At 32.4% G+C, this 72,089-nt stretch overlaps 3 protein-coding genes and 2 pseudogenes across 4 annotated transcripts; 1 reads left to right on the forward strand and 4 right to left on the reverse strand.

The window, feature by feature from the left end:
* Nucleotides 1–8,615: 8,615 nt before the first annotated feature.
* Nucleotides 8,616–18,821, reverse strand: LOC125837992 (stearoyl-[acyl-carrier-protein] 9-desaturase 6, chloroplastic-like; annotated as a pseudogene).
* Nucleotides 18,822–24,431: 5,610 nt separating this feature from the next.
* LOC125838272 (stearoyl-[acyl-carrier-protein] 9-desaturase 1, chloroplastic-like) lies at nucleotides 24,432–26,336 on the reverse strand. The gene is made up of 2 exons (XM_049517351.1): nucleotides 25,719–26,336; nucleotides 24,432–24,986 (listed from the first exon to the last, which is right to left on the reverse strand). The coding sequence occupies exons 1-2, from the start codon at nucleotides 26,334–26,336 to the stop codon at nucleotides 24,432–24,434; spliced, it is 1,173 nt and encodes a 390-aa protein (XP_049373308.1).
* A 10,074-nt stretch (nucleotides 26,337–36,410) lies between these two features.
* On the reverse strand, nucleotides 36,411–36,949 carry LOC125837993 (uncharacterized; annotated as a pseudogene).
* Nucleotides 36,950–40,613: 3,664 nt separating this feature from the next.
* On the forward strand, nucleotides 40,614–56,656 carry LOC125838214 (uncharacterized protein At2g24330-like). Its single transcript, XM_049517289.1, has 6 exons — nucleotides 40,614–40,904; nucleotides 42,483–42,758; nucleotides 48,520–48,664; nucleotides 55,005–55,114; nucleotides 55,399–55,816; nucleotides 55,956–56,656. Exons 2-6 carry the CDS (start codon nucleotides 42,486–42,488, stop codon nucleotides 56,324–56,326), a joined length of 1,317 nt encoding a protein of 438 aa, XP_049373246.1. The 5' UTR covers nucleotides 40,614–40,904; nucleotides 42,483–42,485; the 3' UTR covers nucleotides 56,327–56,656.
* Nucleotides 56,657–67,665: 11,009 nt separating this feature from the next.
* Nucleotides 67,666–69,118, reverse strand: LOC125838237 (uncharacterized). Of its 2 annotated transcripts, none has more exons than XM_049517314.1 (3): nucleotides 68,897–69,118; nucleotides 68,606–68,795; nucleotides 67,666–68,028 (listed from the first exon to the last, which is right to left on the reverse strand). In XM_049517314.1, exons 1-3 carry the CDS (start codon nucleotides 69,074–69,076, stop codon nucleotides 67,676–67,678), a joined length of 723 nt encoding a protein of 240 aa, XP_049373271.1. In that variant the 5' UTR covers nucleotides 69,077–69,118; the 3' UTR covers nucleotides 67,666–67,675. The 2 variants fall into 2 exon arrangements, with proteins under 2 accessions (XP_049373271.1, XP_049373272.1); XM_049517315.1 differs by having other exon boundaries at nucleotides 67,666–68,013; nucleotides 68,897–69,103.
* Between the last annotated feature and the right edge of the window lie 2,971 nt (nucleotides 69,119–72,089).

Raw genomic sequence — 72,089 nt, forward strand, 5'->3', positions numbered from 1 at the left:
CAACGCCCAATCCAGAATGAGAAACATCACAATAAACTATAAAATCATTACCCTCAATCGGTAATGCTAGAATAGGTGCGGTGGTCAAAAAAGTCTTGAGCTTTTGAAAGCTCTCCTCACAGTTTTCAATTCATTCAAATGGTATCTCTTTTTTGGTCAAATTAGTCAAGTGAGTGGCAATAAAAGTAAATTTTTCAGCAAATTGACGATAATAGCTAGCGAGCCCCACAAAACTCCTAACTTCAGTCACAGAACTTGGTCGGACCCAATTCTTAATCGCCTCAATATATTGAGCAACTACCATTACCCCTTCTTTTGAAACTACATGCCCAAAAAATGCAACCGATTTCAACCAAAATTCACACTTAGAAAATTTAGCATATAGTTTTTCCTTCTAAGAACATCCAAAACACTACGAAGATGGTTGGCATGCTCTTTCTCACTTTTCGAATAGACCAAAATATCATCAATAAACACTATAACAAATTAATCAAGGAACAGTTTGAATACCCCATTCATCAAACTCATGAAAACTGTAGGCGCATTGGTCAAATCAAACGACATAACTAGAAATTCATAGTGCCCATAGCGAGTCCTAAACGCTGTCTTAGGCACATCTTCAAGCCTAATTTTCAATTGATAAACCTTGCAATTGGTCAAAAAGATCATTTATTCAAGGGCTACTTATTTCGAATATTGACTCTATTTAATTACCAATAATCTACACACATTCTTGTTGACACCCAATTCTGGACCTCCGCATATAAATTAATTATCGAGCTTCTTCAATTTCAAACAATTTAAAATAATTAGTTTTAGAGAATTTTAAAAGAATAAAATAATCTGCAAGTTATTTTAAATAGTTTTGTCACTCTTATAATGTTTAAATAATATATGTGTTTTATATTTCTTACAAAAAATTAGTACATTTTATAAAAGACCCAACCAATTAAAATTTTCAGCAGCCCAGTCCACTTCTTTTTCCATACAATACATCAACAGCAACTATACGCACAGCATACCGACCAAGCCCCCTGTTCGTTTTCTTCTTCTTTCTCCAGCAAAAATTGAAACCCAGAACCTCCAGCAATCCAAAAAAAGCAAACCCGACCCGCATCTGTCTCCCTCTCTCCTTTATCCTCTCCGTATGAGAATTTTCCAGATGTCGCAATCTTCTTTTGATTTCGTCCTTGCACCAAATCAAACGCTCTTCCTTAAAATTCCATTGAGGAATTGTACAAAGTTCGTATTATTCCAGCAGCTTCAACCTTATCCTCAAGGGATTCAAATTTTGAATTTCAAAAATTCATTCCAAATCCCTCCCGATTTCCCCCCATTTTTGACCCTATTTTTCATTGATAAAAAGACCCATTCTTCCTCGTTCTAGGGGTTGGCAATTTTGAGTCGATATAAAGGAAATGATACATAGAAATATACAGATTTGTTAGGTAAAAATAGACTCGAAAGCTGACAAGTGAGATATAGAGTACTCAACTTTCGGTTTCTTTTTTTAACTCGATACTTTTGCTGTTTCTCGGAGTCTCATTTCTCTGGTGGAATCGTCTTTGTGATTAGCGCATTTCATCCAGTTCGCTGCCTCGAAAAAGGTAATTTTCTCTCTCCCCTTACTTTACTTTGGTTAGCAATCCATTTGATGAAGTAGTTGTGCATTCGTTTTAGTTAAGTTTGAGCTCGTCTTATGCTATATGAAATGTGTTTGAAATAGTAGTTATCTCATTTTCATCATGATTTGAGTTTTCAGTCGTTGGTGTGTTTTCTAATATGTAGTTGGCAATTTCACTGTATTATCGTCATACATGATTGTTCTCTATTTCATTTGTCGTATATATGTCATTCCATATTCATGAGGATGTTTGGTTCATTTTGTGTGTGTAAGCTTATCCGAAAAGAGTCATATTTTATCCCTTTTTTTTGTTTAAATCTTCTTAATGTGCTGCTTCAAAAATTCTGCTCTGTTTCATGAAAATGGTATATTAAGATTTCATTCGTTTACAATACCCTTAGTAAGTGCTTAAAAAGTTACTTTCTTGTTAAAATTTAGTAGTGTTACCTTGTGAGATCGTATCATTTCAATTGTTTATTTTTGAGTCATGGATTTCTAATCTCTCTAAAGGTTTAGTCTTCGTGTTATTAGAGTAGATGGATACTCGATTTGGGTACTTCTTTTACTTTTCAAAATGAATGCATTTGTTTATATTTACTGCTAGTAGTCCAATATGTATTTTAGTCACTAGTGTCTTATTTCCTTGGTTTTGTTTTCTTTCCAATTAGTGCTAATAGGTGTTTTGTCCTGAAAGTTCAAGTCTTATGAAGGCATTAATGTTGGGATGTTACTGTTATGTTTTTCTCTTATGTGTTTCAAACAATGATAGTCATTAAATGGGACCAAAGCATTTGTCCTTGACAAGTTTTCTTTCTTATCTTGATTAAAGAATGTTTATATGTCCCTTATCAAACGTTTAACGGCTCTGAGTTTGCTCTTTGTAAAAATATTTTCAAATCTCTAGTTGACTGCTTCAAATGTTACCTCAAAATTTCATGTCAAAATGCAATTTATATAATGCCAAGTATGGGTTTGTTTGTTAACGTCACATGTGTCTTGAAATCTTGATTTGGTTTCACCCCGAAGAATATATTTTAGTCATTTTACATTTTTAGTTATTAATAAGTCCTTCCAATTTTGATCATTAATTTTATTTTGTTTTTGTTTTCTTTTTTTCCTTATCATGAAATCTACCCGAAATTCTCATGAACTCTATCTCCTCTCCTCGCATCTCCTAATGGGCCATGGGGACCAAATTTATCTTCCATCGAGTCAGGCAGTAGGTGGAAATGAAGCAGATAAGGCTGAAAAGTCGAAGAACAGGTCCTCGAGAGCTGAAATGCAAGTGTTCGGAGTGAGATCAAGAGTTGTATACATGTTGTATATATTGTGATACAGCAAAAAGAGGGCCAAAAGCCCTCCTAAAATTTCAGCAATTGTATTTTGTAACTATTAGGCCAGAAGGCCCATTTATTTTGGCTATTATTTTGTTAGTCTAGGATAGGTACAAAATGGGTCAAAGGCCCAAAATGAAATTAAGCTCAAGTACTGATCCAGGCGAACAGAAATCTGGTCTTGGGCCTCAGACTCTCTCTCTCTCTTTTTTATCTATTTCGTATTTGTTTAATTGTTTATTTGCTAGTTAATTTTAAGGTTTTCCTAATTCGATTTACCCAAAAAGATAGTCGTTTCTAGATTTTCTAAAGATTAAATAATTATACTTATTTCACTACTTAAATTACTTTGAAAATATTTTATTTAAGTAATATCCTTATACTATCCCCTTTTCCCTTTAAAAATAATTTCAAGTCTTAAGTTGTTATCTCTTCAAATAAAGCATGCTTTTATTTTAAATTTTTAGTCAAATAGTTAATTACTGAATAATCGTGTGTTAGCGCGCATTTTGAGTGCTTTCAAACCCTTTCTGAAATGCTAATATGAACCCCGAACCCCCTTTTAATATTTTCATTAGATTTATGTTTCAATCTTTTGAAAAAAAACAGTTTTCTTAATTTTACTTTTAAAATTAAGTAGCGACTCTAAACCAGTCTATTTTTAAAAAAATAAAACAATTCTCATACTACCATCCTTTTTCTTAACAAACAAAACTGGAGCACCCTATGGGAAGCACTAGGACGAATAAACCCCTTATCAAGAAGCTCTTGGATTTGAGCCTTAAACTCTCTTAATTCTGTCAGAGTCATGCGATAAGTAGGGATAGAAATGGGACACATACCAGGCTCTAAATCAATGCAAGAATCTATATCTCTATCCGGAGGCATACCAGATAAATCATTAGGAAATACTTCTATAAATTCTAACACCACAAGAATAGACCCAATGGATGGAGCTTCAATCTCAACATCCCTAATATGAGCCAAATAAGCCAAACATCTCTGCCCTATCAATTTCTTCGCCTGAATGGAGGATATGATCTTAGTTCGCTTAGGCTTGTACACCCTTTCCCACTCTTATTTTTCCCTTCTCGGAATTTCTAAAGTTACAGACTTAGTATTACAATTAAGCACATCATAATAAGGGGACAACCAAGTCTTGCCTAAGATTATGTCAAAGCCAATCACATCCAAAATAATTAAATCAGCCCAAGTCTGAAATTTCACAAACAAAATAGGACAAGCATGATAGACATGGGTAACTATAACTAACTCTCCAACTGGGGTAAAAACACGAATAGGGGCATTAAGAATATCACAAATCATATCAAAATCTGAGGTAAATCTCACGAATACATACGAATAAGTAGAACCCGGATCAAACAACACATTAGCCATCAGTTCACAAACAAGAATAGTACATGTGATCACCGCATCAGACGCCTCCACCTCATTCTTGCCCGGAAAAGCATAACAATGAGCCCTATTGTTATGACGAGTCGTTTCCCTGCCTGGTTGAGCGTTACCCCTACCTCTGTTACCATTACCATTTCCTTAACCTCTTCAGCCTCACTGATTACTTCCTCGCCCACTTTGTTGACGCCCTCTACCATTATTACCATTTTCCGTGGGTACTACTGCTCTAGATTGCTGCTGCGCGGAATCTAACACATGTGGGTGGGGACAACCTCTCATCATATACTTAGGTTCTCCACAGTTGTAACAAGTACGATCAAAAGATGGCCTGTCACTCGTCGAAGGCGCGACTCCCTAGCTATCCTGAAAATTATGAGATGGAGTTTCCGAGTAACTACCTGTAGAGGCGGGCATAGCGGACTGAATTGGCTTGGCTGCAAGCGTTGGCCTTCCGAACCCCTTGGAATAAGAACCTTGAAAGTTTCCCGAGTTCTTGGCCCTTTTAGCCCATGCCTTAGCTTGACCGTCTCGCCTCACCCCCTCCATTTTCTTAACATAGTTTGTCGCTTCATTAAAGCTTCTCCCTACAGAAGTTATATGAATAGATAATACTTGCAACTCAAAATTTTAATCCCCTGATAAATAACCGGATTCTCTCTTCCTCAGTAGTCACCAATTGAGTAGCATATCTAGACAAAGCATGGAAACTTGGCCTCATAAGCAACCACAGTCATACAACCTTGCTCCAAAGCCATAAACTCATCTTTCTTGCGATCCCTCAAAGTCCTAGGCACATATTTCTCTAGAAACAGAGCATGAAATTGGATCCAAGTAAGTGGAGGTAAAGTAGAAGATTTGCATTCCATATAAGCTCTCCACTACTGCTTAGCCTCACCTTGAAGTTGGAAAGACACAAACGCAGCCCCATACTGATGAGCAATACCCAGTTTATAAAGCCTCTCATTGCACTGGTAGGATCACGCGGCTATCCCACTAGTGTAACATAAGCAAGTCAAGACAACATTATAATCACATGCATATATATCAACACATACAATATTATCAACATTTTCGAACAACGAACAACTTCACATTTATATCAAATCATTGGTCCTCTCATGGAACCCAAACCTAAACAGTTAGCATATCGGAACATGGTATCCAATCCCATAATTATGCCGAAATGTGGCAACCGATCCCATAGTTATGCCAAAACGTGGCAACTAATCCAAGTTAGTTATGCCGGAACGTGGCAACCGATCCATTCAACACACCACAATCACAATCACAAATATATCATCAAGATCATACATTTAAGTCATGATTTCATGGCAATCATCATTCATCTATCTCATTTACAACAAGTGTGATCAACATTGCAATATTCATACGTATACAAGTATCATAATGAAGCAAGAACAAACATACATCACACAATCATAGTATCACAACCATCACGTACTACCTCGAAACAAGCTTGAAACCCTAAGAAACTTGATCATTCCCTTTCGTATTCGTTCCGTTTGTTTTTGGTTCACAAACAATCAATATAATACGGGAATCAATAAGAAATCACTAATTACCTGAATTACTAACAATTTTATGAACCCTAGATCAACCCATTATCCCAATTATCCAATTTAGGGTTGTTTCCACCATAGAATCTATAACAAAACCCTCCCCCATCAATATTTACCCATTATATTACCTTCTACGGATTGAAAAATGGATTCGGGGAGTGAAAAGCTTACATTTAGCCTCAAGAATGGTGAAAAATGAGTAAGAGTCGCCTGGGGTTCGTTCCTTAGCTCTAAAAGTCGAAAAGTGCATAATGAGGTCGTTTAAGGGTTTATTAACGCCTTTAATTCGCGTCGAACCATCCACAGTGGTCATCACCTCGCTATAGCGACCCCGCCAGAGCTGCAAAACCCAGCGCCAAAGCGGGTTACACGAGACAAAGAATTATTTCAAGAAATCCAAGATTCTCATTTCACAACACACCTCTAACCAACGATGCTCAGAAAATATCATTTACGCCAAGATCGATTCTGGGAGTTCTACTCACCCGAATTCAATTTCGTAAAGTCGTACCGATTCTTCAACGAGTTATCTAACTAATCATGTAATCAACAATATAATTACTTCACCGGATTGTTATCAGATTTCCCTACACCTCAAGGACTCTGATTTTGTCTAAATCTGGACAAGGTTGGAAAAATCCAAATACTACGAAAAAGTTTTTCGACCCCAAATTTTTTCCCGTTGGCTTTTCTATAATGACGGGAACATGTCGTTACAATTAGTACTCTTTATATATGTCCCTAAAGCCTTTAGCGACATTGAATCTAATGACACTTAACTTATAATGTCGGTAAAGACTTTAGCACCCTTTATTAACGTGTCTATTTATTGCCGCTAAAAGTTATTTTTATTGTAGTGATTGATCAAGCACATCTATTAGAATTTGAAGAGTTAATTTTTCAGATAATCATTCTATTAATTGTTATTATCTCATAAAGTCACATTTTTTCTTGATTTTCATTTTCTCAATAAAGAAAATGACTTTCTATATAATACATATAAATTGAGTGACCATCTGAGAAATCAACAATACAAATATCATTTTCTCTTGATGGCTTGTGAGAATCCACCACGACTCAATGGATCAGGTCCTTAACTGAGAACGGTGTAAGAACATAAGTAAAAAGACTACAAAACATCAAGACACATAATATTTATGGAAACTTCCTTGTTCAAGGAAGAAAAAATCATGTTTTCTCACATAGTATTTCTTCAATAACTTCACTAAATCACTGAGAAAAATTTTCAGATTATAACCTCTTGCAACCTAGGAATTAAACTCTTAATCCCTTAGTTCCACATTAGTTTCCCGATCCATCTGAGAGATAAATAGTTCCATTTATATTCATACAATAGATCGGATTGATGCGTATCTAATGATCCATAATCAAGATTGTAAAATTCAGAATAAACTCACGAGTTAATTAAAACAAAATGAACCAAGCCTTTCACATTTTAGTGTTCATGCGAAGGACGAACCTATATAATCCAAATTTATGTGACTTACTTTTCTTTTTAGTCAGTCTAAAAAAGAATGGCACATTTCTATAATAAGTAATAATTTAACTATGAAATCATGTCTATTTTATTCTTAATGAAATGATTTACAGCCACACAAATTTCTATCATTCATTTTGAACCACAAGTTTTAAGTCTTCCTTTCTTTTTAAATTATGTGTCAACCCAAACTACCGCACATAAAATGGGATGGAGGGAGTAGTAAAATTCAAAACCGTTCCAGAAAAAAACAGTTCCTAGCTAGTTTGTCTGTTATATATATATATATATATATATATATATATATATTAAAAAAAACTGTATCCATAACAAAAATGAAAAATGTATTAGATGATTAAAACGTAGTGTCTCTGCCTCTTCATTTGCAAGCATATATGTTCTGCTCGCCATAGTTAATTGATTAGCTACAACGACGTACTAGTTTTACTTTGTAGCTAGTTTCAATTTTCTTGTAGTGATTATAGGTGAAAGTGAGTGATTTGAGTGGTTGCAAAAATTGTTTTAATTTCCATCTTTTAAGCAACAACTGACAAAAGTACGTAGTTTCTCCCAAATATATATGTGCTTTTAATTTTTTATGACAAGATTATTCAAACAAGAAGTATATTTAATGGTAACCCTATGTGGATTTAATAAGAAGTATATATGTCTCAAGATAAGTTTATTTTACCAGCTTAGCGAAAAAAGATTATCAGTGAAAGGATAATTAAGCTTTTGTTTTACATCTTTATGACCAGAGGTAGACCCACTTGTATAGGTGGGATGCATGTGCACCTGTTAATTTTAGAAAAAATATGTATAAATATGTATATTTATCTTAAGAAACTGACATAAACTAAATTTAAGTAACAGTGCCCCCATGGAAAGCATAGGATAACACTTGGTACTGTTGGTAAAGGCCAGTGCATCCGCTCTTGTGACCTAGGTTTGAGCCCAAGAACTACATTTTACTATTTTTATTATAAATTTTGAATTTAAAGGGGGCTTATTTATAACATTAAATTGATAGATAAGAGATTCAAAACCATGATCATTCAATAGAACAAACCCACCTTGACCTTAATTTGAAAGCTTCACTAATGCTTAAATTAAGATAATATTGGTGCATTCAAAGTCTTCAAATCTTGGGTTCGCCTAACAAATCAATTCATATAAGCAGTCACTTGTTTGTTAAAGATCCAACTAAACTTCACTTGACGTGGTTCTATTTTCTTGGCTCTACTTTCCAACTTCCTAACCCTAGGTGGAAGTCCACACACATAATCATGTGCACGCCTTGCCTTGTCAATCAAGCCTTCAAGTTTTTCCAATTCCTATCGTGTTATAAGAAATTCTAATATTTCAGCACAGTGACGAGATGTGTAAACTCCTTGCCTTTCAATAATGGTAGAAAAGTTCTCAAATATATTTGGATCTTGCCCATCATACATGAAATGCATCGGCATTATGATCTTCTTCTTCACCATGTCTGCAATAGCTAGCATAGTCGCATTTGGGTCCACTTCTAGAAGCTTCTCAATAATTCTTGTGTAGGCATACTGTTCGCAGGGGCGGAGCTATGACATGGCGAGGGTGGTCAGATGAACAACCTTCGTCAGAAAATTTTTACGGGTATATATACTAAATATCGAGTTTTTTGGATATATACTAACTGTTGAACAACCTTGACACAATAAAGGTTGACAGCCCAGCGGTTAAGGTTGTGCAAAGATGCCTCAGCGTTATGGGTTCGAGCCCAAGTGTTGGTGTTTTTTTAAAAAAATTTCATTATTCCATTTGTTCTCTTAGAAAAGGCAAAACTCAGTCTGGGTTCGATCCCAGGCTTGAACATTTCATTTATTTAATATTTGTTCCGTTTTTCTCTTAAGAAAAAGTACAAAAGTTACCTTTTATAAGTTAAGGAAATAAAAGGTCTATTTTTTACTTTTCTTAATTTAAAAAAAAATAGATTCATAGTTGTCTTTTCCTTTTAGTTTTTTGACTTCTTCTTCTCCCAAAAACCCTTTATAACTTTACTCTTTACCTTTCTCTCTTCTCAACTTTCATACATATTTGCAAATTTTAAGAAATTGGAAGCTTTAATCATTGTATATTTCTTCCTCAACTGCCATTGAAGTGTGAAAAGGTATTTCTTAATTCTTTTTTTCCTTTAGTTTAGTTTTTTCTAATCATGTGTTGAAAGACTTGAATATCTTAATTTTTATGTTAAAAGCTACTTTATTTATTTGAGTATCGATCAACTATTTGGTGTATTGTGGATGATTTTTAATAAGTTTGATATACTTGAACTTGACTACTATTTCAGTTTGGTGTTCAATGAGTTTGGAGAAATATTTTTTTAGAGTACCCAAAACAAGTTTGGCGCGTCAAAATCAAAATCAACTACGCCGAGATGAAAATGTCAACCAAATAGAAATATCATCTCACTCTTCCCAAAGACAAGAATTTGATGTAAATGATTTAAAGGTTGATCCGGTTGAAAGAACTCCAATTTTGAATTATCATCCAAACCTTCGTGATGAGATAAGGAGGGCATATATCATTAAAGGTCCTTGTCAACCTCAAATTCATTAGTTTACTCAAACTAATTTTTTTGGAACACCACGTCGTTTTGTTTAAACGTGGTTTGATGAGTGTCGTGATTGGTTGGAATACAGTATTAGTGCGGATGCTGCTTATTGTTTACCTTGTTATTTGTTTCAAGGAGAAAACATTAATCAAGGTGGTGGTAATGTATTTTCGACTAAGGGATTTACAAATTGGCATAGAAAAGATAGCTTTGCTACACATATTGGTCCACCAAATAGCGTTCATAATCAACCCAAAAGAAAGTGTGAAGATCTCAAGCGAGAACAACAATTCATTCAAGCTGCATTTTACAAGTTGGATGATAAAAGTAAGCATGAATATCGGATTTGGTTAAACACTTCAATCGATGTGGTAAGACTTCTCTTGGATCAAGGTTTTACATTTCGTGGTCATACGAGAGTGAATCGTCATTGAACAAGGGTAATTTTCTTGAAGTTCTTTCTTGGTTAGCTGCTAAATGTGATGCAATTAAACCTTTTGTGTTAGAAAAAGCTCCAAAAAATAATAAAATAACTTCTTATGACATCCAAAAAGATATTGTGACTGCGTGTAAGATTGAAACAGTTAAGGCAATAATAGAGGATATAAATAGTGACTACTTTGCTTTATTGGTTGATAAATCTAGAGATTTGTCACACAAAGAGCAAATGGCTATTTGTCTAAGATATGTTGACAAAATGGGGTTTGTGATGGAGGCATTTATTGGACTTGTTCACATTAAAGATACTAGTGCTTTATCTCTAAAGAAAGCAATTGTAGATGTACTTGCTCACCATTCTTTGACTTTATCTAATGTACGTGGGCAATGTTACGATGGGGCAAGTAATATGCAAGGTGAGCTAGGTGGTCTTAACACGTTGATTAGACAGGAAAGTAGATCGGCTCATTCTGTTCATTGTTTTGCCCATCAACTTCAATTGACTCTTGTTGCGATTTCTAAAAAGTGTGTTCAAGTAGGTGAACTTGTATTATTAATTTCAAATATTTTGAATGTGTTGGGAGCTTCTTTTAAATGTGTGGATAATTTTCGAGAATCTCAAAAAAAGCATCTCCAAATGGCATTGGATATGGGTGAACTAGAAACGGGTAGAGGGTTGAATCAAGAACTTGGTCTTGTTAAAGCCGGTGATACTCGTTGGGGATCTCACTACAAGTCATTTGGAAACTTTATTAGTAGCTTTGACTCTATTGTTGATGTACTTGATACTCTTGTTGAAAATGCAAGTACTTTGGAAGAAAGAGCAAGCGCATCGGGATTTCTCAGAAGTTGTCAAACGTTTGAGACTATTTTCTTGTTGCATTTGATGGCAGATGTTTTAGGAATCACAAATGATCTTAATGTTTCATTACAGAAAAAGGAGCAAGACATTGCAAATGCCATGATTCTTGAAAAGGTAGCAAAGAGAAGGTTGCAAGCTTTAAGAGATAATGAATGGGATCCTCTCTTTAAAAAAAATATTGGATGGGATTCACTTAAAGAAAAGGTAGAAGCATTTTGTATCAAGCATGGCATTTCATTACCCAATTTTGATGATCCATATGCTAATTCTAGGAGATCACGACGTAAAGTAGTTATTTGTACTACTTTGCATCATTATCGTGTGGATGTGTTTTATAAAATCATTGATTGGCAACTACAAGAACTTAATGATCGTTTCAATAAGGTGACAAGTGATTTGCTTAATGGAGTATCTTGCTTGAATCCAATTGATTCATTTTCTAGTTTTGACATAAAGAAGATAATGAGAATGGCTGAATTATGTCCTGGTGATTTTGATGGGTCCAACATGAGAGCTCTTGAGAATCAACTTGTTAATTACATTATTGATGTTCATGATATTGATGAAAGGTTCTCCAATTTAAGTGGACTTGGAGAACTTTCAAGAAAGTTGGTTGAGACAAAGAAGCATTTAACCTATTCTCTCATATTTCTTTTAGTGAAGTTTTGTAACGACCCTTTCGAAAGGATACTACCACCTAAGCAAGAAAACTACTGAAATACTTGCGACAATTAAAAGAGTTTTACTATGGCCATACTGATTGTAGTTTAATAGAGGGATTAGGTTCATAAAGGGAAAAATTAGATAAGGATGTGCATCTTGTACATTTAAACATTTATGTGATGTCAAAATTGATATGGCACGGAGTTTTAACTTATGACGGAAAAACCCTCCCAAAAATAATTTAAGCAAATAACCGATGAGCTTTTCATGCATATATTATCTTCACACTTAAGGATGAAATAATATGAATATTACCCATTTCGAAGTATCGAAATCAGCCCGTTCATGCTTCACACAAATATTCAAAACCAGCCAATAAATTATGAGATTTTTATGCATATATATATATATTGTCCTCACATTAAAAAATATATATATATATCTAACTTTCGAGCACTCAACTAGGTGATTCATGCTTCATACCATCATTCAAAATTAGTGGTAAATTTAATATATTACAAGACTTGGGCTTTCACGCCCCAAAAGAACAAAACACATAGCCATACTTAATTTACAACCCATGGTGACACGATCAGTAAATATACAACAAAAAGATCATGTACAAGTCCCAAGGTTTATACAAAATATAGATGCCTAAATGCAAATGTGATCTTCCTTAAGGCTCTCAAAATCTCCCTCTCCAATGGCCAACTTCACGCATCCACTCGCTCATTCCCTACGATAGAAACAACTATCGCTAAGCATATAGCTTAGTGGTGCAAAACTATAGTTTTGGAGCCATCCGATTCACAAAATAAACCTTCTCAAGTCATAAGCAACATAATTGAACATAATTAATAAATCAAGTAAACAATATATAAAGAGTATCAAGTTCGATATTTAAAGATCCAAATGTCAAGAACGTTCATAGCATCATTTTCCAAGAGATTCAACAACAAGGTTCGCCCAATATGTACATCATGTCTTCACACCAAGCACAACCAAGTATCAAGAAGGGTCGACGCCCTATATCAAGAAGGGTCAAAGCCCAATAATCAAGAGAACCAAGAACCATATTAAAAATGGTTTTCTAATTCGTACTTAAAATGGACAACATCCATACTTAAGACGAACTAAAAATCCAGAGTCAAGATGGCAAATGATCCGAATCAAGAGGCATGCCAAGAGTGACAAAGTCACAGCCACAAGAAGGACGAGGTCCCAACAAGAGTGCCAAGTGATCAAACAATCCGTACAAGTGGGCGAGGTACACAAGCATCTTTAACTTCTCAAAGGATACCAATCCACACAATGCAAAGTGACAAGAGGTAGCCAAGGTACCAAGATCCAATTTCAAATATACTAGAGGTTAAAAGAGTGCAAGTACAAGTTTATACACAAACCTCGGTGCCTTAGCAAAGAAACAGTCCAACCAACGTATCAAGGTCCTCAACTTGTTCACGAGTATATACAACCTTTAAAATACAATTAAACAACTTATTTAATCCCTAGCAGCTCAATAATATTGATGTAAAACGGGATTATCATCACAAGTAAAATTAGCCTGCACAAACACAACAATGCTCCAAAACAGTGATTCTGGCCAGCCTAGTACCTCATGTCGCAACTTAGATTTGAAACGGAAAACAGCAAAACTAGACTTTATACCCTTCATGAAATATGTATATACATCTCTTAGGGTTGCAAACAAACAAGAATCACCGCAAAAGGTATTTTGTACAACAAGATATAGTCAAAACACTAACAGCTGTTCATACAGAATTTGAAATTCTAAAATCTGGACAGAACTTGTCCTATGTTGCGTCCCATATTTCGAGTCTATAACAGCTGAATCAGAGTTTGACATAAACATAAGAGTTGTAGGTCTATCAATTAGCTTTCCAAATCATATTTACTCACTGTAAACTAAGCTCTAGAACGAGAGTTATGCATATAAGACTAAACACTGCCCAGTTCAGCAACAGATTTCGACACTTACCAACAAGAAGTGTGTGTTCTTGAATTCCAACCAAAAGGGCCAAGTTTTCTCTTGTGATTTTGAAGAACAATCTGTTAAGCTAAGGTTCTAATGTTTTTAGACTTGAGGAAAAACGAAATTAATTATAGGGGTTGGAAAAATATATCTTCCAAAGGTGATACTTATCACCTAAACAAAAGTCACCAAAAGGGGCTGCCCAACAAAATGTTGGCTGCCCAAAAAGCATACATATATATCTATATGTATATCCCTTACCTTTCTTTTAAAGTTAAACAAAATTTTAATTAGGATATTACCTAAACACCCCATCACAAATCCTTAAATTACGATAAGAATTTATGCTAAGCAAGTTGGCAATTTTCACAACACTTCAAGTTCCCAAAATGAGACTAAAACATATTCTAGTAATTAAGCAACGGTAAATCGACATGCGACTCTTGGTTAGTATTTAGGGGTGTTACAAGTTTGCTTTAATTTGCTTCTACCTGTTGCCACTGCTACAATTGAAAGAGCTTTTTCGGCAATGAAGATTATCAAGAATGACTTGCGAAATCGAATGGATGATGAATTCTTAGATGGTTGCATAGTGCCTTATGTAGAGAAAAAAGTATTTAAAGATGTTTCTAATGAATGTATTATGAAAACATTTCAAGAGATGAAGTGTCGTTGAGTGCAATTGTAGTTACCACTTTACAATTTACATATTTTGGTGTATATGAAACTATCCGTCAATATATTTGTCCTACTTCATCTTCCTTAGTTTATTCATTGATATTTTGTAAGTTTCAGTTTTAAGAATTTTCATTTTGGATAGTTGGTTAATTTGATATTGAGGTATGACTATTTTGAAGCCAATCTTTATAATCTGACTAGCAAGGTTTATTTTTTTAATTGTCCTAAAGTATGAACACCCTTGGCGAAAATCCTGGCTACACCACTGATTGTTCGTGCCGCTTCTCATCCGCAGCAATGGTTCCACACATACGTTACTACAAAAAACCCCTAAATTGCCAACAGATTTTACTAACAACTTAAGTTGGTTAGTAATCTACTAACAAATTACCAACATGTTTCTAACTGAATTATATTTTAAAACTTAACAACGAAAATCTAACAGATTACCAACCAAAATCTTACTAACTAAGTATTTTAGTTGGTAAATACGGTGGGAAAAAATGGCACCAAATTTAGCAACATTTTATCAATGGATTACCAACTGAAATATTACTAACGCACACCTTTTGTTGGTAATACTACCAACGAAGTATATATCGGTTGGTAAATATGACAAAAAATTATTTATATAATTTATTAACATATTAACAATGAATTACTAACCAAACATTTACCAACGGCAACATTGTGTTACTAAATTTACCAACCAAATATAAATGTGTTGATAAATTAGTAACGAAATGTAATTTGTTGGTAAACTTGCCAACCAATATCCAATTAGTTGAAAATTTTGCCGACGAATAAAGATTGTAGTTAGTAAATTACTAACATCATTAAAATTGTTGGTAATATACCAACCGATCATTAATCCATTGGTAAAATTTACCAACATATTAATTATTAGTTGGTAATATTACATATGAATGTTTAGTTGAATAGTAACTATTACCAATTGTGATAAAATTTATTGGTAAATTATTAATTACTAACTTATATTTGAATAGTTGTTTATCAATTGAAGTTAAACTTTTTGGTAAATCAGCGTCTAGTGTTGAGGCTTTCTTATTCAGTTTGTGTCGTTAGGCGTTTTAACTTTTAAATTTTAGCCAAAACATGACTTTGGTTGATATTTTTGGTAAACGTGCTTAGATTAGAACTTTGTCAGTGTCATTAGCTTCGAAAGGTCATTTTTTATCTAACAGGAAGGTTGGTTCAAGATTTGAGGCTTCCGTTTTCTGTTTGTGTCGTTAGGTGTTTTAAATCTTATGTTTTGGCCAAAATTTGACTTTGGTCAATATTTTTGTGAACGTGCTCAAATGAGAATTCCGTCAGCATAATTAACTTCAAAGGTCATTTTTTATCTAATAGGATGGTTGGTTCGGGTTTTGAGGCTTTCAATTTTAGTGTGTGCAATTAAGTGTTTTAACTTATAAATTTTGGCCAAAATTTAACTTCGGTCAATTTATTTGATAAACATGCTCAGATGAGAATTTCGTCAGTGCAGCTAGATGCAAAAGGTCATTTTGATGTAATAAGATAGAGGGTTCGGGTTTTGAGGCTTCCATTTTTAGTTTGTGCCGTTAGGCATTTTTAACTTTTAAGTTTTGCCAAAATTTCACTTTAGTCAATATTTTTGGTAATCGTGCTCGAATTGAAATTTTGTCACCACGGTTAGCCATATAAGTTCAATTTTGGTCTCATAGGATGGTTGGTTCGGGTTTTGAGACTTTTATTTTCAGTTTGTGTCATTAAGCGTTTTAACTTTTAATTTTTGGCAAAAATTTGAATTAGGTCAATTTTTTTGGGAAACATGCTCAAATTTGAATTTCGTCAGCGCGGTTAGCTCTGGAAGGTCATTTTTCGTCTTATAGGATGGTTGGTTTGGATTTTGAGGTTTTCATATTCAGTTTGTACCGTTAGGCGTTTTAACTTTTAACTTTTGGCCAAAATTTGACTTTGCTTAACTTTTTTTTTTAACGTGCTCTGATGAGAATTCCGTCAGCGCGATTAGCTTTGGAAGGTCATTTTTATATCTAATAGGATGGTTGGTTCAGGTTTTGAGGCTTCCATTTTCAGTTTGTGTTGTTAGGCATTTTAACTTTTAAATTTTGGCCAAAATTTAGATTTGGTCAATATTTTTGATAAACGTGCTCAAATTAAAATTTTTGATATAATGATGTGTCATATTGAGATTAATTTAACTTGTTATCATAGATTTTGCATTGTTTCATTCAAATATGATTTATAAAATTGATATTAATATTTTTGGATTTATATTCGTGCTCTGGGATCCCAATCGGCCTGCATCAGCGGTAACCGGTCGATCAACTCATTTCAAATTTTTAAATGCAATAAATTAATAAATATTTTACTATTGGATAATCATTCAGTTAATAATATTTTGAACATATTGTCAATCAATTACTAACCTAACATTAATTGAACTTGAATGATATATTACCAACAAACTAACAATTAATTAGTAAATTTATTAGAAAACCAAATAATCATACTAACATAGTAACATATTTAAAATTTATTACCAACAAGGGTTGTGGTGGAGTGGTAAGTACTCCTACATCCTTAACCAAGAGGTCTCAAGTTCGATTCCCCTGGATACTGAGTCGCCTTGAATGATATATTACCAACAAACTAACAATCAATTAGTAAATTTATTAGAAAAACAAATAATCATACTAACGTATTTAAAATTTATTATCAACAAGGGTTGTGGTGGAGTGGTAACTACTGCATCATCCTTAACCTAGAGGTCTCAGGTTTGATTCCCCTCGGGTACGGAGTCGCCTTTGTTAGGGAGCGCTTTATTCCCCAATGTGGGACTTCCCGGCGTGAATCCGAATTTAGTCGGGCTCCGGTGTGGGGTACCGGACACCGGATGGGAAACCAAAAAAAATAAAAGTATTTAAAATTTACTATAATTACCAACGGAATCGAATAATGAAGAAAAAAATTTACTAACTCCTTTTCAATTCGTTAGTAAAGGTACTAACGATATACTAACCAAAAATTAGTTGGTGAATTTACCAACGGAAATTTCAGGGTCATGTTTCAAAATATTGTAACATCTTTGGGTGTTTACCAACCGATTTTTGGTTGGTAACTCGGTTGGTAAGTTTACCAACAAATTAAAATCGGTTGGTAATATTTACCGACGAGCCTTTTAGCAATAGATTAATATAAGTTGGCATTTGGTTGGTAACTCAATTTGCCAACCAATTTGATCAATTTACCAACAAATTATTTTGTTGGTAATTGGGGTTCCTTTTATAGTGCGTGCTAGCATGGGGTCTCCACCTTCTGTAGCTAGCCTAGCCATATTTCCATGTGACGACCACGTGGCTCGCTCTTGAAATGATGTGTATACAAAGCCCAAATACGGATTGTTCTCTAGTCCGATGTCCTAACATATGCAAAGAATTTTCAAAAATACATGACAATTATAAGAAATTGCATGCAGCAGTTGATTACATAATGTTGTTTCAATTGGATCGTTCAAAAATATATATTGGAAAAATAAAAAGAAAGATGAATATACAAAAAATTTCAGAATAAGCCTTACCATTCCAGCGCCAATCAAGTATTGTAGCGTCTTGTCAACCATCAACATGTCCACTCTCCCTGAAAGATAAAGATAAGTCCGTGAAGATATCAAACACGAGAATAAGAAGCAAGCTCGCCTTCCTTTTTGATCATTTTGATAGAGGAGGATGAAGAATTCTCCTCAGCTGACCATGCCCGGCTCCAAATTGCCCATGGACATGGACTGCATCCAATCTCATCGCGTACTCCATCTAACTTATTAAACAAGGTCTAATAGGTAGGCAAAGCATCTTCAGTTAGCATATTACCCACAAGCATAACAAAGTACTCATCTGGAAGCCCTGGGCTGCCAACATTTCTCTACGGGCTTGCGGAAGGGGAGGACGTTTTCGGAAACCCAAGATTCTAATGACTTGAAGATTTCCAATTTTTCTGGTGGCATTGAGTGAGTAACCTGGTGGCGAGGACCGGAGATAACCTCCGTGATGAGGTGGTTTTGTGACGGAGTATAGTGGTTGTAGGGGGAGGTGACGCCCTACCATCGATGGAACGTTGAATTGGGAGAAACTTGTAGTCTGCATCATGACTAATACAAAGTTTAATACTAAAGAGTGACCAATATTGTTTACAAGGAAATCTTATTATTTATATAGATGGATATATAATTTGTTGATTCTTTAACTGATTGCCCTAATTCATAAATGACACATAGAAAAAAAAGTATAGCTACTCTATAGTTTCCATGATTGTTTGCAATTTAATTTGGGGAGGGAGCTTTACACGTTATCAAGACGTTGAGGAATATATTCGAAATCGGGACGCAAAGTATTGGGACTTTTTGGGATGATATCCGAATTCCACCAAATTTTTAAAAAAATTGTAATTTTAAAAAAAATAGGATGTAATTTGTTCATAAAGCCCAATAAGCAACTGTGAGAGACAATTAACATTGCATTATTTCTAGTATAAATTATAGGAACCACATATAATAAGTACTAAATAACATCCTATCCCTTCTAGTTTTCTATTTACCAAAAATTCCTTAAAAATGATGTTTGCGGGATACATTAGGTTTGATACATTCCACATAGTGTTGTGCACGAGATACATTAGGTTTGATACATTCCACATAGCGTTGTGCACGAGATACATTAGGTTTGATACATTCCACATAGCGGGATACATAGCGTTGTGCACGGAATACATGTGGGATACATAGCATTGTGCACGGGATACATAGCGTTTGATATATTCCACATAGTGGAATACATAACGTTGTGCACGGGATACATGCGGGATACATAGGTAAATAAGGGATTTTTGAAATTTTTGAAATAAATAAGGATAAATGGATATTAAGGTAAGTAAAGGAGTGCAGTTAAGTAATTTGTCCTTATTTCTAATGCATCACTTTTGGGTATTTTCTTTCTTTAGATAAGCAAAGAGATATAATCAGATGGAGAATGACGAAGATAAAACGAAACGAAAGGAGTTAATATTTTTGATCATCACTAAATTATGAACGACTTTCTTAGAAAATTACTAATCTTTGTTTTATAACCTAAAAATATTCAATTGTAAATAGTTTTCTCAATAAGTCAGTCATTTTTATTTTATGATTTAAAAGCCACTAGACTAAAGATAATTTTTTTTAATAAAGTTACTCAACTAAAAATATTTCTCCTAAAAAGTTAATCAATTGTGTTTTATAACTCAAAAGTCACTCAACTACTAGAATTTCATCTAAAAAAAAATCATCCAACCAATTTTTTTATAAAAAAAAAATTGTTTACCTGAAATTTCTATTTTAAGCTGAACTTTTAATAAGAAATAAGAAGTCTCATTTTAACCATTTTATTGACGCGCACACTGAGATTATATGTGATTTGACCCCTTCTTTTTGAGATATACCTAACTTTACTAACTAGAGTGTTTAGATCCCGTACATTTATCTAATTTTAGAAAGAGAGTACAGTATACCATATGTTATAATCGTTAAGGTCCCTGCGATAGATTTAGGTCCAGTAATGTTTAATACAACTGGTTTTGATTTCTGACACGTGTACACACGTATTTTACGGCTGGGAAAGGGGCGTAAAAAATGAGCCAAAGCATAGGTAACCTGACTAATCTATTCAAAATTTTATGGGTTGGACTGGACTTAAGATAATTTGAATTGAATTCAATCTCAACTCGTTCAAGCTTTAATTCATTTTAAAAGAATTTTCAATTGAGCCCAATTTTATCTTCAATTTCAATTAGTTTTAAGACTATTTATGTGCATTGATGTAAATGTTTTATAATTGACATATATAAGACTAATTATTATTAGTTATGACATTATTCTTTATCTTTCAAGTTTTAACATTAAACAATTACGGGATATAACATTTTGTTAAATAAAAGTAAGTTAGAAAAAATGGAATATAAATTTACGAACAAATTAAAAATAATAATGATAATTAATAATAGGCCATAACAAAAAAAATATATTCATTTTCCTTGTTTACCTTAAAACACTTACTGTCGTTTCTCTCACCTGTTAATTTTCTTAAAAAACAGATTTTTTTATAGATATTTTTTTACTTAATATTCTCTTCTTCTCTCTTTTTCTCCTTCATCTCAAAACAGTAGTTATCACTGTATAGAATTTGTCCTAATTTTATACCAACAAAACAGTAAAAGATTATATGCAACTAAAAAAAAGGCACAATTTTTTCATTTTATGCGAAAAGAACTGCATAACATTCTATTAGTGGAGAGATGTATGTTTCTATATTGAAGATATGTATTTTGTATCTTCTATGATTTATCTATTCATTTGTAATTTTTTTTTAAAAAAAATTGAGTTGAAATTCAAATTGTTGTTATTAAAGTTAAATAACAATATATTAAAATTATTGAGATTAAGCGAGTCAAATTGGACGCGTCATGACCCAACCAATTGTTTTAGCCCATTTGAACCCAAAGTAAACTTGGGCGGGTCATGATCCAACCCCCTTTTTTACCCATTTGAGCCCAAAGTAAATTTGAGCTAGTCATGCCCCAATCCAATTTCTATCTCAAGTCGTTTTAATATCTCCAATTTCAACCCAATCCGCCATTTGACACCCTTAGCTGGGGAATTAAAAACGTTGACACAATTCACAAAAATAAACGAGAGAAAAAACTTAAAGCTAATGATGGCGTTAGATACATTAAGTATTGCCTTAAAAAAATAAAATTAACAACAATTAAATTATTATCATTAATTAATTACCACTAAAAATCATTTTTAATATTACATCACAATACCTAACTTTAAGTAGAGGGTTTAGACCCCTTCATTTAGCTGTTGGTAATTGCTACCACTCAATAAGAGGATACATTGAATTTTTTTCTACTACCATAGTTTACAACTTTGCGCCAAAGCCACATGTTATATTATCTACAAGTTATGACATTAATGTTAACTATATCCTACAAGTGAAATGATCCCCCCTTGCAAGTTGCATCCTTTGTAACTAGAGGTAAGACTTGATCCCTTTATATATTTTTTACCTAAATAATATATAAGATAGGAGTCTGGCCAAATCCCCATAAGATATAAAAAAAATGACTTCCTTTGACAAATGAAGCCAATTGATAGGATCATAAATACAATGGTCTACAACCAAAGATGCAAAAATATAAAGGTTCTAAGCTGTCACAAATTAATATTAAAAATCTTTATAAATTTAACAAATTAATATTAAAAATCTCTACAAATTTAACGGCCGCAAATATATTGATGGCAAGAATAATTGTACTGATTTTAAAAATGCTCGCAATTCAATTTGTTGGGCTCTAAACTGCTATAAATCGACAAAATAACCTCATAAGTTGAACATTTTCTTGTGGTGCATGGCAAGTCAAATTTAAGAGATGCACTGTACTTATATTTCTTTGATAATGGATATTATTATTTAATATAGGGAAAAGGGTCAAAAATGTCCTCAACCTATTAGAAATGGTTCAAAAATATCCTTCTTTCATCTATTGGTTTAAAAATGTCCTTAACGCTTTTTTTAAGGTTCAAAAATGTCCTTTAGTTAACAGAAATATGACATGAAATTTAACTAAACAAATGGTCAATTTTCATTGGTCCACCTAATTTTTTTTTATCAAATAAAAAACTCACCCATCCCAACACCGAAGCCCGTTTCTAATAAGTCTAGCCCAATTGTTGTCTCTCTTCATTCTTTCTTGGGAAAATTGTATGAAATAGCAATTTATTAATTCAAATTGAATACTATAGCCATAATTTATTTTAATTGTAATTCACAGCAAACATCCTCTTTTTTTGTCATCTGATTCGGTATACAATTAGTCATTTTATACATTTCGGTATAAAATGTGTTTGTGTTTGTATAAAGCGAGAGAAAAGTGTATATACAAATACAAATACATATATTTTCGTCTTATACACTTATAATTATACAACTACAGATCTTATTATACAAATTACAATGTATAAATGAATTTATACAAAACTGAACAATTTGTATAAAATTGAATGTTTGTAGCGAATTATACAAATCAAAAGCTCCATAGCAAACATAAAATTTGTTATGGAGCGCAATTATGCAAACTATAGTTATAACATATTTATATGATTTTTATGTTTGCTATATGTGAAAGTTGCTCATCTTTCTTCTCCTTCCCCTTTCTTTCATCTGCCATTTTAATTTAATTTGTGTTTCCTTCTTTCAAATTCAATGTTTAAAAATTCATTTTTCTTGTCTTATTCTAGGCTAATCATGTAATCGCTATTGAATATTGATTGCAAATCATTTCATGATGTGGATGCGGATGAATATTGTATGTAAATTCTCACCCTGCAACATTAAAATTTCAAAAATATAATACAAGACTTGTTAATATAGTTCTAAACTTATTTTGGTGGAGAAATGGATAAGAAATTTGCTATGTAATTTTGGAGGATTTGAATCTACATTTAGCTGTTATTTTTTGGGTTTCAAGCTTTCATTTTAATTTTTGTTTGTTGGTTGAAATTTATTGTTTTTAGGATTAAAATTCACATTTTATTTATCATACGTGCTGCAATTTAGCTGTTAGAATACGGATTTTAAATGTTGTCTTGTTAAATAGTGCAATTTAGTTGTTTTTTTGGCCAAATTAAAGTGCTGCAATTTACTGCTGTTTTTGGAATTGAATGTTGGTTTTTAAAGAAAGAAAACATAGGAAGAAGAAAGATAAGAGAAAAGCTTAAAACTGCCGGTGAAAACGGTTTTGGGTATTGGGTTGGATGAGGGTTTTTTATTTGATAAAATAATTAGGTGGACCAATGAAAATTGACCATTTGTTTAGTTAAATTCCATGTCATATTTCTGTTAACTAAAGAGCATTTTTGAACCTAAGAAAAATATTAGGAAAAATTACAGATATCCCACCTTTTAGTTTACTTATTACCATTATCCCCTATAAATTTTACAAATTTCCAAAATCCCTCATTCTCGCGCATCAGATTAATGTATCAGCGCTTATATTATTGTATCTCGCGCATCAGATTAATGTATCAACGCTTATATTGTTGTATCTCGCGCATCAGATTAATGTATCAACGCTTATATTATTGTATCTCGCGCATCAGATTAATGTATCAGCGCTTATATTAATGTATCAAAGCTATATAAGTGCTGATACATGTGCGAGATACAATAATATAAGCGTTGATACATTAATCTGATGCGCGAGATACAATAATATAAGCGTTGATACATTAATCTGATGCGCAAGATATAATAATATAAGCGTTGATACACTAATTTGATGCGCGAAAATGAGGGATTTCTGTAATTATAAACTTTTAAGGGATAAATTATAATTTTGCCTTTAAAGTATGTGATTTTTGTAATTTGCCCAAAATATTAAGGACGTTTTTAAATCAATAGATGAAAGAAGAATATTTTTGAACGATTTCTAATAGGTTCAGGATATTTTTGATCATTTTTCCTTTAATATAAAGCACAATACACTGTGTAGTATATACGTGCGCACGCGCACCTACCCCTAAGGGCAGAGGAGGTACAGACATCCGTTAAAATTGGTATGTCTCAAAAACAAGTTTATTTTGGTAGCTTAGGCAATAAAAAACAATTATTAGTGAAAGGACAAGTTTAGCTTTATATATTTATTTCAAATCAATTCATCTAAACAATCACTTGTTTGTTAAAGATCCAACTAAACTTGACTTGACGTGGCTCTATTTTCTTGGCTCTACTTTCCAACTTTCTAACCCTAGGTGGAAGTCCACACACATAATCCTGTGCACGCCTTGCCTCGCCAATTAAGCCTTCAAGTTTTTCCAATTTCCATCGTATTATAAAAAATTCTAATATTTCAGCATAATGACGAGATGTGTAAATCCCTTGTCTTTCACTAATGGCAGAAAAGTGCTCAAATATATTCGGATCTTGCCCATCATACATAAGATGCATTGGCATTATGATTTTCTTCTTCATCATGTGTGCAATAGCTAGCATAGTCGCATTTGGGTCCACTTCTAGCAACTTCTCAACAATTCTTGTGTAGACATGTTCGTGTCGCTTCTCGTCCGCACCAATGGTTCCACATATACGTGCTAGCATGGGGTCTCCGCCTTCTGTAGCTAGCCTAGCCATATTTCCATGTGACAAACACGTGGCTCGCTCTTGAAATGATGTGTATACATAGCCCAAATACGGATTGTTCTCTACTCCGATGTCCTAACATATGCAAAGATTCAAAAATATATGACAAAAGAAGTTGCATGCAACCACTGCCTATAGTATTTTCAAATTCAAAAACTACTTATTACATGATCAAATAATTCATTCAACTTTAACTTAGTTAACTATAAAATAAATATCACTTGAACTTTTCTATATATTTTGTACAAAAAATATGACTCCACATTACAAAAATAAAATTAATTATGATTGAGAAATTTCATAAACCTCCTTAAATGTTTTGCTTCATTTGTCTTTTGTGCGATAAATTTTAAAGTTAAATGACTTTTAAGTGTCAAAAACTAAAAAAGTTAATTATGTGTGATAATCTTAAAGTTGAATAACTTTAATATATATGATAAATATAGAAAAATATATTTTTTCAGGTAGACTCAAAATTGGATGACCATAGGTCTTTGTCAATTATTTATTCACATTTAAACCAGGTTAAAAAACAGTACTTAAAACAATATACTCTTAAAAATAATAACGTCGTTGTTTAACGGTCATCTAATAATATGAATAAGGCTCAAATACTTCAAACTTAATTAATGTGTAGCTCCCATCTAGCATATCTTTATTTATTATGCTTCATGTACTTGTCTAGTGCAAAGAAATATGATATATTTGGTGGTTTCATATATATTTAACTTATTTATGGCATCTTTTAGTTATCTGGTACAGTATTTAACTAAATAATTCTCTACAGATTTTCAGAAGAAGCCTTACTATTCCAGCTCCAATCAAGTATTGTAGTGTCTTGTCAACCATCAACATGTCCACTCTCCCTGAAAGATAAAGATAGGTCCTTAGCAAATCACCATGTCGATTCTCCTCAGCTGTCCATGCCCGTGTCCATATTGCCCATGGGCATGGGCTGGATCCAGTCTCATCGCGTACTCCATCAAACGTATTAATCACAGTCTGATAAGTAGGCAAAGCATCCTCAGTTAGCATATTACCCACAAGCATAACAAAGTACTCATCCGAAAGCCCTAAAACTCGTTGCCTTAGGGCCCGAACCTCTTCCTCGAATTGTTCGGGCCCTTGAGATGGGTTAGGGAGAAACTCAATGGGCTGCCAACATTTCTCTACGGGCTTGCGGAGTGGGAGGATGTTTTCGGAAACCCAAGGTTCTAATGACTTGAAGAGTTCCAATTTTTCTGGTGGCATTGAGTGAGTGACCTGGTGGCGTGATGGAGAAGTTGTGGGTGAAGCCACCGCGAGGACCGGAGATAACCTCCATGATGAGGTGGTTTTGCGACGGAGTATGGTAGTTGTAGGGGAACGTGACGCCCGTACAATCGATGGAATGTTGAATTGGGAGAAATTTGTAGTCTGCATCATGACTAAAAGAAGGTTAAATAAAGAGTGTTATTAGATGAGTGACAAATATTGCTTTCAAGGAAATCCTATTTATATGGATGGGATATATAATTTGTTGATTATTTTAATCGAATGTATTTTATAAGGTTTTCCCAGGCTCCCCTCCATTACCCCTTTCCTCTATTTTGTCAAGTGCACCTCTAGATAAGAGACATGTGTCTTATTTAAAGTTTAAATGTCAAAATTATATTATATTAACAAATATCATAAGTCATAACCATAATCAAGCCAATTAATTTTAGAAAACTACTCCTAAATTAAGTAAAAATTACAATATTCCATACAAAAATTTGATATTTATTAATATCATTAATTCCATCTTATATTTTTTTATTTAAATATTAAATTTTATGATATTTAAGGTGAGAATCAACTAAACAATTTTCTATACTAGTAAACTTTATTCTTGAAATATTATACTACTATGTTGAGAAACAAAAAAAATAGTGAAGAATTATCAATGTTGAAAAAAAAAAACCATAAAATAAAGGAACCCGAAACCAAAAATTAAAAATTAAAAAACAAAAGGTTTTTAGAATTAAACGATACCAAAATTATTCCAAGGAGAAAATGTGGTTATTGAACGTTTGAAAGGAAAAAATATGCGTTATTTTAAATATTTTTTATCTTCTCTTTTTGTGAAATAAAAGAAAACATTATTTTAGTTACAAATGTTTTTGAAGATTATTATTTATCACATTAAAATACTGACAGCGTGAAATTCTTTGTCTAGTTATTCAATTTTTTGCTTTTTATTTTTTATCTTTTTATCAGTGAAGTATCAAAATTCAAAAGCACACTTAAGTTAATTCATGTTTTTAAATTTCATACTTATATTATTAAGTTTAAACATATTTCACATTGATAAAAATATTCCGTTGACAAAAGTTAAATAAATTATTAATAATTATTAAAATTTAAAAATAAAATAAAAATAAAATTTAAATATGTTGTTTTACTCCACTCTACCACCTCTTCCCCCTCCAGTACAACAACCCCCACGCCCCCAACTTTTTTTAAAATTTCTTATATAGAAGTTTGAAAATATCTTACTTCAACCCACACCACTCCCCCCACCCCCACCCTTTCCAAAATTGAATGTGTGTGTATTTTAGGAAAATATTTTTTTCTTGTCTTGTGTTGTCAAATATAATAGAAATGAAAATTTAATTTTAAAATATATCTCGCGGCAAGTAAAAATATGTATCTAAAAATATATGCATAAAAAAATTATAAGTGGAGGGTTAGTTGTGGTTGGGTAGAATTTTTTATTTATTTATTTTAAAATAATATTTAGAAAAAATTGGGAATGAAGGGGTGTCTAACGGGTTGGGGGGGGGGGGGGGGGTTGAATGAAGTAAGATTTTTGTGGGAGGAGATGGTAGATTGGGGCAAGAAAAATGTTTTTTTTTTAGATAGATACTTTAGTCATTAACATTTAGAGAAAATTGTCAAATGACCCCCAATCTATTATCGGATTTTCAACTATACACTTATACTTTATGAGGGTTTTATTATCCGCCTAAACTATTTTAAAGTGAAATTATTTCCTCCCTAAAACGTTATTATCAGGCATGTTTCTTGTGGTGAAATACACGCACTTGACATGTGTATTTACCATTTAATAATTTTATCCTCCTTCCTACTCCTTTCTTCCCAAATCATTATGAAGTAAGATTTTATATGTATAAATAAAAAATAAAAAAGGGTACGGTGGGAGGAGATGGTAGATTGGGGCAAGAAAAATGTTTTAGTTTTTTTTTTTAGATAGATACTTTAGTCATTAACTTTTAGAGAAAATGGCCAAATGACCCCACCCCCCAATTTATTATCGGATTTCCAACTACACACTTATATTTTACGGGGTTCTATTACCCGTCTGAGCAATTTTAAAGTGAAATTATTTCCTTCCTAAAACGTCATTACCAGGCATGTTTCTTGTGGTGAAATACACGCACTTGACATGTGTATTTAACCTTTTAATAAAAAAATTTAAAAAAAAATTATCCTCCTTCCTCCTCCTTTCTTCCCAAATCATTTCTTCAACCCTAACTATAATGAACACGATTTTTTACCTTAATAAATTTCTATACCTCTAATAATTTATAAGAACGAAAATTCAAGTCGTCTTTTCATGGACTCCGAATATCTAGAACCTAGAAGATAACGGTCATAATCAAATCTTTCATTCAACGATTCAATAATTTATTCATGTTTTTTAAAAAAATTGTTCAATTTTTGCACACCCCGTAATATATAAGATATTTTGTTATTCTCATGAATGAGTTATTGAGCTTGGTGGGAAAAGTCAAAAAAGAATTTCGAACAGACAATTTTTAAATAATGGAATGTTTTCTCTCTTTTATGGGAAAATAAGGGGGGAAGAATTTGAAGGAAATGTGAGCAATAAGTCATGCACCAAGTGAAAGAAGATCAATTTGAGACCAATTTGTAACACCATTTTGAGAAATCTCTCTCTTCCTCATGCTCTCTCCTTCTAAAATTTTATAATTAATTTCTAATGTGAGTTTTTTATTTTAATTTTTTATGAGTTTTAGAAGAATATGTAGGATCCTTCTTTTAAAAATGTAGAAGAAATTGCTTTGTTTCAGTTCCTTCTAATAAGATTGAAAATATTCTTTTTTAAAATACAATTACTTCACTTTGATTTTGTTACTCTTGAGTCCATGATGGTAAAAAAAAAAAAAAAATCGGTAATTTTTTTTAAAATAAATTTAATTTGTTTGCTATATTCTAAATAAGTCTATTGAAAAATTATTAATTCATAAAATGCATTAGTTGTTGATAATTTTTATACCAAACATCCATTGATAAAGCTTCAACAATGATAATGGTGAAGAAAGTATAATTGTATGGATAAATAAAAAAAAAAAAAAAAAACGGAAATTAAAAAGAATAGACAACTCACTCCCTCAAAGTGAGTGAAATACACTTTATATGTCAACTCAACACTTAAGGGGTTATTTATTCTATTTTAAAATAGTTTAGGGGGTAATAGGACTCTCGTGAAGTATAGGTGTGTGGTTGAATATTCGGTAATAGGCTAGAGGGTCATTTGGCCATTTTCTCTTAACTTTGAACTAATACTATTATTTTATTTTATTTTTATCAAGGTGATAATTTCTTTTTTTTTTAAAGTATACATCATCAATAGAATGTATAAAAGAGAGAAGTGTATTTATCAGTGATAGTTTGGACATAAAATTCACATTTTCATTAATTTAGCTATAAAATTAATTTAAAAAAGAATTTGAAAGTATTTTTTACGTATTTTTTAAAAATATAAAACCAATTCACCAGAGTCGGTTGGTGTTCTGTTAGGAAAACTGTCGGCAAATATTTATTACCATTGTCAATCCTCCAACCCAAAAAATGCCAAACAATTACAATGACAGTACGTTACCCTATATTACTTAAAAACAACAGCAAAACAATTACAATGACAGTACATTACCCTATATTACGTTACATTACAATATACAATAAATGCCAATTAATCACTCAAACTACCATTGTCAATCCTCCAACCCAACCAAATATTTATTTTACAATATAAGATGCCACCTACCAATTGTAAAGAACTATAAATTACATTAGTAGACCTATATCTATGCCATACCAGTTATAAAGAACTATAAATTACATTAGTAGACATATATTTATACCATATATATTAATTTTGTTTATAGTTTGAAATAATTATATAATATTTCACTAATTAATAATTTTATTTCAGATTTCAAGATATAGTTTATGTATCTCAGATACATGTGAATTATACTAGATACCCCAGAAACAATATGAAATACAAATACATAAGGAGAGAAGCGAACAAGAGAGGAGAGAGGCGAGATAGGAGAGGAGAGAGTGAGAGAGTAAGTGGTGGCTAGGCCTTACCTTACCAATCCTAATTTGACCCTTTGTTTCCGAGATAAATGTTATCGACAGTGAAGTTTTATTGATAAATCCATATTAAGTTTGGATTAAATCATAAATTTATGATATGTTGATCAAGTTAAATTGTTGGTTAATAAAGTCAGATTAATATTTAAGTTAAAATTATATGACTTAATTAAAGTCCAAATTACATTAGGGACTAGGGGTGCGCATCGGTTCGGTTTTAGGTGTTATTGGTTCGGTTTATCGGTTTTCGGTTTGTAAATACTTCAAACCGATAACCAAACCAATAACAAATGTCTTATCGGTTTTTGGTTAATCGGTTTATGGTACTTAACGGTTCGGTTTTCGGTTTAATCAATAAGAAAATACTCATATATATTATATACACGATAAAAAAAAATTCAAATAAACCATATGATTTTTCCAGCATTTGGCATGAAAGTAATAATCATAAAAGTAACAATCATTTTTCTTGCAAGTTTAGACACTAGACACATTCAAAGGAAAAAGTGTGAGAGTAACAATCGTTTAACCATTAACAAAAAAGTGTGAAAGTAACAATCGTTTAACCATTAACAATAAGACTAGTAAATTTAGTATAGTCTTATTGGGTTATCGGTTTAACCATTAACAAAAATTATAAAACCAGAAACCGAACCAATAACTGTCACGCCCCGAGCCTACACCCTGGGCGGGACCGGCACTCGGAAACCATTGCTGGCCCCAAGCGAACCCTTGGCCTGGCTTTCTTAACTCAGCGGAAACCTAACTCAACAGAATAACTCAAAGCAATGCAATATTTCAAAACAACTTAACTTATAAAATATGGCCCTAAGGCAACCCAAATCTCAAAATAGGATATTTACATAAATACATAGTTAAGAGACTCAAAACTAGCTGACTGACTGTCTGTCTATGAAGCCTCTAAAAATACTGAGATGGATGTTGGGACAGACCCCGCAACATCCTAATAAAATCAAAACTAAGAACACTCAATAATTGAGCCCTCCGGAATGCAAGGAGGCTCACCACTGACTCTGGAGTGCTCAGCTGGATCAACGACGTGCAGGCTGCTGATCTGGGATACCTGAATCTGCATCATGAAACGATGCAGGCCAACTGGCATCAGTACGTGGAATGTACGAGTATGCGAGCTGGACCGCTAAAAAAAACAACTTAAGCTTGAAAAGGGAACAAGAGATCACTTACCTTGACTCTGAACGACTCATATACATAACTGGACTCAAAGTAAAGCAATAAGACACGAGCCACACATATAAAGCTTGTAAAAGAATGTAAACAACTTAGATCGTTAAGGATAAATGACAACAAACTCCACTTTTCTTTTATAAACATAAAACAGCTTTTGTGGGAGGTTCTTTAACCGACAACCACCACTACGAGCCTTAGTGATGATACAACGTTTTACCTCACGTTGCCAAAGGACCATCCTATACCTTGCCATCGATATAGGACCTTACTTTTGCTTAGTGGATCCACTAGCCTAATCTTGCGTGATCATCTAAAAAGAATGATACGACAAGTCCCATGTTGGCGCATGGTTCTTATGGAGAGTTGAGTTAATATGAACTCGTGTCCCCAATTCGGTGCTCAATACTACTCCCAAAAATACTTTGGCTCATGCTTTTAAAATAACTTCTTTCTTTGATTGAGATACTTACTCAAAACTTTAGCCCAAAGGCTCCTTTGGGAAAAAAACAGGATTCCCTTCTTATTCAAATATAAAAGCATTTACAACCTCCTTTGGGAATACTTAGTTCCCTAATAGCTTTCTCTTTTTCTTTTTTTTTTGAAGAGAATTCAACTTTAAACTCATGACTTAGCTTGAAACTAAGACTCTTACTCGACTTGAAACTTCACTTGACTTGGAACTATCTTTCCTTGAATTGGAATTATGAATTCAAGGTGTTCGATCACATGTTATGGAAGGATTCTTGAACGCTTAGACGCACTTTGGAACGTCCAAAACAACTATAAAACATAGGTAAATTACTTTGGAACATGTATGAGAAGGTGAGAAAAGAAGAGGGGAAACTTGGCTGAGACTTCAGATTTCTGGTGACACAGATGGGACTTACGGTCGCCATCGACGGACCGTAGATGGACTTACGGTCCGTACTGCAGGTCCGTAGATTGCGTCAGAGATTTTCCCCAAAATTTCATTTAAGAAAAAGACCAAGTGTTGGCCTACGGTACGGACTTACGGTCCGTAGGTCAGGTCACGGACCGTAGGTCGCGACCGTAGATCGACGCCCCATAACCCCACTTCTGTCCCAATCGACGGTTGACCAGTACGGACCGTTGATCTATCTACGGTCCGTAGGTCAGTCCCGTAGATGGGGATCGACAGCCCAGAAACTTCTGCAAATCGATGGTGGATCAACCTCTAAAGGGTCATAGCTCTTAGGATCATAATCCCCTCAACATACAATAGGTTTCAACTTAAATATACGACCCAATCATGTCTCACAACGTACAATAAATTCAACAACACCACCAACAACCTCAACAACAACTAACAACTAACAACTTCAACACTTCAATAACAAACTCCCAATCTTTTCTCAAAGCATGGAATAAACTTGGGGTGTGTGGGGGAAAGGATCAACCCACACGGAAAAACTCACATACCTTGATAGGGATCACCCCCGACGAAAATCCACAAAGGTCTTGACAAATCTCCTCTTTCTTCTCTTCTTCTTCTTCTCCTTCTTCTCTTCTTCAATCACAAGAACCCTAACTCTTTCTCTTACCAAAAAAATGGGACAAAAATGATCCAAAGATCATCCTAATACAACAATATGAGCTCAAAAGAATTGGCTAGGGAAAAGACTAAAATGCCCTTAATGATTCCCGGACGGATCTCCTTGTCAACTGCCCAACTTTCAAAGGTCATAACTCCCTCATACGAACTCGGAATCGAGCAAACTCGGCGGCGTTGGAAAGGTCGTTCCACGAACTTTGCAACCATAACTGGAATTCCACCTAACTCATCCTGAGCTAGAATTTATGGCTGTTCAAAGTTGGCCAAAATTTCACATTTTCCATACTTAGCCAAAATTTCCAAAACTTTAAATTCTTTCCAAAAAAAATGAAAATTTCCAATTCTAAGCCTCTTCAATTATTTCATATTGCCGGATGTTACAAAACCCAATAAAAAAATTTGCAAAACCGTTTAAAAATCGTTAGCCCAATAACCCAATATCAATAAACCAATAGTGTTTTTTTCGGTTCGGTTTATTGGTTAAATCGGTTTTTGCACACCCCTATTAGGGACAGTCTATTAAGTTGACAAGACAAGTCCAACGCATGCTCTTCAAGCCCAAGATCCTCTAAAGTTACTTGGAGACCAAAATACCCTTAAAACCTAACTCACACATATGTAAAGGGGTTTTCATCCCACCAGATGATTTGCAAGTCGTCCGCATAAGTCTCTATCTCCAAGTGTTGAGCTGCAAGAATTTCATCAACTCAAGAACAAAGTAAACTCTTCTGTTGACAAACGTAAAGAATAGAATCAGGGGATTACGTTTTTTTCATTAGATTTCATAAAGATTGTAACTTTCGCATAAACTATTGAAATATAGATATTATTATTTGTTGCTACTTTCCTTTCTTGTTTGTTATTTTTCAAGAACGCAACTTAGTCGCTTACACATCACCCATGTATCCAAAGCTTAGATTCTAATAACTTTTCGTAATATTAAAAACTTGCATGAAAAAAATAATTTACTCAAACTAATAGAATTTATATTGTTTAACCAAATCTTTTTTTACAATATACCATCTATACCAACATTTCACCCAAACTTTAATAGACCATCCTCCAACCCAAACCACCTCAAAGTCCAACACGAAATTTCTCAACGGTCAAACAAAAACCACCAACAAAGCCAATAAAAGACGTTCAATGTAACGATATACAAGTCATAAAAGACATAAGCTGTATCTAATAGTTAGTCTAAAAAAGTAGTATCTAATACAATTCAAGAAGTGTTTGCCACCTTATCTAAATCATTACTTCTAGAAGGCTCATCCACAAGACATCAGACAAGGACGATCGGGAGATAGAGTGTCAAATGAATGGGTTGGATTGAAACTAAAAATATTAAAATTAAATGAGTTAAAATAGAATTTAAATTGGGTCATGACCACTCAAATGTATTTGGGTTCAAATGAACTAAAAATCGGATTGGGTATCCAATCCAATTTGACCCATTGAATCTCAATATTTTTAACATATTGTTATTTACCTTTATAACCATAAATTGAATTTCAACTCAAAAAAATAAAAAAGTTACAAATATATAGAAAAATTCTAAAAGATATAAAATAAATGGTAATGCATATCGATTACCGTCAATACGGAGACATATATTACACTTATGCAAATAAAGAATATTAAAACGGATTGAAATTGGAGATTAAATTGGCACAATTGAGAATTCTTCTTAAATGGATTAAGAGGGTGTTTGGATTGGTTTAAAAGTTGGTCATACCTACTTTTAACTCAATTTTTGACTTCTCGAAGTGTTGACAAATATTACATCCGTCCACTTTTAATTGTCATAGTTTCCTTTTTTAGAGTCAAACTATAAAAACTTTGACTAACACTTTACGATGTATTTTTTCATATTGATATGCAAAAAAATGCAATATATAGTACTTTTCGTATAGTTTTTGAATATCTAAATTTTTCTTTTCGTATAGTTTTTGAATATCTAAATTTTTTGTTTAAAATATCGAATTAATGTAATCTAATTTAACTTTGAAAATTAGTCAAATTGACTTTCGAAAAGCGCAACATGACAAATAAAAGTGGACAGAGAGAGTATAAAAAATAGCTTAAAGTAAGTCACAAATAACTTAAAACAAGTTAGGAATGTTTGACAAAGTGAAAAATGACTTAAAATAAGTTTAAAATGACTTAAAATAAGTCAAAAATTAAAAGTAAATCTCCTCCTACTTTTTATTTTTTGACTTAAAAATCATTTTAGTTTGACTTTTTATTTTTAATTTAAAAGCTATTTTTTTAAGTCAATCCAAATGGAGACTTGAATACATTAGAATTAACCCAATTTAAATTATCTTGAGTTCAACTCATAATATTCTAAACTGGCTAAATATATTACGTATATTTGAACTCATTTTAATACCCCTAGATAGCACCATCAGCGCATCGGAGAATCGAAATGTCCCTGAAGCAAGTAAGGAATCTAATTGAGCCTTAAGCCCCTTCATACTGAAATAGTGAAATTTGCTAGTAACCTTATTTAGATCAGTATTTACTCCCTTTATCCCATATTAGTTGATCGCCTTATTAAAATTAGTTATCTTATATTAATTGTCCATTTTATTAAAGCAATAAAACATTAATTAAGTTTTTCCTATATTACCTTTGTAATTAATTCTTTTTAAAGTGTTTACATTTGTTTGTATAATTTTCAAAAAGTTCTTTTAGAGTGAATTAATAAAATTATCTTTTTATTTATAATTTTTAAATATCATAAAAAATAGAAAGTGATCAGTAATATGGAACAAAATGAGTTTAATAATTGTTGGTGTAGTACTTTTGATGAAAGTCGCAATCCGCAGTGGATTTATTTTAAAATTCTACGAAATTGTTAAATGTCAGGAAAGAGAAAAATAGTACTACTGCTACATACATTATGCTAAAATTGCAATCTCTTATATATAAAAGTTACTATATATATATATATATATATATATATATATATATATATATATACATACTAACTACTTTAGATCTACAACTTCTCACTTACATTTTTTTTAAATGGTTCTTTCATCATGTATTATTCAAATGGAAAATGAGTATATCGATAATGAGAGATAGAGGGTTAGTATCTCATTCCATTGACCCAGACATAAAAATAGATGCTCTAGCAAGATAATGGGCAACTTGATTCGCTAATTTTTAACAGTCGATTAAGAGAGAAAAGGTAACTCTTTGATAATATTTTTACAATCAAAAGCTAAAGAATCAAAATAAGAGTAATTCATCAAATTTTCTTCCAGAGCTTGCTTCACAAGTAGATCATCAATTTCCACAACCAGCCTCGTTCTACTAAACTATTCCTTAAGCCAACTAAGAGCCTCACGCACGCCTATGATCTCGGCCAACAACAGGCTAGCCACACGACCAAGAAATAAAGTTTTCCCAGCATTAAATTGAACCAAGTGATCATGTAGCACCATGCCTATTCCCGCCAAATCGGTATTGATATCGTAAGAGACATCGGTATTACATTTAATTGTGTCAGGCAGAGGTCGCTCCCATTTAGTTATCATTTTTTAGCAACAATAGTCATCTGGGCTCCCGTATTGGCACTCTTCCATTCCTCCAGCTCCTTCTTGGCACGGTACAAAGTGGCAGCGGACACATTTTGTTTATTTTCCAACATAAATTATTTCTGGCTTCCCATAAGATCCACAAAATCATGATTGCTTCCTCCATTTTTATTTTTGCATTGCTCTTTCTTTGTCCTTCAAACCACGCCATAAAATCTCCTAGTGCATCATGCCAATCAAAATTTGATTGAATCCAACATTGTTTTGCAAATTAACAATCTACCAAACAATGTTTCACAGTTTCCTTCGCTTGCCAACATCGAGGGCAAATTGAACTAGCTACACATTTTTTCTTGAAAAGGCTCTCACATGTAGGTAGAATATTTCTCAAAGTTCTCCAGATAAAGTTAAGCACCTTTGGGGGTAATGATATGCTCCAGATGAATTTCCAAAGTTGTTGTCCTGCGAGTTGGGTGCTATGTTTTGATTATAAAGGAGACGATACCCACTTTTCACGTATTATCATCCTTTGTTGTCCAATTTCCACATACTAGTATCTTTTTGAGGCCTAATATTGGAGGCTGCTAGACTTCTCACATACATTGGGTAACGAGTAATATGTTTTTTTCTGTTTCAATTTATGTGATATAAATTTAATTTTTTTTTAATCTAACCAAATCATATCATATAATTAAAACGAAACAAAGTAATTGATAGCTCGAAGGGTTGACATTCACCTATATGCGTTAACAGGATCAGGTTCGGGTAAAGGCCATAAAGTATGGGATGTTTTAGGCCCCTAGCTTTTCAGGGCAAATCTTTTTAATAAAAAATGTGCATTATAGCAAACTATTAGTTCAAAATAAATGTTATAGCTACAGTCTCATTTAATTCCAATTCGCAGCAAATTTCTTTCCATTCGTCTCTCTCCCCTCTCTTTGAAATCTCGCTTGCCACTCTCCTCCTTTTCAATCATCTCTCCCTCGCCTTTCTCACTTTATACAAACACAAATGCATAATTTGTGTTTGTGTTTGTATAAAGCGAAAGAGACTGTATATACAAATACAAGTACATAGATATTTGTCTTATACACTTATAATTATACAAATACAAATCTTCCCCTACCCAGTTCTCTTTTGCCTTTCTCGCTCTCTCGCTTTATACAAAATATAATGTATAATTTATGTTTGTATAAAGTGAGAGAGAGATTTGATATACAAATACAAATATTTTAACTCGATTCAATTGTATACGGATTTAAATTTTATGCAGATATACAAACACAATCATTGATACATATACATAGTAGTTACGTATATACAATATTCTAATCGATATACAAATACAATTCACCTCTCTCCACTCTCCACTCTCCACTCTCCGTCCTCTCTCACTCGCCTCTCTCCTCTCTCTCCCAATCTCGCTCGTCATTCTAGCCTAACACAAAGAACATATACATATACAAATATAATTTTCATAGACACGAACGAATTAGCGCCCAATTTATACAATTTTCATATACACGGACGAAATAATTCAACTCGATGGTTGTGTGCATATGTAATATATTGATATTGTATAAATAGTGTAACAATAGTGAATAAAAGATGTATTATGTATTAGAGATGTATATATATACATGGTAGCAGTTCATCTTCTTCAACGAGTTAGATTATTTTTCTCAACTCCACCACTCAAATCTCCTCTAAACAGTCCTAAATTTTAAATATAAGTGAGTTCCCCTTGGGTCTTCTGATATATATTATCTCGAAATGATTCATCTTGTGGCATGTCAAATTTTAAAATTTAAGCCTTCAATGACAAATTTCAATGGACATCGGTCAAATCTCCCTCTATAAACAATTCAAATTTTAGAAAGAGTTCATGAAATGAGTTTCATAAAAGAGAGAGATGTGTTTCTCAAACTAATATTGAATGATAGTTTAGGTATGAACTCGCACTCCCAATAATTTAGGTATGAAACTAAAAAAAAAAGATAGTTTAGGTATTTTTTTGACAATGCACTCAACAAAATATACACATATATGCTACTTATTAGTAATGTATAAATCATCATTAATGTAGATGTTATTCATATACAAGGAACAAATTGAGTACGAAAGCAAAGAAAACCATCAATCATTTGACGTTATAAATTTATTACATTCTTTTTCTTTATTTTAAAAAGAAATGAAAATCATGATTTGATCCTCAACATGGCTAGTGCCTAGTTGTTGTGACCATAAACTAGAAAAATTAAGTAGAATGTCCAGCTTCAAGAGAAGAAGGAGTTGTTTCTTCTGAAATTTTAGCATGGAAATTTTGAGCTTTTAACTCTTTCTTTTTCCTTATAATGTCATCATCTACATGACAATCTTCCTCCATTGATACCACCACGCTCTCCGGTTTTCCATGGGGGCCTTTAACTATATTTTCCTTAACTCTCATATTTTTATCGACATGCTTAACTTCTGTTTCTTCAATCAATGTTGTCTTGTTCTCCTTCTTCTTCAAGTAGCAGCGTAGCGCTAGCAAAGCCATGCATAACAAAATGAAACAGAATATTGGGAACACAATAATCATAATATAATGTGTGAAGTTTTCCATATTGGAAGCCATATTAATGATTAATTATGAAATGTCTTAGAGTTGATATTTGATGAGAATATGGATGGAGTTGTTGAAGGTGTTGGGATGAGGATAACAAAGATTTTAGCTAGTTATTTATAGGTATGTGGATTAATTAATTAACACAAAGAGTACTCTTCTTGTGTGTATAAATATTTTGCTTCCAAGATACCAAAGACTTGACCCTCATGTCAAGGGTTGGTAACTTAATATTGATATTTTGATTGAAGTGGAAAACACTACTTCTTTACTATGTATAAGAAGTTTTATCTAAACTAAGTTTGCTAATCGATTTAGGGAAAATTACCTCACACTGCAAATACATGTCTTGTATTTTATCTGAAATAGTGAGAGTTTAAAAAAATTATAACACAAATGAGAGTTTGAGTTTTATCTGTTCGGCTCTGTAGAATTAATATAGAATGAACAAATATAACACAAATTAATATACTGATATAGAGCAAATCAATACATTGTATGGCAAGTTTTAAATGTTAACTATTGTTACATTTGTATGTCCATGAATGAACTTTAATTTATAAAAATCTTCTGTATAAGCAAAAAGACAATATGAGGGTGATTGATGTTAGCGAAAAATAATTTAGAAAAAACTTCTCATAAGTAGCAAAGAAAAAGTGGTTTCCACTGCAATCAAAATATCCCCCATTATGTCGACACGTGAGTGAGGGAAACTGTAGTTTTTTTTTTGGAAAATAATTTTAAAACATTCATTAACAATTTGATTTTCCTTTTATCGAACATGATGCGAATTAAGTTTTAATAAATTCTAAAATGCTACTCAAGTAGTTCTTCTTTCTCACTTCGAGAAACACATTATTGGAACCGGATTGAAATGACAAGCAACTCTAAATTCGGGGGCTCTTGCAATTTACTTTTTTTTTCAAATGACATTAATCTTAATTTAAAAAATTAGTTGAAGATGAAATCACTCAATTTCTAATAATACAAGAGTTAATTTTACCCTTTTTCTTTATAATCCAGCCGTCCAATAATAGTTGTCTATTATACTAAAAATAATTGTCCAATAATACTTGTTCAATTTAAAAAATTAACAAATAATTTACCTCTTGTGTCTTTTTTACTCATGCTATTAAGTACTATTTTTCATTTAACACATTTCTAATAAAATCAAAAGATAATATAGTAATATTATTCCTATTATTTATTAAGGGAATGTGTCATGTCAATTATGGACAACTATTATTGAACCGAGAGAGTAATAATAATAATAAAATAGTAAAAAAGAAAAGTAGAACTAGGGCTTAATGGAGTTGTAACGGAATGATTGAGATGCACAAATTAAAAAATCTATTAGAAAAAAGAAGAAGAAATAGGTTAAAGAATATTCATGAGGCACAAAGGCGTTCTTTCCACCTGTGCAATACGTTGGAGAATGACAAATAGAGGGGCGACCGCGCCAACTCAGCCATCGTGCTCATCATTTTTTCTGTAGTTCGTTCATTTTCCCTTAGGAGAAAAGGTCCGATCTACGATTATTGCTGGGTTGTTGGCACCCAAAACGCATATCTGTGCTGACGCCTCCTCCTCTTCTTTTCGAATTCAGCAATTTACACAGTACAGTTCTACAATTATTAATCTGCTTCGGCGATCGACTCTGGAACCAGGTAATATACCCTTCCTGCATAATACTCCGATGCGTTTCACTCTTTTGATTTAATTTGCTTGTTTATGTTTGTTTCAATCGTGCATTTTTATTTTTATTTTGTTTTCATGAGTTCCTCTTTTGAATTTTGGAAGTGCTAGTTGATCTCAGGTAGTTGCTGTAGTGGATTAATTTAGAAGGGAGATCTTACAATTGGAGTAGATTAATAGTGGTTTAATTAAGATGTTTTATGTGGAGTTAAGTTATGATTTGGGATTATGCATCATTTGGAATGAATAATCGTCATGAAGCAGCAATAAACTCTGCGCAAATGATAGACGCATTATCAATAGTAATACTTTTAAACGGTAAAGCTGACTAAATGGTGTGCATAGACAAACAAGGAGTAGGCATAATCTAACTTTTGTTGGTATTGTCTAAGGATGGATGCAAGTTTTGTGATCAAATCAATGATATATATGATCTGCAAAAAATCTATATATAATATCAGATGATACTATCTTCACAAGAAGGCACTATTAATCTAGTGGTGAAGCTGAAGTTTTACTTAGTGGAACTCAGTGGTGGAGCCAACATTTTTGTCAAGAGTGTTCATACTTTTATGTCAGGGTGGCTGAATTTTTCTAACCCAAAATGAAAAAAAATAGTAATTATTTTTTTAATTTTAAAAGGAGAAAGTCAAACAATAAATGATGTCCTTTGCTTGTTTTGATTAATAAAAAAGGAACTTGTAGGAGCCTAGGGTTGAACCCAAGCCTCCAAGGAAAATTTGCATAGCTTTAGCCACTAGGCTATCTCGCTCTTTTGCATCAAGAATGTTCAACAATCAATATATATTCAAAAATATCTAGAATTTTTTTTCGACAAAGGGTGTTCATCTGTCCACCCTTCGGTGTGTGTAGCTCTGCCCCTGATGGAGCTCTTACATTCAAACTTCCTATGCACATTCTGTAAGCTTCTATTTTTTCTTAAAACAAATGAGTCTTAAAACTATACATTTTCTTAAGGCTCATTTGGTAAAAGAAAACAAAAAGATCTAGAGTTGCACATTAATAGGTTCGAACATGCAACGTCACTTTGGTAACACACATACCTAACCGCTTGGACTAAGACAGATCTGTTGTTATCTAGTATCATCGTTACTTCGTTGAATTTTTAAGAGAGGTATTAAAACTACTGGATTGGTGGATTGGAGAGACAATTGGTTACCTTAATTAGAAAAAGACACGATTCAGTCTTCTCCAGCGGTTGGAAGGCTTGCAATGATTTTGTAGGGTGAAAGACATAAATTCAGTTCTTTTTTTCTTTTTTTTTTGCTTTTTTTTTTTTAATCTTGTTGAGGAAATTATATTTATGTATGTGAATTGAACTTTTTAATAATGGTTTTGTTCATTTGTTCACATCTTTAAATGCCGACACCTCTTCTGATAAATTTGTGTACGCCACTTTTTACAATATGAATTTTGTGTGCACTAATAAGTCATTATATCGTTAAACTATATGCTCATTTGGCCTATCTTTTCCCACTCGTTGTGTCTCTCCTCCCTTCATGGTCGTGGTTTTCATTTTTAACTTGTAGGAAATGGCTACAGAGTCTGAAAATGATCTTGGTGATACTGCTGGCACTGCACCTGTCACATCTATAGATAATGAGGCAAAGACAAAAAAGAAAAAGAAAAAGGGACTACTGTCAAGAATGTGGAACAGTCTATTTGGTTCACACAAAGATGACTTTGAGAAGAGATTGCAACATATTTCCAAGGAGGAGGCTGCTGTTATTGCCAGAACAGTTAAGCGATCTCATAGTTGGAGAAGGATGAGTAGGCATCTCATTATACTTTCTGTACTTTTCGAGGTAATGCTACTATTTTTGTATTCTACTGTTGTAGTGCGTCCTGATTAAAAGAAACAAGAGCCTGAAACCCTGTATCCTGAAAATCTTTTATCTTTCCAAAGACTGTAAATTGCTTTTTCTATCACCTATCTCTGCATTACTGATCACTCGACATTTGACATATTCAGTTTGTCTTCTTTTACAAAGAAAAATTGTTTCCTTTATATACAGGTTTTGTTGCCACAACATGTCAGACGTGGCATGATTATCCAATTAAATGTGCTAAATGTTTTTCTATTACATCTTTTTCTCTCTATTCCTAATTTAGTTATGCTCCCATTTTTATTGAGGGGAAATTTTACCTATTATGGTGTGATCGAATATGGATTTGTTCGTCTTTCAGAATACTATTTAGTAACTTAGAAATCACATGAGAAGCATCGAACATCTAATAAAAAGGGCAGCCCAGTGCAATAAGCTCCAGCTATGCGCGGGTCCGGGGAAGGGCCGGACTACAAGGGTCTATTGTACGAAAAAGTTGTGAACTTCTCTTTATCAATATTTAAAAAAGATTATAGTCAGTAGATTAAGTCGTCGACAAATTCGTCTTAACTCTTGGAAGAAAAATGTTAGCTGGTTTGGGACAGGGGAAAGTGATAAAATAGTTCTAGATACAAGATATTACTATGATAAGATGCAATAACTCTTCTAGATTCAGTAGAGGGATTGAGATTTTATGGCTGATTTGGAGCTTTTCTTGTTGCTGAAATAATGGTGAAAAATAGTCCTTTGTGGGTTGAGAATAGCAGAAAGCTCAGTAGCCAATTTGAGACTGTTCTGATTTGTGAAAAGTAACTAGAACATAACTCTTTTGTTCTAAGGATGGAAGCTGATTTTTGAGATTAAGTATTGGGTAAGGTGAAGGGACTCTTAAATGGCAGAATGTGATGGGATGAACTATGCTAAGTGCACAAAGCAAGTAGAAAAGAATTAGGGAAGACACACAATCTCCCAATCTCTGAACTAATATTTCCTCTAATGAACCCTAGGGTGAGGTTGTGAGAGCATCAAATGCAATTGCATCCTTCTGTTTACCATACCATAGAAATCATCTTATTTTTCTCAACTACTCAACTACTGTTTTATAACTTATGGAGGTAGATCTGAGCAGCTCACTTTCCTACACTTCAACAATGATGAATTAGAATTAAGAAACATACTCATGAGTCATAATTTGACTTCTAAGAGCCTGTTTGGCCAAACTGCAAAACTGTGCCTCTTTTGAGAAGTTTTTTTAATTTTATTTTAAAAAACAGCTTTTCATATAAGTGCTTTTGAAGAGAAGCAATTTATGTTAGGCAACTCATTTGGAAAGGGTTTTCTTTAACAATTTGTGTTTGACAAATCTTTTTAGAAAGCATTTTTGAGTGTCAAATTACATAAATGGACAAGTGTAGAAGGAGAATGGGTTTAATTAATGAGAGATAGTTTTGTAAATACGAATTTTTGTAGAGATATTTTTGTCATTTCTCTCCTCAAGCACATTTTCTAGAAGCAGCATTTTAGCTTCTCTCCAAATACAATTTTCTCTCCTCAAGCACATTTTCTAGAAGCAGAGTTTTAGCTTCCCTCCAAAAGCAGAAAAACTGCTTCTCCCCAGAAGCAGTTTGGTCATTTGGCCAACCACCTCAATAGTTTTAAAGAAGTGCTTTTTTTTTTTTTTGATGACAAGGGAAACCCGCAGCCGCTACCCTTTTTGGTGCGCATAGGGTAAAACCCCTGCTCCTATGCAATAGCTCGCAAACTACATAGGAGAGGTAACCCGCACTAGGCAAGCCCGGTACGACGAGCTCGACCCAGAAGGCAAACCCCTTGCTTTCGCTGGCAAGGGGTTTTGAACTTGAGACCTCCAACATGGAAGTCCCAAGCGCAAACCACTAGGCAAAAAAAAGCACTTTTCTATAAGCTAAAACAAATGGCTTAAAACTGATTTGTAACAGAGAAAACTTAAAGTAACACCAAAAGCTGAAATAGAAAGATTGCTCACTGAATAATGAAAATTAGAGAACTCATCCTCATGTAGCATAAAGACTAACTGGTATTTATCACCATGTCTCTACCTTACTGGGGAGCACCTTGGCCGCACACCTTTTCCTTTTTCTCTCCCTACTTTTGGGGTACTTGTGTAGGCTGATAGATGTATTTGTTAGGAAAATATCACCTCAGCCTTTTAGATGAATTTCTGAATAATATTCTTGAATAGTTGTGCATATCAGGTAAAGTTTTGTGAAATTATTTGCAGCAATATACAAACTTTGAGATATTCCAAGAAGTGTATGAAGGAAGTAAGTGCAGACGTCTATGACCTTGTTTGGTTGTCAGGCACATCCTTTTCTTCAACTCCTTAAAAGATTATATTCTTTTTTTTTCTTTCTTTGCGCTATTAGATTCTATCGAAGTAAAATTTGGCCTCCAACGTAGAACAACTTCTGAAATTCATAGGAGTATTCAAGAATGGAGAGCAAAATTACTTCAATTTTTACCTACATATCCATGGACATATTGCTAGAAGACTAGAAAGCAAAGATGGTTTACCTGTTGCAGTGAGCAGTGGAGGCCAATATAAGGAGAACAACAAAATTATTAGTGGAAGTTCCCAACAAAAACTACACATATTTCAGTCAGTAAAATGTTCGATGATGTCTGTTCCGTTTCTTCCTATATTAACTTTATTAGGCACCCCAATCATGCAACACTTGAAGGCTGTGAGAAATATTAGAGAAAAATATTATTGAATTGTGTATCTACATTATTACACTAAGCCCTATCTATAGACACTACATTACAATCATATGAAAATAGGATTTTATATGGTATTTTTATTTCTATTCTAATTCTAACACTCCCCCTCAAACTGGTGGATACAAGTCATATGTACCGAACTTGTTACAGATGTAACTAATATGAGGACTAGTGAGGGACTTGGTGAAGATATATGCAAGTTGATCACTCAACTTCACAAATTTTGTAACAATATCTCTCGAGGGTACCTTTCCTCTAATAAAGTGTCAGTCAATCTCAATGTGCTTGGTCCTCTCATGAAATACCGAATTTGATGTGATATGAAGGGTCACTTGGTTATCACACACGTTCCATTTGATCGATTCTCCAAATTTTGGTTCTCTCAACAATTGTTTAATACAAACTAGCTCACAAGTTGCTACAACCATTACTCGATATTCTGATTCTGCACTAGATTGAGCAACTACACTGTTTCTTACTCTTCTAGGACACCAAATTACCTCCTACTAAATCACAATTTACAAATGTCGAATGTCTATCAGAGGGTGATTCTACCCAATCAACGTATGTATATTCAATGATATTCTTATGGCCTCGATCTCAAAGAGTAGTGTTTGATGTGGAGCTATATATCATAGAATTCGAACATTTGCTTCCCAATGACTAATACAGAGGTAAGTCATAACACTCACTGAAAAAGAGATGTTAGGTCTAGTCATTGTGAGATAATTCAACTTTCCTACTAGCCGTCTATAACTTCTAGGATCTCCCTCTATCCTAGTAGGAGTTTAACACTCGAATTCATATGGGTGTCAATGGTTCTACATCCTCATTCTTGTCTCCTCAAGAATGTCTAAGGCATACTTGTGTTGCGAAATAACAATACTTGATCTGTACTGAGCAACCTCAATACCAAGAAAATACTTCAGTCTACCAAGGTCTTTGTCTGGAAATGTTGAAAGAGATTGTTTCAAATTAATGATACCATCTTGACCATTGCAGTGAGAGCAATATTGTCAACATAAACCATCAAATAAATGTACAGATTTGGTGCAAAATGTCAATAAAACACAGAGTGATCAACTCCACTATAAGTCATGTCAAATCTCCTGAATTATTATGCTGAACTTCACAACCAAGCTCGAGAAGGTTGTTTCAGACCATAGAATGACCGGCGTAATCGACATACAAGGCAATTAGACTCCCCTTGAGCAACAAAATCAGGTGGTTGCTCCATATAGACTCCATCCTCAAGCTCACCGGGGAGAAGAGCATTCTTAATGTCCAATCGATGAAGAGGCCAATAACGAATGACAAACGTGGATAGAAAAATGCAGTCTAATGCTACTTTAGCCACATGAGAGAAAGTATCATTGTAATCCAGCCTAAATATTTGTGTATCCCTTTGGCAAAAGTGAATTTGAAACAGAGAGAATACACCGGGGGAAAGTCAAATCTATCTAAAACAGTGCATCAATCGCTGGAAAGTGCTCAAAATATGGTAGATAGTATATGGATCATCTCTAAATAAAGAGATGAGATGATATGGATCATGCCTACGCACCGCTGCGTGGTATTGGTGCAGTCATTGGAACCCTAGATCTAGTCGCATGAGGGCACGTGAGGGATCTGCAACCGGCGACACTGGTTGGGAATTTGTCGCTGGAGGTTGCTGAACCTTGTGGTGGTGTTGCATTTTTCACAATACTGACAGAAATAGAGATAGATGTGAGTAGTCACCGAAATTTGCACAATGATTGCAGATTTTTGCTAGAATGGTGCTCAACGATACTTTTTGGAAAAGAGGCTCACGTGTATGACGTGTGGTGTAGATCTCGCCGGAGAGGCTGCTTCTGATTGCGCATGGGGCCATATGGAAGGTTTTCTAGTGGTGGAATTTTGTGGTTATGGTCGCGAGACGTTGGGGGACCTCTTGGTGGTGTTGGTTTTTGCACAACACCACCGAAAGAAGAAGATTACGGAAAACAATCTTTAGAAAATTGAGGCACAATGACTGTGACTTTTTTTCTTTCCCCCAATATTTCTCACCAAAGTGTTGATACCATGTGAGAAATATAAGATATTATTAAATTTTATATCTACATTATTACATTGAGTCCTATTTATAAGCACTACATTACAATCCTTATCCAAATAGGATTCTATTACTATTTTTATGCTTATTCCTATTCTAATTCTAGCAAAGGCAAAAAGCGTCATGGTCAACTAGAACATTTGGTGGAAGTGCAATTAAAAGTTGATCTTCACCAAAGAAAGGCACAAATGAAGGAAAAATAAAATATATGTATGCAAGGAAAATTGAAAAATAATCATAAGTACAAATAACAATTTAAAGGCGCAAATGAAGGAAAAATAAAATATATTTATGCAAGAAAAAATAATCATAAATACAAATAACAATTTTATGGACAATGGGTTAGAGAAAACTACAATTAAGTGTCATACATGAAATAAAAATCATCCTACTCATGTGGAGAAGTCGTATTAAAATTTAGCACGTTTAAATTTCTCATTCAGATTTGATTATTCATTTCCAATATAATATTTATAAATTTGTATTCCTAGCTTCTAGCATATGAGTTCATCATGTTGCTTTTACAATTAATATTATTTTGTTAAGTGTTTTTACTGAATACTGATGCCCTCCTCAAAACAGGGCTTATGAGCTATGAGGCGCACACTGTAGTGCCTTGTTGCACGCAGTAGCCTTTTGTGCACACATTTAAGCGGCACCTAAGTACGCAGGTTGTGCTGTTAACCATGCTTGAGTCTATAACAATACTTTAAGTATGTGAAGTATATTGAAATTGCAGATGTCACATATAAAGACACGTATTTATCATGTTGCGATCAATGTGTTAATGTTATATGTATGTCATCCTTCTCGAATTTTCTTATCCCTTTTCCGTATGTTATAGTGCATATTACTTATGTGTGTATTGAGTTCATTTCAATTCAGGTTATTGCAGTGGCTTATGCTGTCATGACAACAAGATCACTTGAGCTAAACTGGAAAATGAGAGCATTGCGGGTTTTACCGATGTTTCTTTTGCCCGGATTATCCTTTTTTACATATTCGACGCTTAGAAGCTTCACGAGGATGAGTAAGTTGTTCATGGTTCTGCTACTAAAGTTCTCAAACATAACATTATTTCAAATTCTATGGCAGTTCCTTCCATTTCTGCTTTTTCTTTTTCTTTTTCTTTTTCAGTGCAACAAACCTTCATCAAATTAGAAGATATAAATTGTTCCTTTCTCATTTCTTTCTGATGCTGATAGTGAACCAGGATTGGATTTTAGTGGGAAAAATTAGTAGGTAACTGAGAAATAATGTGAGTAGTGGTGTTCTTCAGTTCACAGCTTATTTCTCAATCTCTGTCGATCTCTTTTCAAGTTGACTTTAGAATTTTTGGGCGCTTTAACCTAGGGAAGAGCATCTTTTTGTTATTTATGCCAGTATGAGTTGATGTAATAAATGATAAAACTAAGGTCGATTGACTGCTTAGATACATGTCAATGGATTCACCAAGTAGAGTGACAAAGAAGGCTGGTGAGTTTTTGAAATAATTTTAAGATTGTAAAGTCAACTGCCTAAGCAGAAACATGTATGTTCAGTCTTAGGTGGGTTGAACTCTTCATTAGGTAGCTTCTAGTAAGTTTTTAGATAGTTGGCGAAAAGACATTTTTATGTTTTGCTGCTCTTTTGAATAAGATAATGTTGCTCAGTTTGTTTAATGGATTGAGATTACTCGCTGTCACCTTTTAACTCTCTCTCTCTCTCTCTCTCTCTCTCTCTCTCTCTCTCTCTTTCTCTCTCTCTCTCAGCTGTTGCTCACTTGCTTGTACCAGAAAGGTTGATGAAATGTGTCCATCAAGCTGCGTATTGTTGTAACTTATCAAGAAACCCTTGATTGGTTTCACCTACTGAAGGTGTTTGATTAATACTGTTGGGAGTGAATTATTTGTAGTAGAGAATATATATTAGCAAATAAGTAAACAAAGAAATAATTAATTTATAAAGACTATTTTACTCTGTTAAATGCATTAAAATTTCTATTTTGGCGTTTCCTAAAATTTATAAGCTCATGTCATATATTAAAGATAAAATAAACATTTCTTCATGATTTTGCATTTGAGAAGTTCTGAAGGTCGAGAATTATTGAAGTTATATGTTAAAGGGTGTCTCAATTCACAATTACGCAAAAGTTTCCTATAATAGAGTATAAACATGGAAAAGTTGGAGTTTGCATGCTGTAACAAGTTCGAATCAGGTGCATTTTTTTGATAAGTAATTTTGGATCTGGTGTATTTGGGTCAAAGGATATTTCCTGGTTGAGAGGATCCGTGATAAGTTTAGATGGATAGTCGTGTTCATCTTCTCCTATGGAGCACAGAGAAGATGCTCTCATTTTATTCTAGTTTGTTAAATTTTTGGTAAACTCTGTGTAGCTCATGAACATTTTTTGCCGTGTATTAAGTATGTCATCTTTTGATAGTACAAGTGTGGAGAGCCTCTGGAAAACTTCACTTTACCTCCTATTTTGGCAAATTTATACAACTAGACAGTGTCTAGAGGCCTTTCATTAATAAAAAATAAGTAGAAGCAGGGGGTGGTGGCGAGGCCTTACCTTACCAATCCTAATGAGGTAACGATTGGCCTAATGGAAAAGGTGTTCGATTGGATGTTCATTTGATCAAATAGACCCTATGGATAATTATGGTGCGAAGACCATAAAAGCTTGATGCGACTTATTTGGTAATGGTGGTTCAGAGGGCATGAGAAGATAGAAAGAAGACCTTGGACTTTTTACTAAAAGTTAGTGACAATGGAAGATGATAAGTCTAATTTGCATTTTCTTCTCTGGAAACTAAGAAGTATCATCTGGACAAACCCTGCTTAGTACAATAAAGTTCCAATAACATAACAACTCCTCAACATTGAGATTTTCTCCTTTCTGTGTTCCCCTTGTGGAGGTGTAGATCGAAATATTAAGAGTAACTTCGTTTTGGCAATCAGGTGAATATCTAAAGACTCCAGAGCATGTGAAGGTCAAAGGTCTTCAACATAGTTCTTTTGATCACCTCAAATGATATTCATTGAAAACATTGTTTCAGTAATTTCTGAATATTAACACTGTTTAAGTGTGGCGATTTTCTTCTTAGCTTGGTCATGTCTAACTATGCATCTCTTGTAAACACCCAGTAGAGATACAAAACTCAGAGATGGAAGCTTCCCGAGCTGCCTAATAACCATAGTTTTGTAATCAAGACTATTACACACTTTCAGACTGTTTGGTCCTAGCAATTTTTCCGGGTTGCTGAATCCAGCAATTTCTTTTCTTTTTCTTGATTCATTAGTCTATTCATTCTCCTATGTACTTGGACAGACGATTTCTCTATGAAACAATTTACTAATTACTTTCTCCATTCCTTTTCATCTTCTTGCTGTATCTACTATTGAGTTTTGGCATTTGGAATTTGAGGTATTGAAATGGAAAATTGAAAGCAGAAGGGAGAAGAGAGTGGTTCATGTTTTTTAACACAGAAGTGAAGTTGCTGGCTCCACTATCCACCAAAGTTTGGTCATACGAGAAGAAGTCATAGTGTTTTTTTCTTTGTTAGGATTTGAACCTAAGACCTCATGACTCTTACACTTCATTGACCGCATATAATTAGGTTTTTCTTATGAAAAGTAAAATGATACATATACCCTTCGGGGTGGCCCAGTGATTTGGGCTTGGGACTTCCATGTTGGAGGTCTCAAGTTCAAAACCCCTTTCCAGCAAAAGCAAGGGGTTTGCCTTTTGGGTCGAGCTCGTCGCACCAGGCTTGCCTAGTGCGGGTTACCTCTCTTATGTGGTTTGCGAGCTATTGCATAGGAGCGGGGGTTTTACCCTATGCACATCCAAAGGGTAGCGGCGGGGGTTTTCCTTGTCATCAAAAAAAAAAAAAAAAAAAAAGTAAAATGATACATATAATTAGGTCGGCTGAACTTAAATAAAATATCCATCATATATCATTAAAATGACAACAATACATAAATAGATGAACAACAAGAAACAAATTCTTAACTAGGGAAATGCTATTAAAAGACAAGAAGACAAAATAATGATAGAAAAATTAAAAAGCGTTGCATGCTCAACAAAAATCCTAAAGATATCAAACATTCTCTTCTCCGTCATTGTTGTCATTAGAACCAACTCTGTTTGCAGCAGTTTCCTTCAGTTGTTTTTTTCTTTCTTCATTTTGGGCCCTCTTCACAGCAAATAGTTTTAATAAACCTTTGGTTTCTCTAAGATCAAGTTCATCAACTCTTATTCTTGCTTTTACAAGTTGGTTGAAGAGGAACTCCATTTCCTTCTCCTCAGCCATTTGCTTTGCTTTGTTAACAAACTTAATTAGCCTTCGATTTTTAGAGCAAGACAAATAGTCCTTAACTCTATCTTTTGCCTGAATTAGTGAGGGCCAAGCAAACACGTTGTTTTCTCCGGGAGTAAAAACAATTAGACCAGTTTCTAAATCAAATAGAATAGACATCCCTTTTGCTTTCTTACACAGTGATTCTAATCTTTTATCGAGAATGGCCTTTTTCATTTTCGGATTGGGATTTCTAGTGCTCCTAAGCCCCCTTTTTGTCATATTTAAGTACACCAAAATGAAGAGTATATGAATGATTAGTTCTCTCTGGAAATAACATTTGAGTATTTGACTGATATATATATAGGTGTCTGATAGAATCATATAATTAAATAGTCAAAAGGTTATTCACATAATTTGAATAAATTTAGTAATAAACTAATTGCATAATCTGATTTCTTATGTAATATTTATTTACTTACCTAAATCGATGTAGTTAAAATCCGAAAACTCAATTTTAAAGTTGGAAACTAAAAAAGTTTATTTCCATAATAATTATATTCTGAGCTAGCAAATGCAAATGGTCAACTTTTCAATATCTTGGGTGTATTAAGAGTGAAATTTACTTTAATTTTTTTATCACCAAAATCAGGTACGGAGTTATGGGGGGTGCAAGGGTGGTCAGCCAAACACCTTTCTTCAAAAACATTCTTTATCTATATAGGTCAAATCTTCTTTATATTTTTATTTATAGCATTTTAAACTTACTTGACATAATATAGAGAAGTATCTCAGAGGAAAGGTATCACTATCATGTATGTCATCACTATCATCAATATCAATCTCATCAAGAAGAAAACCTTTAGACTTGTTATCCAGGAACTTGTTCAGTAATACCGTAATGAAAGGAACATAGGAGTTTGTCGCTAGGTATTGGACCAAATAGGATTGTCCAATTCCTATAGAACCTATCACATAAGACCCCTAGAGGGGGATAAGGCTAAGTGGAACTAAAAGGATTTTCCATGAGATGGGAAATGAAAACTATTTTCCCCACACAAAGTTTGTGAATAAGTGATGGTTTAATAATGAGCAAGGAATATCCGTCTTTTTGCTAAACAGGATGGATTGAACTCATAATTCATTAGATTCTTTTTATGAATGTCAACTAAGTATCATAAGTAAATTGCTCCCGATTGTTCAATCATTTGATAACTATCCCCAAATTCTTCATCAATCTTGTCTTGCTAGATTAAAACCAATCAATAAGGGTTCATGTGTTTGGCAGCAACAACTTGGCGTCGAGGTAGGTAATGATTTATGACTAGTCAACTTTGGTTAGAAAATGTAATTTAATGGGGGGAAGCATGATTAGGCTTGCGAGCACGACATTTGAATGGATTAAACATGGGACTTCAGTAAAAGAGATCTAATTGTGTATTGATATGTTATTGTATGAATCCCTTGATGGGTATTTCGTGTTGGTATGACTTACCTGATGAATAATGAAGTGAATATGTGAAGGTGTGTTATGATAGAAGAATTGTATGAACTTGTATCCAAATGATCGATTTAAATATCTTAAAAGGGTGAATTCATATGTGCTTTTCTTGAATATGTGATATTCCGATTGAGATATTGCTATGATGATTAAATAAGGGAATGGTTTACTAGTAGTTTATTAGAGTCTAGACTTGATTTAGATTCCTAGGGAAGAGCATCTTTTTGTTATTCATGCTAGTATGAGTTGATGTAATAAATGATAAAGCTAAGGTAGACTGACTGCTTAGTGTATACATGTCAATGGATTCACCAAGAAGAGTGACAAAGAAGGCTGGTGAGTTTTAGAAATAATATTAAGTTTGTAAAGTGAACTGCCTAAGCAGAACTTAGGTGGGTTGAACTCTTCATTAGGTAGCTTCTAGTAAGTTTTTAGATAGTTGGCGGAAAAACATTTTTTATTTTTTGCCACTCTTTGGAATAAGATAATGTTGCTCAGTTTGTTTAATGGATTGAGATTACTCGCTGTCACCTTTTAACTCTTTCTGTCTCTTCTCTCTCTCTCAGCTGTTGCTTGTACCAGAAAGATTGATGAAATATGTCTATCAAGTTTGTTTTAACTTATCAAGAAACCTTTGATTGGTTTCACCTACTGAAGGTGTTTGATTAATTTTGTTGGGAGTGGATTATTTGTAGTAGAGAATATATATTTTAGTAAATAAGTAACCAAAGAAATAATTAATAAATAAAGACAATATGTTACTCTGGTAAATGCATTAAAATTTATATTCTGGCATTTCCTAAAATTTATAAGCTCATGTTGTATCTTAAAGACAATATGTTACTCTGGTAAATGCATTAAAATGATTTTGCATTTGAGAAGTTCTGAAGGTTGAGAATTAATGAAGTTATATGTTAAAGGATGTCTCAATTCACAATTACGCAAAAGTTTCCTACAATAGAGTATAAACATGGAAAAGTTGGAGCTTGTGTGCTGTAACAAGTTCGAATCTGGTGCATTTTTATTGATAAGTAATTTTGGATCTGGTGTATTTGGTTCTAAGGGTATTTCCTGGTTGAGAGGATCCGTAATAAATTTAGATGGATCTTCATGTTCACCTTCTCCCTTGGAGCATGGAAAAGATGCTCTCATTTTATTCTAGTTTGTTAATTTTTGGTAAGCTAACTTTGTCATTCTGTGTGTAGCTCATGTACATTTTTTGCTGTGTATCAAGTATGTATTTTTTATAGCACAAGAGTAAAGCCTCTGAAAAGCTTCACTTACCTCCTATTTTGGCAAATTTATATCACTAGACAGTGTGCCCAGTTGCCTTTCTCCTTTCTGTGTTTCTCTTGAGGATGTGTAGATTGAAATGTTAAAGAGTAACTTCGTTTTGGCTATCAGATGAATATGTAAAGACTCCAGAGCATGTGAAGGTCAATGGTCTTCAACATAGTTCTTTTGATCACCTCAAATGATATTCATTAACAACATTGTTTCTGAAATTTTTGAATATTCACTCTGTTGATGGTTTTGCCTTTAGAACAAACAATCTTTTCTTTGATTTTAAATTTTAAATCCTGCAGAAGAACAAAGGGATCAGAAAACTTTGGAAAGGCTTCGAGCTGAAAGGCAAGCCAAGATTGATGAACTCAAAGAGAAGACAAATTTCTATATAACGCAGCAGCTTATTCAGGTGATAGCAATATGCGAGTTTTAGGGGTTCTGCTGTGCTCTTAACAGATAACTTGTCATTCAGTTGAATTAGGCAGCTCATTCAGCTGATAGAAATACGTGAGTTTTTGGGCTTATGTTAAGCTCTTTACAGATGAGTTAACCATGCAAGTGCAATGTACATTAGGGAACACATGCTTACAATTATTCTTCACTCTTTAGTGTTCACCACTTTTATAAAAAGCACCTTCATGTCCGATTGTGGGATGAGATGCATGATGTTTCATTGTTCAATCCTTTATGCAGAGGTATGATCCTGATCCAGCATCTAAGGCAGCTGCAGCTACTGTGCTTGCATCCAAGCTCGGTGCAGATACTGGCTTAAAAGTTTATCTGGGAGATGAATCTAAGTTTAATGCCCCTGCTGGAACGAGCAATGATGTAGAAATTCTGCAGTACGCTGGACTGAGAAATAGGAAGCAAGCCAGATCTGGTAGTGCAGGGAGTGCTGTATTGGATCATCGTGAAGGAGAAATGCTTCATGATGTACAGCTTGAAGGTTCTAGTATGAACCAACATCAGCAAATGATTGTCGATCATTACAATCCTACCTCTGTGAGCGCACAAGATGGGGGATGGCTTGCACGAATTGCAGCATTGCTTGTGGGAGAGGATCCAACCCAATCTTATGCTCTTATCTGCAGCAACTGTCATATGCACAATGGTAAGACTCAAGAATATGATCATTGGCCCATAATTAGCAGCATAGGATTCACATAATAAATAGTGAATAACTAATCATCAGTATAAGAGAACAGAAAAATAAAGAAAGTGAACTTATTAACTTCTTCCATTGTTTGCAGGACTTGCTAGGAAAGAAGAACTCCCCTATATAACCTACTATTGTCCTCACTGCAATGCCCTGAATGGTCCTAAGCAACTTGCTGATGGCGCCTCTAGTTTACTGAATATGGCATCCACAACCATTGTGGCCAATGCTGATTTGGTCAAACAGGACAGTGGATCCATTGCGGAGAGAGACTCCACAAGTAGCAGCCCTGCAGCGGAAACAACAGAAGGTAACAATACAGTCTCTGAAAGTAGCAGCCCTGCAGTTGCTGCTACAGCAACAACAGAAGGTGACAATATAGTCTCCGCAAGTAGCAGCCCTGCAGTTGCTGCCCCGGAAACACCAAAAGGTGACCATATAGGCTCCAGTATTTCTAGCAGTTAAATATGTAATAGTTTGAATGGAATTGTGCAGGCAAAGTGTATTGAATTGTGGTGATTTTCCGCTTAGCTTGGTAATGTGTAACTATGCATCTCTTGTAAGCACCTAGTAGAAATACAAAACTCAGAGATGGCAGCTTCCCGAGCTGCCTAATATCCATCGTTTTGTAATCAAGACTATTACACATTTTCAGGCTGTTAGGTCCTAGCAATTTTTTCGGGTTGCTGAATCCGGCAGTTTCTTTTCTTTTTCTTGATTCATTTGTCTATTCATACTCCAATGTACTTGGACAGGCGATTTCTCTATGAAACGATTTACTAATTAGTTTCTCCACTCCTTTTCATCTTCTTTATGTATCTACTATTGAGTTTTGGCATTTGGAATTTGAGCTATTGAAATGGAAAATTGAAGGCAGAGGGGAGCAAAGAGTGGTTCATGTTTTTTTAAACAAACAAGTGAAGTTGCTGGCTCCACTGTCCATCAAAGTTTGGTCATACGAGAAGAAATCATAGTGGTTTTTCCTTTGTTAGGATTTAAACCTGAGACCTCATGACTCTTACACTTCATTGATCGTATATAACTAGGTTTTTCTTATGAAAGTTGAAATGATACATATAAATAGGTTGGTTGAACTAAAATAAAATATCCATCACATATCATTAAAATGACAACAATAACATAAAAGGATGAACAACAAGAAACAAATTCATAACCAGAAATGCTAGTAAAAGACAAGAAGACAAAATATGAGAGAAAACATAAAAAAGCATAACAAAAATCCTAAGCGTATTAAACATTCTCTTCTCCATTGCTGTTGTCATTAGAACAAACTCGGTATTCAACATCTTCCTTTAGTTGTTTTTTTCTTTCCTCAAGTGTGGCCCTCTTCACAGCAAATAGTTTTAACAAACCTTTAGTTTCTCTAAGATATATCAAGTTCATTAAATCTTATTCTTGCCTTAACAAGTTGGTTGAAGAGGAACTAAATTGTTTTCTTGGGGATTAGACCAGTTTCTATATCAAATAGCATGGACATCTCTTTTGCTTTCTTACACAGTGATTCTAATCTTTTATCAAGAATGACTTTTTTTATTTTCGGATTGAGATTTCTAGTGCTTCTAATTAAACCCCCTTTTTTGTCATATTTAGGTACACCAAAACCAAGAGTATATGAATGATTATTTCTCTCTGGATATAAAATATAAGTATTTGATTGATCTATATAGATGTCTGATATGACCATATAATTAAATAGTCAAAAGTTTATTCACATAATTTGAATAAATTTAGTAAGAAACTAATTGCGTAATCTGATTTTTTTATGTATTATTTACCTACTTTCTTAAACGATGTAGTTAAAATCCGTAAACTCAATTTTAAAGTTGGACACTAAAAAAGTTTATTTCCATAGTAATTATATTCTGAGCTGGTAAATGCAAATAACCAACTTTTAAACATTTTGGGTGTACTAACTATTAAGAATGAAATTTACTCTAATTGTTTTGTCACCGAAAGCAGGTACGGAGTTATGGGGGTTGACGGGTGGTCAACCGAACATCCTTCTTTAAAAACTTACATTATATATATATATATATAATGTAAGTTTTTAAAGAAGAATGTTCGGTTGACCACCCGTCAACCCCATAACTCCGTATCTGCTTTCGGTGACAAACCCCCCATAAGGTTTTATGTATAGCATTTTAAACATACTTTGACATAACATAGAGAAGTAGCTCATAGGAAAGGTATAACAATCCGTTCCATCGTTATAAAAAATATCTACAATAAGATACATGAGTTAGCATTTTTATATACTATGTAGAGTTAAAGTCAAGGTTAGCCTTGTCTTGTTAACAAGTTTTCTTAGGAGCGGGAAGAATGGTGTGGGCACTATATTATGACCATTGTAGAAGTCCGTTGGTATCCGTAAATTCATAATAAATCTTGTCTTGCTAAATTAAAACTAATGAATAAGGGTTCATGTGTTCGGCAACAACAGCTTGGAGTCGAGGTAGGTAATGATTTATGACTAGTAGACTTTGGTTAGAAAACATGACACTTGAGTAAAAGATATCTATTTGGTTTGGTTGCTATGGATAGCAAGGGTGTTTTGCTTCATGCCCATGAATCTCCGATCCCATTTGTTGAGAAGTCTATGATTCATGAAGCATGTGCAATAAGAAAATCTGTGGAAAAAGCGATACAACAGGGATGGAGGAAACTATATGTCCTTTCTGATGCAAAAGGTGGTGTAGATGTATTGAAGAGAAACGTGAAGACTACTTAGGACATCGAAGTAGTTTGTGAAGATATTTAGAATATATCTGCATCTCTAGAGCATATCGTGTTTGTACATATTCGTAAAAGGTTTAATATTATAACTCACAACGTAGCTAAATTCTCAATTTCTTTATTGTTTGAATTTTCTTCGAAAGGATTATTTTCAACTTAAATTGTAAATGATGCCGAACTTTCGTTCGAACATATTATGTCCATAATTAACTAGTATATGGCAGTTTTTGGGTAAAAACAAAAATTCTCTAGGCAAAATTTGGGCAACTAATAATAGCTATTCTGAAATGATCACTCTACTGAAAATTTAACTTCTCCATAAAAAGTTCAAAGGAGCAGAAAGGCCAGGATAAGTAATCACACTTTATTTCATTTCAATATTTGGAAAATGATGAGCATTGCCTGGATTAAATAAGATGCTACTTTCTGCCTTTTAATTTTTTTATAATTCAGTTTTTAAAAAAAAAAATGTTCTCACAATTATTTAATCCAAAATTTTCATATGACATAAAAATTATTTTAAAAAAGTGATACATTCAACCTAGATGTGTTTGTGGTTCGATTTGAATTGCTTATTAGTTAAAATCAAATTAATTTAGTCGAATTTTAAATTATTGAAACAAACCAAACCAAATGGAAAAAATAACCATTGGTTTGGTTATTGTTGATAGGATTTTTTGGGCTTTTCTGTTTGAAAATAATATTTTTTTAGGACATATGTAGCTCAACAGACATTGACACCTAGTATATGAACAATGCACATGAAAATTACAATGGTTTCAATTAAGTAATACTAAAGTTATTATTACACGAACAAAGTTATCTAATTAAGCGAAAGTGTGACTATCTTATGTAAGGTAGGGTAGATAAAGACTAAAGTAATTGATTTTGTTGGATTTGGACTTCGGTTTGATATAGTTAAGCTGATTGGCTTGAGAAAATTGTAAATTAAAAACTTAAGTTAATTAAAATTTTAAAAAATATTTATATTTTATTCATGAATAATATATATATATAATTTCTGGGGTCGGTTTGATCATTTTTGTATTTTTTTTTAGTAAAATCAAACCAAATAGTATGGATCTTCAAAATTTTAAATCAAACTTAATCTAACCAAACCAGGAGTATTTATTTTTTAAATCAGTTTGATTCGAATTACGATTCGATTTGATTTTTTAATCATAATCATGAACAATCTAATTCCACCTATTTTTAATTTACGACTATCTTTTAAGAAATTTGCTCCGGCTTAACATCAGACAAATAAACTAAAACAGAAGGCGTACTATATACTCTCTGTCTCAATCTATGTGACACTTATCGCTTTTCGATAGTCAAATAAGTGTAAATTTGACTGGAAATTTAGGCATGAAATCTTTAAAAAAATTAAAATGAAATTTATATATTTGTAAACTACGTAAAAAGTATTATTACTCACAATAATTGATAATTCAAAATATTTAAAAGAAATATTAAAAATTTATAATAAAAAATATATTTATTTGAATCTCGAAATGTAAAAAAAATGTCATATAAATTAAGACGGAGGAAGTAAAAAAATTCTGCAATTAAGTGTTACTGTAGGAAGGTGTCTGGTGACAGGGAGCAGAAAGCAGTAGGAAGGAGGTTTAATTTCAGAATCATCATCATCATTAAACTCTGCAGCTTACCCATTAGTACTAAGAAAAAGAAAAAAAAGATTAGAAAGCAAACCATTTATTGCAAAAACTTATATTTTCCATTTAAAGCCAAAAAAATATTTTTGACTGTTACTGCTATTTGCTAGCTGCAAATAGGACAGGATACACAACAGCCAAAGCTATCACTTCTCTCTTGTTAAAGAAAAGAATATTTTATCTGAAACTTGGATTGAGGAAAGAAGCAGATCTTTTAGTACAGAGACAAGTATAGGTTATCTAACTCTACTTTTGTAAATCATCATGACGATTGATGAGATCTTTTAGGGTACGTGAAAGCTTTTCTCTTCGGTGAAGTGTTAAGTACTTCTTTATTTTAATTTTCTACTATTGTTGAAAAGCATTTTGCCCTTTGATATGTGATTTTCAATACAAATTTAAATTTGATCGAATTTCAATAGAAATGTAGAATATCATATGAGAAACAAAATAAAAATAGCGCAACTTCTTTTTTTAATATTTAAAGTTTTTATCCGATTAATTTAAATTTACGTTGCATGAAATCTACTATTATGAAGAAACCTGTTCTTATTAAAAAAAATTATCATTTCTAATGAGTAAAGTGTATGAATATCTAATTTTAACGTTGCCATTTAACTTGTGTCCTTCATTATAAAAATTTTGCATCTGTCAATCTCAAGACGACTTAGATATATCATGTATGATGTTAAAAGTTAATTTCGATAAAGTTTAATATGACTAAAATTAAGTTATTTTTTAAATTAAAAGGAGAAATTTAATTTTAGCTATGCAGATAAAAGTGATTGAACTTCACTCATATGTAACTTAAGATATTTCTCTGAAGTTGATTTTGTCAAAATTAACTTCAGGCACAATATATTTGGAGTATATGTATATATATATAAAAAAAAAATAGATATAAGCTAAATGGAGATACAATTTTAAAATTTAAATCAAAGTTTTGTTGTGAACCGTAATTTATGGGCTATTAGAGACTTTTATTTGAGATTCACGCCAATAATCATTTGTTAAAGAAAGGACTAGGAGTTAGAAGAAACGTTATACAAATTATGCCGAAGTTTTGACTGTTAGTTATCTTTCATCCACTTTCTCTCTTCTAATTTCTCATCCCCTTCTTCTATATTAATCTCTCCTTAGTGCATTATTACTTTGTTGTGCATATTCTAATTATACATTGTATTCAACTTATAGTAAGTAGGTGTTTGGCCATGCGATACCATATATGGTATCGTGAGATGGAATCAGCGTTTGGACATGTGATTTTACGTTAATTCAATCTCATGATTTCATATCATGAGATGTGATTTTATATTCTCCAAAAATCATGATATGAAATTATATGAGAATTCAATATCATGATTTGAGATATTTTAATAAAAAATTGATTCACGAGTTTATATTTTGTTCAAACAACCTCACATTTATATCTACTAACCATTTATTTCATATGTAAATAAAATTTATAATCACATCATTACTTTTTAAAATTTATTATTCTCACCGACATAAAATTTATTATTCTCACCAACATAAAGTCACTTTAACTCACAGTCTCACACCAACCGATTGTTGAGTAATAAATTTATTTTATGACCTTAATAAGTGCACATTTATATTTTATGTTTATATTATTAGTATTTAGTTACATATTTCCTATCAACTTTGTTTAAAGAGATAATATTCATTTTATGACTTTGCATTGTCTTAGAAGCACTATTTTTATTACTCTTACAAACATTATTTTTATTAAGTGCATTCTATAATGCTTTCAACTTATTTTATGTTCACTAAACTAATATTGATATATTTTTTATTTGATAGGATTGTGTTGGTGCGATTGATGGAACATATATAGAAGGGAAAGTTCCTAAAGCGGTGCAACAAGCATATCGTAATAACAAAGGAAGGGCATCACAAAATGTCTTATGTGCTTGTGATTTTGATGTGTGATTTACCTTTATTGTTGTTGGTTGGAAAGGTATGTGCGTAAAGTACTTGAGAATGCACTTGTTGAACCAACGTCACAATTTCCATTTCCGTCATATGGTAACTTTAAATTACATCCTTAGAATAAATATTATTTATTTACACAAAATTGTTTCATTTACATCACATATGCTTTTAGTAATTCTTTATAAAATGTTTGTTGGTAGATAAATATTATGTTGTTGATACTAGTTTTTGAAACACAAAAGGATTTTTAGCTCCATAGAAAGGACTACACTATCATTTGCAAGATTACTGAGGAAGTGAAAGAGAGCTTCAAAATTTCAAAGAACTATTTAATTGTAGGCATTCATCTCTATGCAATGTGATTGAACAGACTTTTAGAGATTGAAAAAATAGATTTAGAATACTGAAACAAGACATGAACCATTATGATATTGATACACAAGTGAAAATTGTCATAGCTTGTGTAGTGTTACATAATTATTTGTGAGAATACCAAAGTACCGATGAAGTATTTATGGTCTATGAGCATGCAAATATAGTTGCGGATGATATTGACCAACAAATGGCTCAAAGTAACAATGTTGGTTCGTCTTCTCGGTCACATGATTGAGAAATGCAAGTTCAACGTGAGAAATTATCCGTATTATGTGAGAGGATTATATTAAAGACTAGTACACTACAATTTATGTTCAATTTTTTTTATTAAATTAAAGTTAGATGAAACAATTATTTAAATGGAGAACAAAAAACTTTGTAATAATTTGTTATGCGATTTTATAAATTTTTGTTTATTTGATAAGATTGATAAACAATTGGGTTATTTTAATAGTTTTACAACTTAAGGGATTTTTATATTTATGAGAAAATATACAATACAAAAATTTCATATCAAACAAAACTTCAATTTCATCTCATGATATCATATCGCATGACCAAACAGACCCTAAGTGTCACAATGCTTGTGTTGGAATCGAATTTGTTTTAAAATCTTGAATTAAAACTTACAAGATCCTCTTGTTCGTTCCATCTGCAATCCCTAGATGGTATCAGACTACCACTTAGATTTGGTAACTCTAGCTCTGTAGCTGAAATGATTGTCTTGTCATATCCATAGATGAAACAGTCTTTCCGATTTTAAATTAAAAATAGCCAGATCTTATAGCTTTAATATATCAAAATTTGAAAATTAAAAATTTATTTTAAAAAGTTTTTTTTTTAAAAAATAGACTAAAGAAAATAAGATAAATAATTATGATTTTTTAAAAAAAAATTATGATTTTAAATTTGTTATAAATATAGTTATCCAAATTTATTGGTAAGAATAAATAAAAGAAATTAAATTGAATTTTTTTTGAATTTAAATTCTTAAAGAAAAATAATATTACCAACAACAACATACCAGTGAGAAAAATAATACTACCACATAAATAAATAAATAAATACATAGGAGAATTTTTTTTTTTTTTATCAATATAGATAAAGAACATTTGTAATGGATCATTTACCTGCTTCTTATAATAAATATAGAAAATAACAATTTTTATTTTCTACATATCCTGCCATTTTTGTAAGGAAATTATTCAGTTTCAACTTGAAGAGGTGAGATTTGACCATCAATGAGCTTAAGAAGAAAAAAATCATTAGGATAAAAGATCATTTGCCCCTTTCTTTATTTTTTCTTTTTGGTTTAAATTCTTGCCCCTCTTTAATCTCATTTTAATCAAAAATCTTTATTGAGTGTTAGAGTTATATACTTGTCATAATAAAATCGTCATTCACGATTACTTTTAACTATTGTACTTCATCTATCCTATTTTACATGATAATATTTTATTATATTAGAAATTAAAAATATTATCTCAACTTTATATTGCATTTATATCGGTGATAATAATAATATTTGTATGCGAAACTCTTATTTCACTTGAAAATCTAGTATAGTCCTAAAAATATTACATTTCATTAATTTACAAAATATAAAATATTTATGGCCAGTGGGACCAAAACATTTTATATAATCTTATACTACCTACTCTAATCTGAGTCATTCACAAGTGAATTATTAAGGGATAAAATAGTCAACGCCCTTAATTACTTTCTTAGAGGTTCAAATAATGATAGTTTTGTCTTATTTGGTGATTATTGTATGTATCATAAGTATAAAAATGTTTCTAACGAATTAAATTTTAGTGACTATAGAAAAAGTCTTATTTCTTGGTGGTGCTAGTTGAATAAATTTTGATTCCCCTTCCATCTATATCCAATAAAGTCTTCCACCTGATAATGAGTCACAAGGGGAAATTAACATTCTTTTCATTTTCTCTTTTTTTTGACAAGATTATTTCACTACTTCCGGTGTTTCATTTTAATTGTCGTATTACGTTTTTTAGAATCAAATTATATTAATTTTGATAGATATTTTAAAATATATTTTTAATTGTATTTATAAAAGAAAGATTGTAATTTAATTATATTTTTTTAAATAATTTTTGGCACTTTACTTTATGTGAGACAAGTTGACAAGTAAAAAGAATGAGGAGAGTATACATACCTAAGCAGTTTCCAAGTTATAGATAACATGACAAACTATGTGATTGAATTGTTCCATTTTTATTTTTTATATTTTACCACCCAGGAGCTCTTTTTTTTTTTTTTTGCTCCCTTGACAATTCAAAGTCATAATTTTAGAATTGAAAATGAGTATGCTTATTATTATTTGAGCAACTCTCTCTTATCACTGAATTGTTTCATTATAAATTTTTTTAAAAAAGAACAACTAAAAATATAAACAGAGAAATTGAGGCAAAGGTGGAATAAATTTACACACACTCACGTTTACACCAAAATCAATTATTACAGGTTCTCTTTTATACTCACAATTATCACTCAAATATGACTAAATCATAAGAATATATAGTATGTATTTTTAGTATATTTTAAACGGTTAAATTATTGAATTTGGTATAAGCACAGGATCCGATCAAATATTTATTCCTTTCATCCCAATTTATAAGTGTCTTTTTTACTTTCTTTAATTTTTTGGTCTGTTTCAAAGGAACGGTTATTTTTATATTTCGTAAGTTTTTTTAATTCTAATACAAGATTTTAAAATACATATTTTTAATTTAAAATCATAAAATTCAAAAAAAAAAATATTTAAACTTCGTACTCAGTCAAATTAAGACATTTAAATTATAATGAAAGGAGTAAGAAAGATTAGAAGATTCATGAAGTCGAGATGGACATTGTCAAAAACGTGTATAATATAGCAAAATATGGTATGATATCGTTAAAGTAATACTAGTATGTTTATTTAAACTTTAGATAAAAAGGATAATAAGTGATGTCATCTCAATTTAATTGTAGAGTAGCGTATTCCTTTTTCAATTGGAGGTTTGTTAAATGTTACTTTCTTTAATGTGCTTCAAACTCCAAATAGCTAACCCTCACTTGTACATTACATTTACATTACAAGTGTTGAATTTAGACAGCTTAGAAAAAGGCTTTCCAACTTGGGAATCTTTTTTGCATCACATTATTGTTTGTTATGACTTGGAAGCCAAGTAACTTTTTTTTCTTTCCCTCTCTCTTTGATAATATTGGTGGTAGCATTAATTAGTGTTATTAATTACTATTAAAAAATTACTTCTTTCATTTTAATTTGACTAGGAGTTTAAGATTAAAAAAAATTGAATTTTAGAATTTTAAACTAAAAATGTATCAAATATACTTAAATGTTATTCAATCTTATGAGTTTAATATGTCATATGAAAAATTAAAATTTAAAAAGTGCTAAAAGAAACGATATCCTTTTTAAATGAAATAAAAAATAATCAGACAAATAAATTGAATCTGTGAGAATTTCCTTAGGGTGAAAATAAGTAAGAAACAAAATATATAACATCTCTAAGGCAAATGCATCATCCATCTAAAGTTTTTTTAATATTTGTTTTCCACCTACAACGAGGACGACAAAAGTAGAGAGAAAGAAACTTATAAGGGTATTATAATATAAATATTTTATGCAAAAGCTGACGTCAAAAATATTCCCTTAAAAATCTAGTTAAATTCTCAATCTTGAATTAAAACAGTTTAAACTTTATATGATAGTAATGAATCTTCGTTAAATATATAAATACACACTAGTCTAATTGAGCTGATTATTATTAAAATGACTTCTGACGTTTACTAGTTCATCTAAAAAGCTAATTTAAATTACACTTACTAAAAAAAGCCTTATTCAAAATTTTAAAAAAATTATAACTGAAAAAAATCATTTGATTGCAGTATTTAGTTTGAAAGGGGAAACTAAAGGAATATATTGAAATTGAATTATATACCACACATTATAGAAATATCCAGCACTACAAAAACGTGAGAAATCAATTGAAAATATCCAAGGACAAAACCGTACCAATGACATTTGTCGGTTATTTTTCTCGCAAAAAATATTTGAAAGTTATTTTTCTAAAAAAATACTTTAAAAAATTTGTGGAGTCTCATGATTTTATTTTATTTTACGAAAACCAAGAGACACCATCAGTTTTTTAAGAGACTCCATCAATCTTTTAAGTGCAAAACTATAGTTGAGTACAAAATAAAAATAAGAAAAATATTTCATCAAAATAACACGTATGCAGTGGCATAGCCGCAGCCATCCCAATTGGGCGCCTTTATCGGAAAATTACTTTGTATATATATGCTAAATTCTACCTTTAAAAGATATATATTTAATATTAGACACCTTAGACAAAAGCTATTCTTTTTGTGCAGTGATAATGTGTATCCATTTAAATGAAGAAGTTCCAAGTTCAAAGCTCAAATACCACAGTATTTTTTTATTTTATTTTGACAACCACAGACCATTAAATTATATCAATATTTATTTAAGAAAATCAACAGACGTAAAGGGAGTTCATCAATTTTCTTAAATCAACTCCCACATTTTCTGACATAATCGAATCCATCGATTTTAGGCAAAAAAAAAAAAGAAAAAAAAGAGGAGGCACATCAATTTCATTTCTCGATTTGCGATCTATTTTTTATTAATCATTCCCAAAGAGTATGAATTGATAAATATTCCTCTATTATTGAACAAAAAAATTGAGTTCAAGCATCAAACATGAAGCTATGCATAATCGAAAACATTTTACTCATAAAATCAACTTTCTGACATAAATTTAAATTAATTAAAATACATGGACAAAAGAAAAATTGACATCACACAAGATTACAAGTGCACCAACAAAAAATCTCAAGCACTTTCAATCCTCATCATAACAAGCTAGGAGCAAAATAGTCCTTTGAGTTTTAACAAATATACAATACCATATCTTAAAACAAAATAGGTAAAAAGAAAAAAACTTTCTACCATTAATAATTAGTTCTCTTTTTTTTTTCTTCTAAAAGTTTATAATTAATTAGTCCTTCAAACTATATGTAAAGTTGGTGCAAACAGAGCAATTTTCTTGCAATTATGAGATAGCCATTTAGAGTGCATATAGCTAGCTTTTCTCCAAGGTGGAACATGTAGACCTTTCTCTCTAAGGGACTGTTTGGCTGCTGAACAAAGCAAAGAGATTATGCCATTAAGTTTGTCCTCAGTACCCACAAATATTGATGGAAGTGAATTTAAAAGCTCTTGATATTCTTGTGTTGGCCTTGCTAACTCAAATTGAGACCTAAAATCAATATCCACTATTAATCTCACTCTTTCTGATCCATTGTTAATTTCTTTCATCATCACATCAATGTATTCATAATCACCTGTAAATTGAAATGCTTCAACATACCCAAACAAACAAACAAAAAAATCAGCAAAATATTTCAAAGTTGGGACATGATTGTTTTTTTGCTTATTCTAAAAAAAAATAGTTAATTAAATAATTGTTTGGTTATACATAATAGTCAAGTGTTTACTCTAACTTGAAAAAATCAACACCTTTAAGAATTGAAATTGAACCTGAAAAAAACATTTTTAAGTTGAAATTGTGTAGATACATGAATTTTATCTGAAAAAAATGGATAATGTTCTTTGAATAAACATTACTATTTCACATGGAATACTTCTCAAATATTTTTTTCAATATTTCACCGTAATAATATTCAAACTAATATCCCTTTGTCTCAATTTAAGTCTCAGTTTTTCGAAATTTCAAGATGCAAACACAAAAAAAGATATCAATTTTTTTTTCATCATCCTTCTTAAATTATTAATTATCACGACATATAATACATTGTATAAAATAAAAAACTTAAAATTTCTTGCCCAAACTCACAATCAAAACTTAATTATTTGATTCTTGAAATTTGAACTATATCACATGAATCGAAAAGTGGTGAGGGGGTAGAATAGTACCTGAAGGACTTCCAGAAGAGGTAATCCAAGAAGTTTTACAAAGAGAAGCTTCATACTCATCCATTCTTAATCTATTCACAATCCATTGTCTCAACTTTTTAGGCTCCATATTGTTAACCATGTTTCTCCAATAAAACAAGATTTTCCCAAGAATCTCTTTTTCACCATCACTAACATTCTCAAGAATATCCTATAAATTAAAAATAATAATTGGGAATTTAGATAAACATGAAAAGAAGATGTCAACATTATTAGATGAAGCCAAAAATAAAAAAAAGAGGCAAAATGTACCTTTAAGGAAAGATAGGTATTATTAGGATTATTATGATCAACAAGTTCATCAACTTGAAAATTTTCACAATCCATTTCAATAAAATCTCTAACCATTTGGGACAACTTATCTTCATCAAGTTCACAAATACCCATAATTTCTTTCTCTTTTTTGTTGCTTCTAATGTTAAGTTTTTTCATATCATATATATAGAGAGAAAACTTGTTCTTTTTTTTTTTTTCTTCTTTGTTTTGGTTGGAAGCTTTTATGTATTTACATTAGATAAAAAAATAAAAAGAGGAAATCTTAAGGATTAATTGCTATAAGATACGATTAATATTTCATTATGTCATCAACAGAATATACATGTCCACATCATATACTCATCAATAGAGTGTTGGAGATTAGGATAGGCCATGAGTAATTAAAAGTAATTAACTTTAGGTCATTTCCTTTCTAATTTCTTGCTTGACTTTTTAGGGTCTTGACTCTTGACCCACAAAAAAGTTGTTAACTAATCTATTTCTGATTACAGTAGAGAAATCAAAATAAAAGATATAAAAGTTTATTCACTTATAGCCAATTAATAAATAATAAATATATGGTAAATCCTTGAATTATTAATAAATTCTAATTTTTGTCCTTGTAATATTTGATTACATATATTTAACCTTTAATTACTTGAAGTGTGTACCTAGTTCTTTTATTAGTAAATATTCAAAATTATAAATTATTTTACTATAATTACTCATGTATTATGTTATCCTTGTATCATTACTGCATTAGAGGATAATGTATTTCTAGTAGTTCATATATAGCATATTTTCCGTATAGAGGCACATTTTGGGTTTGTTTAGAATGAAAACAAATGTTCTCTATAAAAAATGATTAAGTTTTACTTACATTTTTGTATTTGATGAGTAAGAAAAATATTCTCTTAAAAGTATTTGTATATAATTTAAACAATTGTTATGAAAGAAGAGAGTATAAAGTAGCTACGAGTTTGGAGTGGTGGCAATGAGGGCTACAAGTAGAGTTGTCACAAAGGGCCGGCCCAAGCCTCGCGGGCCAAGGGTTTATATGAGTTGGGCTTATAAGCCCTAATTTCAAATGGACTTGAAAACTTCTATCCCCACCCAACCCCTTATAGGCCTTAGGGGTTGGTTTGGGACCAACCCCATTTTGACGGCTCTAGCTAGAAGGATTGGGTGAAGAGGGGGTATTATAACGATCCAAAATGTTAAGGTAGTGAAGGCACCACCTTCTCCGTTAGCGAACTTTGTTTGTTTGACAATTAATTAATAATATAAATAATCCAAAATAAACAATTAGCCTATTTAGCAATTAATTAAGGGAAAATTGTATAAAATAACAAATTATTAATTCAAATTAAATGTTATAACCATAGTTTGATTTAATTGAAACCCGTAGCAAACATTTGTCATTCATTTTTCTCCTTAGGTTTCTCGCTCACCAGTCTCTCCCCACCCCTCTCACTTTTATACAAACACAAATGTATAAAATGCGTTTGTGTTTGTATAAAGCGAGAGAAAATTGTATATACAAATATGAATACATATATTTTCGTCTCATACACTTATAATTATACAAATACAGATCTTTCCCTGCCCAGTTCTCTTTTGCCTTTCTCTCTTTCTCGCTTTATACAAACACAGATTATACAAATTACAATGTATAATTTGTGTTGTATAAAGCGAGAGACATAAATTGATATACAAATGTTTTATTTCGATTCAATTGTATACAAATTCAAATTTTATGCAGATATACAAACACATAAAATTGAATTGAGAGGCTACCAACGATTTATACAAATGTCCTGCTAGTGAAATTATACAAATCTGAAGCTCCTGTCAGCGAGTTATACAATCCGATGCTCCATAGCAAACTTTAAGTTTGCTATGGAGCGCAATTATACAAACTATAGTTATAACATATAAATATGATTTTGATGTTTGTTATATGTGAAAGTTTCTCATTAATTAATTGTTCCCAATAAATCATAAGTGCGAGACTAAAAGATCAAACGCAAAGCAACTCCAAAATCTGATAATAGTGGCACAAGACCATTTACAAATACAAAATAAGTCTCAAAAATCTAAAATAATTGTTTAAAAGGAAATGGATATAAAAAAAAAAAAAACTTAAAAAGTCTATGGAATTCAGTATTACCGAAGAGAAAAGTAACTCATCCTAAACTCTCGAAGCAAAAGTCTTGATTGCAAGTTGCAAGTCAAGCACCGTTAGTACCTATTTAGTCTTTATACGCAAAAAAAAAGCAAGAAATATAAAGTGAGTAAGCAAATGAACTCAACAAGCTCTGATTATTGATCCTTCTAGAAGCGATAACGAGATATAATCCTAATTATTATTGATAAAATAAATGATCATAACATAACAAATAAAACATGTATTTTTTGAAAATTTGTTATACCATTATATGTCTCAGATGTAACAAATTAAATTATTAATATTACAATTATTTCAAACATTTCAACACTAAATCATTACGAAGTGTATAATGGAGATGAAATAAAATAGCCAATGACCATTATTTCTATAGAAACTAAATTGTATAGGTTCCACCAAAATAATAGTCCATATTTAACACAAAAAATATAATTATTTCAATTGATCAACCAAATATGTAACTGGTCCTTTATTCTATGTGAGTAGGAGTGACAAACGATCGAATCGAGTCGAATATGAGTTAAGCAAAAATAAAACAAGTTACCTACTAGATAATATGGGTACCCCCCCGCTGCTATCCCCCAAAAAATATTTTTAAAAAAAAAATTATTTTGAAGTTTTGTTTTTACCAACCCACCGTCTAGCCCCAAAACTATTTAAAAAAATTACCACCCCACCCCCTAACCAACCCCACCCCAAAAAAATGCAAAAAATAATTAATTTTTTTTTATAAAAAAAATAAAAATTGAGTTTTTCTTGCCACCCCACCCCTACCAGCCTCCACCACTTTTCTTTCTTTTATGAATAAACATTTTTTACTCATTTTACCCATTTAACTACCCACTTTTAAATAGATATTATGAGTATTATTCAGTTTTTAATCATTTTAAATGAATTGGGTACCCAAACCATTTAAAATAGATAAATATGAATTGATACCTATATAATTTAGAACCCATTCTGCCAGGGCATAATATCGGAAAACCAAAAAAAGGAACCAAA

The sequence above is a fragment of the Solanum verrucosum genome, unplaced genomic scaffold (genome assembly GCF_900185275.1).
Source record: "Solanum verrucosum unplaced genomic scaffold, falcon-dt-bn FXZP01000079.1, whole genome shotgun sequence".
Taxonomy (NCBI): Eukaryota; Viridiplantae; Streptophyta; class Magnoliopsida; order Solanales; family Solanaceae; genus Solanum; species Solanum verrucosum.

Excerpts from the sequence above, each read along its gene's own strand:
- LOC125838272 (XM_049517351.1), bottom strand. The coding sequence starts at position 26,336 with ATGATGCAGACTACAAATTTCTCCCAATTCAACATTCCATCGATTGTA. Across the intron at positions 24,987-25,718 it reads ACTTGATTGGAGCTGGAATA|GACATCGGAGTAGAGAACAA; the intron begins GTAAGGCTTCTT and ends TGCATATGTTAG.
- LOC125838214 (XM_049517289.1), top strand. The coding sequence starts at position 42,486 with ATGGCTACAGAGTCTGAAAATGATCTTGGTGATACTGCTGGCACTGCA. Across the intron at positions 48,665-55,004 it reads TAGAAGCTTCACGAGGATGA|AAGAACAAAGGGATCAGAAA; the intron begins GTAAGTTGTTCA and ends TAAATCCTGCAG. Across the intron at positions 55,115-55,398 it reads TAACGCAGCAGCTTATTCAG|AGGTATGATCCTGATCCAGC; the intron begins GTGATAGCAATA and ends TCCTTTATGCAG.
- LOC125838237 (XM_049517314.1), bottom strand. The coding sequence starts at position 69,076 with ATGAAAAAACTTAACATTAGAAGCAACAAAAAAGAGAAAGAAATTATG. Across the intron at positions 68,796-68,896 it reads ATACCTATCTTTCCTTAAAG|GATATTCTTGAGAATGTTAG; the intron begins GTACATTTTGCC and ends TTTAATTTATAG. Across the intron at positions 68,029-68,605 it reads CTCTTCTGGAAGTCCTTCAG|CATTTCAATTTACAGGTGAT; the intron begins GTACTATTCTAC and ends GGTATGTTGAAG.